The sequence below is a fragment of the Hevea brasiliensis genome, chromosome 16 (assembly GCF_030052815.1).
Source record: "Hevea brasiliensis isolate MT/VB/25A 57/8 chromosome 16, ASM3005281v1, whole genome shotgun sequence".
Lineage (NCBI taxonomy): Eukaryota > Viridiplantae > Streptophyta > Magnoliopsida > Malpighiales > Euphorbiaceae > Hevea > Hevea brasiliensis.
Genome location: NC_079508.1, coordinates 51,979,135 through 52,044,621, shown reverse-complemented (window position 1 = coordinate 52,044,621; position 65,487 = coordinate 51,979,135). Strand labels below are relative to the sequence as shown.

The following is a 65,487-nucleotide window of genomic DNA, read 5'->3' as shown; positions in this document are numbered from 1 at the left end:
AAGTGCGTTTTTAGCCCTTTTGCGTTGGGTAGGTCTAGGTATAGGGAGATTCTGCGGATTTTCTACGACTTAGGGCGACTTGATCTTTTCTTTGTTTGTATTGAGTCAAATTTATTAAATAGATGTAATGTAATTGTCAGTGAGCGACCTTCTTCCTCCGCCGCCACGGTAATTTGTCGTCAAGTTTGTGAGTAAAATATTAATTTTAATTGTAATTTCGATATTATTATATGTTCAGCATGCCCATACATCACTTATATGCATATATTTATGTAGTTAAACTCTAGGCACGATTTATGTTGCATTCATAATCTAATGTGCCATGAGTGTTGTTGTGGTAATTTGGAGCAGCGTGTGCGTGCGTTGGCGTGCGTGTGATGTGGTGTGGACTATGGATAGGGCGGGTAGTCACGGCTTGAGTTCTTCAGGGACCCGTTCCTTCGAGGGGTAGTCACGGCTTGAGTTCTTCATTGACCCTCGATTTGGTTTATTAAGCGAAAGTCCGGCTTGAGTTCTTCGCTGGCACCAGGTTGGATTTAAGAGAGCTGTATAGGGGATCAGCTCCCAATATATTATGATTGATGCTACAGGGTGCGTGAGTGCTCCAAATTACCACAACAACACTCATGGCACATTAACAGTTATGAATGCAACATAAATCGTGCCTAGAGTTTAACTACATAAATATATGCATATAAGTGATGTATGGGCATGCTGAACAGATAATAATATCGAAATTACAATTAAAATTAATATTTTACTCACAAACTTGACGACAAATTACTGTGGCGGTGAGGAAGAAGGTCAGCTCACTGACAATTACATTACATCTATTTAATAAATTTGACTCAATACAAACAAAGAAAAGATCAAGTACGCCCTAAGTCGTAAATCCGCAGATCTCCCTATACCTAGGACCTACCCAACCCGCAAAAGGGCTAAAAACGCACTTCTATATTCACAATCCATATATCAGCTCAATCATATCACACAGCCCTCCCGCCCATCAAATCAATCATCCATCACAATACGCAAACTTTCAATTTAGTCCTTATTATTGTTCATTTTTGCAAAACGCCCAAACAAACTCTAAAAATTATAAAACTTTGCCCCATGTCCTTAGCAATATTACTAAGCTATTGCAAAAGAATCGTAATTTTCTAAGCTACCACGAATATTTTATGGATTTTTAATCCTATTCAAGCACTAGAAAATTACGAAAAGCAAGGTTCGTTTACCTTTGCCGATTCCGACTTCGAACGCGCCGATGCCCGACAATGGTGGGGTAGCCAAAACCTAGATCCAATTCGAGACTTTTCCAATTCACAGATCCGGACAACTGTCGAATTTCCGCGAATTGAGGATACCTACACGAAGCCCAATAATAATATATAAAAAAATCAGGGGTGTTACAATTAATCAATTACAACCTCACGGGTTTCCATCATAACAGTTATATTGAACTTAGTTGTATGTTTTAGCAACTTCATCTGCTCACTTAATTGAAGTAAAACAACAATAGAACTAACTAAAATTGTCGACTAATTTTAAAATATGATCTCTAATTTATATCTCAAGACTTATCCCAACCATGCCAATTGAAGTTGTCCAACGATATGTTCTGCAACATTAATTTAAGACGAAAGCTATGTGCTACCTTATTATTATTATTATTTTTAAAAAAGAAGCAAAGTGCTTCCATTTTCCTGAATGTACTTGTTCACTCAAGCAGCCTCCATGGTTCAGTTTCAGGGCGTGGCTTCCTATTCCCTAAGCTCAGAATCGGATCATTTGGGACTGATTCAAGGCGATTTTGATTTTAATTCTGATTTAAGAATCATTTTACATAAAAAAGTAGTATTGAATTAATATTATTAGTCAAATTTGAATATAAAAAGTATTAAGTTCAAGCTGAATTTCAAATGTTGAATATTTTATTAAAATGATATTTGAATAATGGACTATATTACGCTACAATAATATTATATTTTTTATTTAATAATAACAGTATATTTCAGCCACAAAAATAAGTGATATTCTGATTCTGCTTGACAATGGCCAGAGAATTTTGAGTAGAGAGAAGGTAATGAGGCAAAGTGACTTGCAGAAAAACAGAAAAATAACAAGACACAAAAACGGTGTCGTGAAGCTGTCTCTATCTTCTATTATAATTTTTTTTTTCGGAAAAAATATTTCCATACAGATGTTTTCTTATGGTAACTCAATTTAATTTTTCATCTCTATGTCTTAGTTTAGTTTTTTTTTTATTGAAACTAATTCGATAAGGAAAAGAAATTAAGTGAAATTCTAATTTTTGTTAAAAAAATATAAAAAAATTGTCTTTAATTGGAAAATATAAATAACAAAAAGAAATAAAGTGAAAAAATAAATTTAGTTGGAAAAAAGAATAAAAAATGGGAATTGAACCCGACGTGAATTGAGCTCGCTAACTTTTGATCTGGTGTCAGACGAGCTACCATTGCGCCACGGTACCATTATTGCAAAGCGTTCTCAAAGCTATATAAATGGTATCTCCAGATTCAAGCCAGACGGCTTCTTCCCGCCAAATCTAACCGTCTTAACTGATAAAGCTGACAATCCCTAGCTGACATCTGCAGGAAGAGCTTCCATTCCTCCGGTTTACTTCGCAAGCAACTGCACCGCTCACGTTCCATTCTCTTGCAGAAAAATCCCTAATGGAGACGCCACCGAGATCCAAATAAACCCGACGGAGCCCAGATTCCCCTTGGATTACACAGACTCTACTCAAAACCACACAAGACTCCGTTCTTCAAATCCCGCTTCCGTAAAAGAACAGGTGACACATGGGTCATTTCCATCTTCGTTATGTTCCATCTGGGATGAATAAGAGTGGTCTTTGTTATATGTGGAACATTGTTGTTGGAACTTCGAACTTGGCCTCTTTTCTGATGTCCATGCTGGGTTCATCCACCTCATCATCAATCTCGCGAGCATTATATTCTTAGGATTTAACCTGAAGCGAGTCTTAAATTCTGTGAGCACGTAAGCCTACAGCCAGATGTTCTGAACAATGTCTATATAGTTTCGGTTCTTTGCTCTTGTTGCACAGTCAGGGTTAGGATTACCTACATTCTTTCTGCCTTTTTTTGATACAATGGTGACTGCACTTTTTGTTTGTTAGCTCCTCTGGTCCTCAATTGGATATTACTTAGGGCTACACTTTCTGCACCTCTAAGCAACTGGGAATTTTAAACTAATAAGGTCCTGCTCCTGCACATTTATTTTCTTATCGTATCACCTTCCCACAACAAGAAAAGAGGGCTGCAGCGACCTTTGCTTGATTGCATTTTGTAGCTGTGCTGTGACTTTTTGCTGTCTTTGCATGTAATTTCAAGCTTGGCTACCTTCCTTAAGTAGACAACTCTTCAAATATTGGTGGTCTTAAATCAGGATTTCTACTTGGTTTTGCACTTCTATTCACTCCTCAGCTGAGATAAGTAGCTCAAAACAAAACAGGCCTCCATGATTCTTGTGTCAAAAGTTCTTTTAACTTGAACCAGAAGCTGGACAGGCTTTCTATTTTTCTTTCGCTTTCCTGTGAGTTTTTTCTTCCTTGTACCAAAAAGGAAAAAAAAAAGGAGTCTTCTTTTGCTTGTCATTTTTGTCTTTGTGATAAGACTTGTAGATATCTTGTGACAGCACAGCAATCCAGGGCATCAAGTTAAGCCAGTATTACCATTAGTGCGGATATTTTGACGGTATTCTTTCCAGAAGGTGGTTTGCAATGATGTTACAACCACTTGTAAGGTACCGTTTTGATTTTAGCACTTCAAATTGATTTACTACAGTGATGATCTAATTACTAATAAGGTATGAAAGAAGAAAGGAAAATCAGAAAATTTTATGAAATCTAGGAGTTTTGCTGTCTTCTTTTCCAAAACCTAAGTACAGAATGTGAACTGAACTAGGAAAATCTAAGTTTTAGCTGCATTCATACACAGAAATAGAACTCTGTAAAAAATTTTGCCTCAATAAACATGAGTTTTCTGACAATGATATTAAAGTTTAAACATGAGAGTCGACAAGAGTAGAGCTAAAAGCAAATATAGGTGAACAGAACTTTTCACCCATGATGTCAACTTGAAAATTTTACTGGATCTGCACGCTATGTGATTTGGAATAGCTACAGGTGGTGGCTAATCATTTCCCTTCTAATGACAGTAATGGTTTCATTTGACAGTTTGTCTTAGGTGGAGATGCATGAGTGACGGGGGCAGAAATTCATGTGAGGGGGTCCAATTTAAGTTACAACCTAAATCTTCAAAGCAACCATGATCAGCAAATAAAGCAATGTTCAGTAACAAGTAGAAGGAATCAAACTACATACAGATCCATCTTTAAACAATCAATCATCTTATTACATTACCCAAATTTCACTTCTTTCTCTCTTACCACAAAGCATAAAATGGATGAAACTACATACAAAATCTTATAACATGATATACCAAAGCATTCCCTACTCATTTCTATAAATTAGGTGATATGTATTAGACATAATTTGGTGGAGAAAATTTGAGCCAATGCAGCTACACTAAAGGTTTTGTACTGTAGGGACGTAGGAATTTAGGAATGGCAATGGGTCGGATCGGGGGCGGGAATCGCTCCTCCCATCCCCTCCTCATAGGAGTTCGGGATCAGAACGGGGCATTCCCTGCAGGAGTGCAGGGTGGGGCAAATTTCCTGGCTACCAATTTTATTTATTTATTTTTATTTTAATTTATTAGTATATAATATAAATTTATTTATTAAAAATAAAATATTATTAGAAATACAAGTTTTACACATTATTTTATCAATATATTTACATATATTGTTAAATTTATAATATTTAAATATATAAATATATAAAAATAAATTATTTTTTAATAAAAAATAATAATATATTATCATATGAGGTAGGTTACAGAGTTTTGGGGCGGAGAGAACGTCTCTGCTCCACACAAATCGAGGTCGAAGCGAATCAGGAAAAATTGATCAGGTTCGGGGCAAAATGAATTGAATTTGAAAATTTTTGCCGTCCCTATAAAAATTTATAAAATTACATATATACGCTCTAAAGTTTTTAAAATTCCAAGGCCCAATGCCCCTTCTTTCCTACATTGGCCCCATCAATGAGGTGCATTAATATTTATATATGCAATATATACAAGTGTGTACTTCTCGTCAATAGGAGGGCTTGAATTGCTTCTTTCTATATGTCAATTCAAATTCAATTTCATAATTTTTTTTTCCATCCTTCAGACAATTCTTCTAACTACGATTTTTGCATAGAATTAATTGTTTGTTCTTAAGCGATAGTCAACTAGCGCCCATGGCCTAATGGATAAGGCGCCTGACTTCTAATCAGGCGATTGTGGGTTCGAGTCCCACTGGGCGTGTTTTATTTTTTTGCCAGAAACCGGGTCTCCATAGCATTGTTGGGCCCAGAATCAGCGGCTTTTCTTTTGCATTGCTGGCAAAATATTACATGCGGCTGAACTGATGAAGTATCTAACGCAAACAGACTGCGCTGGCCCCCCTCATGGGGCCAACCAGCCGCAATGTTTCTAATATTAAGATTTGAGTACATATAGAACAACTTTTACAACTTACACAAACCATCTAATAATGTGGGCCTATAACTCTACACAATACATTCATTGGGTATAAAGCCCTCTCTCTTTTTCTTTCACCAGGCCTTACTCCACAAGTACTTCTCCTTTCCTCTTCCTACGCCAAACCTAGCCAGTAGCCAAGAAAAGTAGAGCAGACCCTCACTTTTCCACATTTTCAATCTAAAGGAGGAGCCCAACTTTTGGATCTTAAACATTCATATCTTTTGTTTGGACCACCAGTACCTTGGGAGCCAATACCACAAACCCTCGGACCATTGTACCTAATTACTTCAACTATAGCCACTAGTAGCCCACCAATTGTTAAGCTTTAACTATTTTATTTTGCTTGCTTGGTTTAGTGTTATAAGCACTGGCTTTCTCTTTAGTCATTAAACAAAAACTAGCCAGCAAGCTAGTTGTTAATGCCAACTAGAACTTTCAACAGAGATGTATAAACTAATTAGGTCTTCGTATCAATTTGCCATATACAGATACAGTAAGTTGACAAGAGACCTGTAACCAAATCTCTGAAGCTAAAATTGCATTATATGCTGATTTGTCTTAGATTAGGACCACTTAAACATGCAGCTATGTGTCTAAATTTAAAACACACATGCAAGTCTTACTGACTTAGTCTTTGTCTAATAATAATAATAATGGGCAAAAAATCTCATTACATTTCCTTTCCAAGATCAAAATTTTTGAGTACTTGAGTTGGTTTAGTGACCCCTGGTTAGGATCACCAAACATGTCACCTATCAAGATTTATTTTGCTAGCAATAGCATCTCCATATTTGTTATATATGCACCATTGAGGTTGCAACCACTAATTTTGCAACATGTGGCATGTTCCCATTAGCACATGGTGTGAGGCAAAGGCCTTAACTATATTGGCATGCAGATTCTAGATCAAAACCATAATCATGAAAAAGTGAAAGCCCCCTAGATAGTAGATGCCCCATTTACAAAAAGCCTATAAGCACTAAATCTTTACTTGCATTACTATAAATGCTTAGTTGGTGGCTTGAACTTGTTAGATGATTATTAATTTTTAGAAGGCTCCCTCTTTTAGAGCATGAGAAGGGAATAAAAGGCACCTATAGTGGGAGGGAATCCTGAAGTGGGTTTTTGCCAAAGTTAAACCAAAAGCCAAAGAAAGACCCCTCTATCTGTCCCTCTCACCATCAATGTTAGTCAAACAGAAGTAATGGGCTATAGGGTCTAGCTCCAAAGAGTATGGTGTGGTCTTATGTATGATAATTAGGTCCTTTCTTACCATATCAATCATTTTTCCTTCTCTTTCAGTTTATTTATAAAAGCACAATATATTTAACATTATTTGACATTATTAAGAAAAATATTTTTTAAAAATATATTAATAAAAAAATTTAAAATTAAATTTAGTAATAACTAAGAAGTAATTTTAACCCTCAAGTTATAATATCATACAGACACTTATTGATTGATCATCCTTTCATTTTTTTATTATTTTTTTTATGTATATAGTGGATTTTTGTTCTTTCTATTTTTTTTTTTATCTATTAGAAGGCTTAAATTTGGGGGAAAAGCCAATAGATGTTGATTTATTTAGTCTTTTCTTAATTTCCTTCCTTTGACACAACACCACTAGTAGAGGTAATATTACAATATCCCAAAGGATTTTGAAAAAAAAAAAAATGAAGCTATTGAACACCAAGCTCTTGGGTCATTTCAATATAATGCTTTGGTGGCCCATGTTTTTGTTATAAGAAAAGTTGTCCACACATAAATCTGATATAATTAAGGATATATTCTAAATCCAACCCATTTCAGCCATTGATGAGGGAGATTTTGTGCTTAAATCATTAAGTAGATAATGTAGCTACACTTTGTAACTAGCTCAAATCTCCCTAATTTGCTTCAATAAAAAGTAATAAAATTCAGAAAAGAAAAATTCCCACCAAAACATAAAACAATTATTTTCAATCATAGTCCACAACCTTACTCTCTCATACAAATCATCAAACATTATTTAAGCAATATAATAACCTAAACCAGACCATGTTCCAGTAATTAATATACTAAAATAATATTGTCAAATGATCAATAGGTAGGTAAGAGAGAGAAAAATAAAGGGCCCTATACAGTTGCCAGAAGTAGATTGTAATTCATTCTTAGCCACATGACTGGATGAAAATTTTCACTTCCCTATATTTATTAAGATAAAGTTCAATTTAGCTTAGGTCAAAATTTTCAATTTAACTCAATTTGGTTCAAAAATTAACAATGACTAAATCAAAAAATTTATTAAAAAAAAATTGAATTTTTTCATTTTTTATCAAATCAAAAAATTGAGTTAAAAATTTTATTTTTTAAATTAAATTAAATTTAAATTTAAATTTTTTTATTAATTTAAATAAAAAAATTAAAAATAAATTAAATTAAACATTTCATTTTAATATAGGGATGAAATTAACATTTAGGGAAAAAATTTATATAAATAAAATTATTAGAAATTAAATTTCAAATCTGTTGCATTAATTATAAGGCAGATACTCACCATAACTTTCTCTGCAAATTATTTGTTTTTATATTATTTTAATTGATTTAATAAATGGGTAGCCAAAGCTGGAAGAGAAATTGAGATTTTGGTACTAAAAGGTGATTAGGTGGTCCAGAACAGTGATGAGGAAAGGGAAAACCCCTACTTTAGAAGGTGCTTGAGCACATGATTATGATCCAGTGGTGTAGTTTCTTGGTTGCCACCTGTCCTATTAGAATGCATAGGAAGTACTTTTACCTTAGCTTTATACCTCACTTTTATCTCTTTTCATAAACAGAGCTGTGATTTTACTGATCCTGCTAATGATAATTGGAGCATCTCTTTTAGAGGCTGACAATGATGCCCTTTGCTCTTTTTCTTTATTTTATTTATTTATTTAAATTTAGACCTTTCAAAAAATTCATTACAGTAATTGAAGAATCCAGTCCACCAAGTACAAAGAATAGCACACAAAATCTTTTTGTAGGCAGTGAGGTGGATGCATGGATGTGGTGAAGATGCATGAGTAACAGTAGTAGCACCCAGCCCTTCTGCTGTTGAGAGAGCAGCCTCAGTCTGAGGCTCAAGTTTTCAATTATTGTGTGCTTAAAGTCTAAAAGGTATATATATATATATATATATATATATATATATATATATGTTCCTTCTTCGTCACCGTCATTATTGCTACTTAGTATTTAACACTTGAAATATCTAATTAATGGGCTACTCAATTGAAGCATTTCAATTCTTTGAAACTTGGAAGTGTTTTCAGGGTATTTTACTTGGAAATATGGGATAGTGCATGTCCCATTTATCATTAACAGGAGAGGGTTTGAAAAATGACTTGTTTTTAAGACTCCCTTTATCTTCATTAAAACATCAAGATGAAGAATGAAAAGAATTGTAAGTGGTCCCCTACAGTAACCCCAATTAATTTGGGAATTAATATGATAAGCAACTTGCCAAGATTAGGCATATCAACCCTCAATTCTTGAACTGATAGGATATTCCCTTTTCTTAATCTTACTGCTATACACTATTTCTCTCTCTTTTTTTTTTTTTTAAATTTACTTTCTTTCCTTTCCCTTTGAAAATCTGCATCAACAATTATTCCTTTGTATCATTTTCACATGCTAAGAGGCCATAGGACCATCCAGTTGTATACTTCTAAGGCCATTAAGGAGAAAAAGATACATTCCCCAATAAGGGTTTTCTGGGGTAAAAACAGTATGATGTGATGAAAGTGATGCCCAGTAATCAACAAGTCCACCCATCAAATGGTTTTTAACTTTCTTTCTTTCTTTCCACTGATATAGATGTGGATGGCCCTACATAAGGGCTGACCTTAGTTTTATAGGGCAAGTAATTGTAATTTTTTGCACTGAAAGCTTCCCCACCACAGCTATGAGTGCCTTTTCCATTTTGAGCCCCTTACTTTTGAGTTAGATGGGATGAATTTTGCATAAAACTTACACCATTTTTGTAACAAAGTCCAGCTTGTGCCATAGATAACCAAGCAACTCTATCCCCACACACCACATCCCAACTCCATAGTTAGCAGTTCCTCCTCTCACTTGCCAACATATTGATTTTTAGAAGCACTTTTGCTTGCTTGGAAAAAAAATGGGAAGCTCTTACATTTTGAGCTAGGTTTTGCATTTTTGCTCAAATTCTTGGTTTAATCAGCATGATTTGTATATGTTAACCCAATCATGTGGACCAGTTTGCCTGTAGTGAGCCAGCATGATGGAGGACAACCAAACAAAGGACATCTAAAGGATTAGAGTTTGGTAAGTCCCTATAGTTCAATCACCATAAATAAATATGAAAAGAAAAAGGCCATTCCACCATAAATAAATAAAAATTAATTTTAATTTTAATTTTTTTTATAAATTTAAATGCAATATATAAAATTATTCTAATAACTTAGAAATTCCTATAATTTGACCATTTACCCATCTTATGAGACAGTATTTGAAAACTTGAGATCAAAATGATGCCGACAAGTCAAAATGGAATTTACACACACTCGTGAACTACACCTAGATTGAAGCCAACCCCATTGCCCATGGACAAGACTGGCTATCAAGGCAAATGAGGGAGACCTCGCCATTCTTCAAAACATAAATGAAGGGGCCCTATGCATATATTTTTGGGTCAAGGGCACCACAAAAAATACAATTATTCCTATATTAATTGGGCAAGGAAGAATATATCTAATTATGGAGGGCAACATTATCATATTTATAATTAGGTGGAGGGCTTCCTAGTGTAAAAGAGAAAGGAATTGGGCGCCCATATCCATATTGGCCTTGGTTAACTTAATGGTTAGTCTTCACTTTCCAAAGAAATCTTAAAAGACCAACATACTCAAATACTCTTAAGATGTCCCATTCTCCAAAAACCCACGAGCACCCTTCTAAAACAAATTTCTTGAAATGAAACATAACTCTAATATAAATAAGAAGATTTCATGGTCCCCCACCTTCCCAACTCAAAAAAAGAAAAAAAAGGGACAATCTTTTGAATAAACATAGACCATTAAACAATAGGGGCCAGGGTGAAATGAGCTTAATATATAATGGTGCCGCTGAGAATAAAGGAAAAATATATAGTCCCCCACAACTTTATACATTCTGTTGTTCTTGATTACCAACTAGGAGGACCAATTAATCATATGAAACCCATTTAGTCAAATTGCCCAAAATGTGATGATTTTGATCAAAGAATCATAAAAATATTTTTCCTTTTGATCCGCCGTTTGATGGGTCCTAAACCTCTATCAAATGAATGGCTTAGATTAATTTATATGATGATGGGGAGCTAAGGGCATGGAAAAGAATCATCCAATTTGTCCCAAGAGAAAAAGTGAAACTTATACTATGCAGTATAAAATTTGAAGGCCTAGTTTTATCTTAAATGTATTTCATTGATGTGAAAGAGTGTAGTCTCAATATTATAAATATTCATAATTACAAATATTAAAAAAATTAACAAAATAAGAAAGAGAAATATCTAGGAGAAATAAAACCCCCAAATTTCAATAGGATAGAAGGGAATTAAAGGAGCAAAGTCAGTTGCTCAAGGAAGAAAAAGAGGGGAGAAGAAGCCAAAGAGAGCACTCAAATCAAAAGGGAAGCCCCGTATCTAAATGGAAAGAAAGAAAGAAAGAAAGAATTAGAAAGTTGTGTACAAGCAGAATCTCAGTCAACAAATGGGTCAAACTCTTACAACTCAATAACCTCACTCCATCATCATACAACATTAGCCAACAAATATTAATATTAGCAATTAGCTTTAGCATACCAGTTGGACCCTTTTAATAATATTACATTTTAATACAATTAAGAGTAGTTTAATGGGTTGGGAAAAGAGAAAAGGAACACACAAAAGGAAGAAATTGGATGGGAGCTCATGGAAAATTCATGTCCTATGAAGAGGTTTGCTAATCTTTCTCTGTCTCTATTTTTAATTTCCCTTTTGATTTTTTTTCCTTCTTTATTTATATCCTAAATCTTTCAATTTTTTTTTTTAAATTTCCATTTTCCTCTTTCTCCTCTTTCTGCCTATTAAACTATGAAAATGGCATATTACCAATCATCCTTTCCCCTCTGTAGGAAACACCCATCATTGCTCCCAACAATCCTTTTCAACCTTAGAAACCTGAGCTTCTAAGCTATTCCCTTCCTATCTTTTTTTTTTCCTTTCTCTTATGCCTCTCTGCTCTCAATTTAAATATCACCAATCTTTATAACCTTTTCTCTCCTCCCTCTTCTCTCTTTATATTGCCATCCCTGAGTTTCTCTCTACAATGGATCCTTCCTCTACAAATTCTGTCAATGGTTTCTATTCCTTCCTCACTCGAGGGATCGATGATCTTGAACGTGTTTATCTCTCTAGCAACTTCATGTCAATCCAATTCCTTCAAAGGGTTCTTTCTTTGTTAAGATCTTTTCATTCCCAGTTGACCTTGCTGGTCCAAAAACTTCATTTGCCTGTGGGAGATAAGTGGCTTGATGAGTACATGGATGAGAGTTCAAAGCTATGGGAGGCATGCCATGTCCTAAAATCAGGGATATCTGGAATGGAAAACTATTACTCAGCGGGATTTAATATCACTTCTTCTCTTGACAACCATCGCCGTCTTAGTACCCAGTTATCTCGCCAGGTTTATCATTTCTTGATTCTTTATTGGATAGATTAAATGAAAGAAAAAAAAAAAAAGAAAGAAATTATGCAACTAACAATGACTTGAAATTGAATTCTTGAAACAGGTAATACGGGCAATTTCTGGGTGTCGAAGAGAAGCAGCGGGATTGGAGGAGGAAAACAGAGCTTTAATGGAAACAAGAATCCAACCGCTATCTTTGCGGTTCGATGAGAAGGTGTCAATCGAATCTAAACTGAATGGTTTCAATGGGTTTCGAGGGGTTCTGTATGCAATGAGAAACGTAAGCTCTTTGCTTCTAATGATCCTGCTATATGGGCTAGTGTATTGCTGGCCAGAATCGAGCTTTCTGCGAGGAGGGTATGAAGGATGCCTATTCTTTGGATCAGCTTTCATGATCTCAACAGCCAGATTGCAGCAGAGGGTAGCAGGAGATATAAACCAGATAAATGGGAGGCCAGGGATTTTACTGTATGAGTTTAGGAGATCAAAGATGGCGATGGAGGAGCTGAGAGGAGAGCTGGAGAGGAGGTGTGGACAAGGGGTGGTGGTGGTGGATTGGGAAACAGAAGTTGAGATAAGGGAAAGAGTGGAGAATTTGAGAGGCTGTTTTGGAGTTTTGAGATCTGGGGCTGAGAGTATTGTTGGCCAACTCGATGATTTCTTTGATGAGATCGTTGAAGGGAGGAAGAAGCTTTTGGACTTTTGCAGTCATAGGTAGAAACAGGGAGATAGGAAGGTCGAAAAAAATATTACGAGGGGGAGGAAGCAGTTGTTGGAGTGGTTGCACCTCTAACCCATTCTCTCCTTTTTTTTTTTTTTTCCGTTTATTTTCTTTTTTTTTTTAAATTTTAAATCTCTCCATTTTTTTTTTCTCCCTTTATTTTCCCTCTCACGGTTTCTGTTCGTTACTACAGATATTCTATTCTTTTAAAGCTTTTCTGTGATAACGCTTAATGGTAAAATTGAACAAAGAAACAGTAATTCTGGGTTGGAGAAGACTTAAAATTTGAGGGACAGTAATTGCAGTAGGCAGGGCCGAGTTGTTCCTCTTTGGACATGAACATGAAACACCAGCTTCTGGGTTCCATTTATTAATTATAATGGACAAAAGGAGTGAAAGCTTCTTGTTTTTACATATAGAGTTGTAGTTTATCTTTGCATTTTTAATTATTTATTTTATTCTTAATAATTCAAAGTGGCCTCCCTCCTGTTCCAGTTATATATATATATATATATATAGAGAGAGAGAGAGAGAGAGAGAGAGAGAGAGAGAGAGAGAGAGAGCACTACTTGATATAGTAAATGACTGATCATTCCAGTTGTGAAAGAATGATGGAGAAGGGAGGCTTGGTACTGAGAGATTCCTGGCTTTAGCTTTAATTTCAAAAGCAAACCCCTTTGCTTTGCCCAAAGGAAGAAGAAAAGCTTTTGTCTGATTCAGTTCACATTGAAAGCAATGGAGTTGGTGATGAACGCATCTTTAGCAATTCTTCTCTCTCGCTTCCTGACATGTCCCTTCTGCGTGTGTCTTTCTCTCTCTCGGATAATTATATTATATTATGTTGCCAATTTCTCCTTTTTTTGGGGTCAAGGTGAAATATAAAATGCAGAAAATAAGGGAGGGGGCTCTCACGCTTTTTGTCCCTTGGCCGGAAATTCATGCCTTGCCTCCTTTGAAGGGTTCCATTAGAGAATGGGGAGATTAAACAATTGGGAAAAGAAGAAAACATAACGACAAAATCTAGATGGATAAACAACTGCGCCAGAACAGAAGCAGGAAATTTTTGGCTGCAAATTTGCTTTCCAACAAAGCTGTGGGCAGGGCTTACTGTGAATGATCATTGCTCTTTAAACCACAGGACGAAGCCTTTAATTATTCATGTTCTTCCATACTCCCAACAAGATTTGAAAAGTGATAAAACACTGCTAAAGGAAAACAAAAATTGACACCAACTAAAGTCCAAACACCAAATTCCAACTCCCACATCTTTTTCCTCTTTCTTTGCATGGTGAACTAATTTATGATCAACAGAATTAATATTCCAGCAACTGCAAATCAATTATCCAGGCCCAAAACAATAAAGCACCTTTAAATAACAGCAACAATGCAATTCTCTCCAAAAAAAAAAAAAAAAAGCAAATAACACAGACAGTACGAGACGTGCACTGAGGAATCATAATATCATATGTGTAGTACTACAGCAAATTACCTTAGGACCTGCATCTCGGCCATAATAGGGGGAACATAATTACAGTTTTTCTCCATCCTGCTCAACCACAACATTAAATTATTTACCAAGACAAAATATAGGATGTGGAACGAGCACAAGAGCTTAAAGAAACATATAGTTGTGCCTTCACAAAGGGTACATTTGATAGGACATAATGTAATTAAATATCTATCGAATTTCTATAGAATATTTTATTGCCTAACAGATATAGCCATTACTTACTCCCTAACAGATATAGCCATTTTTACTTATTCTTGTAAGCTTTACAAAATCAGGAAAATACAGTTCAAAAATTGATAATGCTATATTCTCTCCATGAATCCAGAAGATTCACCTATATTTGTAATTTACATGAGATGAATGAAAAATATATTATGGGGAAAAATGGGGCAGTTTACCAAACAGATAGCGGGAAGCCACCTAAGGATGCATTCAAGTTGTCCTCTTTACACATTCAAAAGTCGAACCCTGGCATTGCAAACTGGGAAGAAAATGTCTCAACCTGGTTTTGGAGCTCAACAATATCTCTATTGTTTGGAAGACCCTTGAGAAAATCTCTCTGGAACTTCCCATGTTCCCTCTGTATTGCACAGGTTATTTGAGCTGCCCTCAGAAGAAAGTCCGCAATAGTTTCAAAATCACCCTCTAAACAGCCTCTTGATGTCATAGCAGGAGCCCCTAAAAAGGATCAGAAATATAGGAAATTCAGAAATTGACAAAGGAATTTTTCTTCACCTGCAAGCCTACATTGGCATTTAGGTTGAGGAAATGACAACTAAGACTAATTCAAAATTTAGGAAACCAAATCAATCAAGAATAATCATGACTCTACCAGCACCCACAAGTTAATTTATGGTCTACTATTTTCTGTCCATAAAACTATATTGGAAATCTAGGAATTTATATTGAGATTTGGAACTTATGATACCCGTGACAACTCCAAAATAATTGCAAATTGATAAACTGTAAGATGATGAGACTACAACTTACCGATTCTCACTCCACTAAGACATATAGCACCATTGTCACCAAAGATAGCACACTTATTTAGAGTGATGTGGCACATTTCACATACTTTCTCATAGTTCTTGCCTGGAAATAAGAACAGTAACATTGTCATTAAGCAAAACACATATGCCTGCACAAACATGAAGAAACGAAATATATCCTGATTGATAACATCATAAAAACAGACATAAGAGCATGAATAAGCACAGTATCCTACACGTATACTTAAAGAAAAATTAAAGTACATAACCAAAAAGAGTAACGTCCATTCATGTACATAGGATGTACACTAACAAGATTAACAGTGGTTATCCTGTTCAATTGTCATTAATACCAAGGCATCATAGCTAATGTAAGTTTTGCTGCTTTAAACGGTTCAATTTCTACAGCTAAAGCCAAAAGTTAAAATTGGTGTCCCTATGACAACTTAAAAAGTAATTGAAAGTGGAATCAATAATCAAATATGGCAACAATTTAGAGCTGTGTATGAAAGAATATGCGCAATAGTTTTTGCTTGAAATGCCTGGACCCTAAACTTATTTTCTTCTTTTCCTTCTTTGATTCCCATAACAGTCTATTCAAGGTCTATCATCATTGCCTGGGCCCAAACTACAATCAGCCTTATCAGGCTTATCTTCAAAAGGTAGACATATTTTTTATCCATTAACGCTAGGGTCACAGTCAACTATTTAGAGTAGGACGAAGCAAAAGGAAGAAAGAATTGCTATTCCAGAAACAAAATACTACACTTGGTTAGAATATAAGGGTAATTTTTGGATAGATGAGGAATTGGTTTCAAAAAGAGCTGAGTGGCAAAAAAGGATCCACATGGTCGACCCCAATTAGTTTGAAATTAAAACTTAGTTGTTGTTGTTGTTCTAAATCTCTAATACCCTGTTCTTATCATGATACATGATGATATACAAGTTATCTTTCCACAAATCAAGGTTCATATATTTACCCATAAATAAATCCCTCAACCTCATGTATCATCAACTCCAGGCTCAAGCTGATGTATCATAGACGATACTAAATCTTTTGACAAGAAAAAGAAATCAAGCAAAATGCACATGTCAATCAGACTGAACCCCAAGTAATCAATTTATTCAGAGGCAACAACCAATGTCTCAAGAAGTAACACAATACTACATTTTGATGTTGAAAACTAAAGCAATTAGATTATTGGAACTATAAATATGTAGTAAATGTTTTGGTTATCATAACTAATAGTTATTTTGTCATTTGGAAAATCTGATGAATCTTCTTAAGCAGAACAAATCAATCCGATAGTCCTTTTAAAGCAGTAAATGAAGTGATCGAAAAAAACATGGACATAGAAAAGTGCAAAGGAAAAAACAAAAATCATAAGTGATCATATAGTTAATGAACTTGATCTGGATAGCCAAAAACATCTAAAAAATATAGCATCCAAATAATAGATAGTGATCATATAGTTACTGACATGCATTTGATCTGCATATCCACAAACATCTCAAGAATATAGCATCAAACAATAAATAGAGATCACATATAGTTGCAGTTGTCTGGGCTACTAACAGTTATCAGCTACCGATTAAAAAAAATGCTACCAACCACTTTTTGGTCTACCTAATGGGTTGAACAGTTCATAGTTATTCCAACAGTTGAATGAAATACCCCTTAAAGAGAGAAAAATGGATGAAAATGTCAAATGCAACCTAATGTCATACACACATAATAAAAAAAAATACTTCCTCCAGAATGAAGTTTTTATGTGACCAAGCGACTTGTCATACATTTACCAGGTAAAGCACACCTGTCATTATATGGATTCATTTATTAACTAGCAAAAATCTAACCAGATATAAACTTCAGCTATCTGGGAAATCTAGAAATTAGAAAAAAGGCCAATGCCATATGTAAAAAACATATATGTTAATGGTTGTACTTTGATCCTCACTCTTTAGCTGCTCTAGCGTAGTACCACACCCCCCCCCCCCCCCTCTCTCTCTCTCTTCTCTCTTCCAAAAAATAATCCTAATAATAATAAAATAAAACCTACATGTATCTTCATGAGGGAAGTTAAGAGTCTGGCAAGCTTCTTTTTTTTTTTCATCTCTTAAGAAAGGCACTAATTTTTCTCATGTTCAATTTCTTATTTCTAAAAGTTTTAAAAAAAAGATTTTATTCCAATCTGATGATTGTTTCAAAATGCATTCAGACATGCTTAAATTTTTACATAAAACTGCACTCTGATGACAGGGCGCCTGGTATTTCAAAAAAGCCTCCTGAGTTTCAAACAATGAGGCAGCACAAAACACTTTCATCTTTTAAGTGAGGAATTTTGGTCAACCACTGCTGAGGTTTCCACACATAAACAACCATTTATTCCGCCGATGAAGGCAAGGAATTGGTCAGAACAATGCATAAGCAAGTAAACATGCATACAAATGCATATAATCATGATCATATGACATATGTATACACTACCTGCCAAGCCTAGAGTAGTTAGATCCCAGAGCAACAAATGATTATCAGTACCCCCAGTCACCAATCTGCATTTTCTTCTCAACAAGGCAGATGCTAATGCCTGGGCATTTTTCTTCACTTGTTGCATGTATGCTTTGTACTCTGGAGTAGCTACTTGTTTTAAGGCTATGGCAAGAGCAGCAATGTGATTATTGTGAGGGCCACCTTGTAACGATGGATGAACTGCAAAGTTTATCTTTTCTTCAAAATCATAATGGCTACTACCATCACCATTACTAAGCATGCTTTGCTTCCTTGATTTTGGCCCTTTCCGACAAAAAATAATTCCTCCCCTGGGACCTCGAAGACTTTTGTGAGTTGTAGAAGTGACAATATCACAATAATCAAATGGACTTGTACATTCCTGCAAAAGACAACAGCAAAAAATTATTGTAATTTGTAAGAAGAAAAAAAACTGCAAAATATGCATTTTATATGCTTGGAAACAAGTGTCTCAGCTTTATAAGCACAAGGAGTCAAGGACTTTTCTTTTTCTTTTTCTTTTTGATAAGAAGTTTTCTAAGCAAAAGCATTGTTCATTTCTAAATATGCACATGAAGAAAGGTAAAAAAAAATGTAAAGCACGTGAAAGAACATATATGCAATTGCATACACTTCAATGCGAAGAAAATCATAAAGCCATTAAAATATTTAATGAGAATCAACATTCAAGAGCAAGAAATTAAAAAAAAAAAAAGTTAATCATTCAATTCAAATATTTGAACAAAATTAACTAAAATAACACCAAAAATGTTGGAAAAATCCTGGGGAAAATGAATGATCACACCAACATGACTTGTATTTTGACACAACAACAGGATGCAAATTTTTGATATATTAGTTCAACATAATAAACCAGTAGCCTGATATGACAGTTTCTACATTTAACTGCATTCCTTCACCTTGTTTTTTATATCACTGGAAGCCAAATTCTCAATCGTCAGCTTCTTCGAAATCATGCACTAGCCACGCTGCCACTAGATCCTAAAATCAAAATCATGCACTTCTCCAACCGTCATTTATCATTTTCTTTAGCCTTATTCAACCTAAATCTCTCAGAACTCTTGACACGTGAAATTTTAGGCTGACTAAGTTCTTATTCAACTTCTACCACTGCAATGTTATTATCCACAAGAATAGGAGGACCAAAACTTTGAAACTCAAAACCAAGTAGCTAAAGAACAAAATAGATTCTCTTTTTATTGTGATAACTGATAAGGTTAGATATTTAATCTCCATTATTTCTTGCACTAGTTAAGAAAATTGATTAATAATTATACTGTTAAGGACCAGGCTAGGAAGGTGGGCTCCCAGAAGATTACATGAACCCAGGAGAACTCAGGGTGTATTTTTGAAGAAAGAAGGAATGGAAGAATCTGAAAACAAAGAACCATAAGGAATATGGGTGGAGGAGCCAAGTTGATTGGAGAAAGTTAAGGAAAAAAGGCCACCTGTAGATTCTTCTAGTAACAAATCACATCAACAGCACTAAAGAAGCTATAAAAAGGAAAGAGAAGAAAGGGAGAGGCATGTGAGGAATTTCAATTAATTAATGGCATTATTCTGGGGCAGAAGAGATAGTTCTTGCTGTAATTCTGTTTTTTAGTTCTTTTATTTGTATTGAATCAGTGAATTGGATATTCTCCATTATTACTTTGTGTTCAGAAAGATTGATCTATTGTGTTACCTTTGTTGTGAAAATTCAACACAATTTCCTCTTCTCTACTTGTATCTGTTTTATTTAAATCCTTTACTCTATCATATACAAAACATGTAAATATCTTTATTTGATGTATTTACGCTCATTTACTAGCTCTGAATTTTAGTCAAGCTCCTTTAATGTTTATTTATTTAATGAATTTTGCAACTTTTAAGCAGCAATAGCCTCATTTCCATTTCACGAAATTGCAACTATGTAGAACTTAAAAGTTGTTGAATAAGCTATGTGTTTAAAAATTAAAAAGCAAGCAGATCAATCAATCATTCATGACATTAGTGCTAAAACTCTTATCCTTCAAATTCTAAACCAACTAGAATGAAAATAGCAGGAACTATAAGAAAATATGCTCTAGTAACTAACTACCTCAGTTCGATACACTCTCAAAACACAAAATACAAGAACAAAGTCACCAATTCAGTGCCGTTTAATTTTCTTTTTTGAAACATTCGAAAACCTCAACTTAGAGCATAGCAATCATAGTTTCATAGAATGAAGCTTAAATAACACAAATCCAAATCTCCAAATTAAAGAATATTCAAATTAAAATACTCTCAAACCTTAGCAGCCACAATGCCGCTAATATGAGCCATGTCACACATCAACACTGCTCCAATCTTATCTGCAACTTGCCTAAACCTAGCGTAATCCCATTCCCTGGGGTATGAACTTCCACCACAAATAAGTATCTTGGGTCTAAAATCCATCGCCTTCTCCTCCATCTTATCATAATCAACATACCCTGTTTGCGGATTCACTTTGTAAGGCAAACTCTCGAAGAAAATCGAGGAAGCAGACACCTTTTTTCCTCCCGGCGTATAATATCCATGACTCAAATGCCCCCCAGAAGGTGAATCCAAACCCATAATCCGATCCCCGGGTAGTAAAAGCCCCGTATAAACCGCAAAATTTGCGGATGTACATGAATATGGCTGCACATTAACGCCCCATTTATCAGGATCAAGCCCAAAGGCCGCCAATGCCCGACTGCAACATAGCGATTCAATTTGGTCTATATACTGGTTACCAGTGTAGTATCTCGCTCCGGGAAGTCCCTCCGAGTATTTATTTGTTAAGTGGCTACCGAGAGCTTCCATCACTGCACGGCAAACAAAATTCTCCGATGCTACAAGTTCGATTCCTTTCACCTGCCTCTGCTTCTCTTTTTCCATAATTTCATGAATTTCTGGGTCCGCCACGGGAAGTGATTGGTTCCCCCAGCCTCGAACCATTGCTCGTCGACACTCGAGTCCCGGTTCCTTGGCGACTCGCTTAGGAGGGTTAGGCGATGATGACGATGAAGACGATGCTTGGCCATCTCTTTGCCTCTTTATGCACATTGGATGACCCAAAATGCTAAAATTCTCCTCTTCTTCTGCCTGATTTTCATCTTTCTCAACTGGGTTCTCCTCCTTCTGGTCAAGTAACTGCAACGGAATAGGATTCGACGACGAGTGCGAGTGAAACCCAAGCGACAGACCCGAATGAGCTTGCGATAAATCCATTTCAAAACCTCAAATAACAAATAATTAAAAAAATTGAGAATTTCAAAACTCAATGATTTGTGTAGAAACAACAGAAACAGCGACAACAACGCCTAAAGAAACTACAGCTGAAATAACGAATCCTTGGCCTGTTACCGTTAGATTCTGAAGAAGCCGAAGCAGGAACTTCCATGAAATTTCGATTTAAACACAAACCCTAATCCAGGAAATTGGAACCCTTCTTTATCCGGAAATCTTTGAATAGAGAAGATTGGGGTGGCGGTGGTGGGTGTGGGGATGAACCTGCGAATGTAAGAAAGTTCGGTGCTGGAAGCGGGGACGCTGCTGACCGGGAATTGCCAGTAGCGTGAAAGTTGGTAACTGGTTGAAACAAACAAAAACACGTGGAATGGCCAAACAAACAAACACGTGGAGGAATTCCAGGAAGAGAAGCAATCTCACACGTGGAATGGCCGTTAGATTCAACAAGAACATGATCTGCGTGTTTTGGTAATTGTTTGCTTTGCTTTTTTCGTTATATTCTATTTCTTCTTTAACCGACTTCAAAATTACTGATTGGGCCACGCCAGAAAAAAAAATCTCATTTAAATCCTGGTGAACCAGAGGTCATGTCGGCCCAGCCCAACTAAAGACAGACGAGAAAAATCGTTGGAAATAATGTAACACGCTTCGGCTATGGAGTCTTCTCCTTCTTCGCTTTCGCATTGGGAATATTTCTTCTTATTAATTCTGCGTCCAGTGCTTGCTATCTCTTTCGTGTCCTTGTTCATGTCTCTGGGTATCTTTCTGTTTTCGTTGTTGATTTCTTTGTTATTTTATTAACTTAAAGATTAAAAGAAAAAAAAAAATTAGAGGGTTTGGTTAGAGAAGAATGCAAACGTTTCAGTAAATAATTGCCTCCACCACAAGGCAGACATTTATCCAACCAGTAAGCAATTGTTCTAGCATCAATTTTCTGGTTTATTAGTTTGTGAATTTGGTCCCTTCTAGCTGATAACTCATAGAAATAATGGTTTCAATTTATTTTGGGAATATTTAAACTAAATGCATTTGAGGTTGATTTGTATTCTGTCAGTATAGTTTCATGAGAGTTTGAATTATCATCAGACTTCATGTTGTTGTCTTCGGATTATTCTCTCTGGATCATAGATAGTGGCTTTTATCTTGCCAATGCACTTAAAAAATGTACCATTGAATGATGTTCATAGATGATGAAATCTGATGGTGGGATTGAGGCATTGCAGAATAAACATCTCCAGATCAGTGGAGATCAAACTTCTTGAGTACTTGTGATCTTGTCAGGAGACAAAGGGAGAGTTACGGAACAAATACAATACATATTGTTGGATCCTAAAAAAGATATTAACAATGAAGATTCCAGTGTATAGATATAGCAATTATGTTTTTTGAACATAGACTTGGTGGTGTTCTGAAATTCATAAAAGAAGATGCATTACGGTAACATTAGCTGATAGTTGGGAATTTCCACAATCTCAAGCTCCATGAAATCTGAGCATTAGTTTATTTTGATGTTGGTTTTATAATGATCTTGATACATATTTACGAGCATAGTGAATGTTAAACAAGTTTGCTGATTATAACTGCAGCGGCCAACCAATGATTAGGACGTGCCAGAAGCACGGTAACAAATGCAAGCAATTGCTTTATGGTAAAGAAGGCAAAGAAAGCCCCAAAATGTAATTTGATCAAACAACGAACCATCAGTTAGGGTGCCTTGAAGTCTGATTGATGCTTCCACTAATGCAGGATTAATGGGAAATTCAAGAATACTCAACTCAAGTCAACTAAGCCTTTATCCCAAAAATTTGGGGTCGGCTATATGGATTCGCTTTTTCTACTCTGAACGATTTTGGGTTAAATCCTCAGAAATGTGTAATGCTTCTAAGTCATGCTGTACTACTCTCCTCCAAGTCAATTTAGGTCTACCCCTTTTTTTCTTTCTATCCTCTAGCCTAATGTGCTCTACTTGTCTAACTGGAGCCTCCGTATGTCTACGCTTCACATGACCAAACCACCTCAATCTCCCTTCTCTCAACTTATCTTCAATTGGCACCACTCCTACCTTTTCTCTAATATTTTCATTACGGACTTTATCTAGTCTAGTATGACCACTCATCCACCTTAACATTCTCATCTCTGCAACTCTTATCTTAGATGCATACGACTCTTTCAGTGCCCAACACTCACTACCATATAGCATAGCCGGTCGTATGGTCATGCGGTAAAATTTTCCTTTTAATTTATTGGGAATCTTACGATCACATAAAACTCCCGTGGCACGTCTCCACTTCAACCATCCGGCTTTAATCCTATGACTAACATCCTCCTCACATCCCCCATCTACTTGAAGGACTGAGCCTAGATATTTAAAGTGATTACTTTGGGACAGTGCCACTCCATTCAAACTAACTCCTTCCCTATCACCAGTTTGGCCTTCACTGAACTTGCAATGCATGTATTCTGTCTTCGTTCTACTTAACTTAAAACCCTTTGACTCTAGAGTACTTCTCCAAAGTTCTAGCTTCCTATTGACTCCTTCTCGTGTCTCATCTATCAGAACAATATCATCCGTAAACATCATGCACCAAGGAATACTCTCTTGTATATGTTTCGTCAGTTCATCTAAAACTAATGTAAAAGGTAAGGGCTTATGGTGATCCTTGGTGTAATCCAATTGAGATCGGAAAATCTCTTATGTCCCCTCCCACTGTGCGCACAATAGTAGTTGCTCCTTCATACATATCTTTCAATACTTGTATGTACCTAATAGATACCCTCTTTTGTTCTAACGCATTCCATAAAACCTCTCTTGGAACACTATCATAAGCCTTCTCCAAATCAATAAAAACCATGTGTAAATCTTTCTTCCCATCTCTATATTTCTCCATCAAGCTTCTAATGAGAAAGATCGCTTCCATAGTTGAACGACCGTGCATGAAACCAAATTGATTGAGAGAGATAGAAGTATCATGGCGTAGTCGATACTCCACAACTCTCTCCCACAACTTCATAGTATGGCTCATGAGTTTAATTCCCCTATAGTTTGAGCAACTCTGTATGTCTCCTTATTTTTAAAAATAGGTACTAAAATACTCTTCCTCCATTCATCGGCATTTTCTTTGAGTTTAGAATCTTATTAAATAATTTAGTTAACCATGCCACTCCCATATCTCCCAAATACTTCCACACTTCAATTGGTATTTCATCGGGTCCACAGCTTTACCTACTTTCATTCTCTTAAGTGCTTCCTTTACTTCTAAAGATCTAATCCTTCTAGTATAATTTACATTCTTTTCTATTGTTCTATAATCTATATTCACGCTATTTCCATTTTGACTATTATTAAAGAGATCATTAAAATAATTTCTCCATCTTTCTTTAATGTCCTCATCTTTCACCAACACTTTTCCTTCTTTATCCTTAATGCACCTAACTTGATTGAGATCTTGACATTTCCTTTCTCTACTCCTTGCTAATCTATAAATATCTTTCTCCCTTCTTTAGTTCCAAGTTTCTCATATAACTTTTCAAAGGCACTGTGCTCTTGCTTGGCTAATCGCCTTTTGCCTCTTTCTTTGCTATCTTGTCTTGTTCATATGCCTCATTATTATCACATTTAGGTAATTTCTTATACCATTCCCTTTTTCTCTTCACTGCCTTTTGTACTTCCTCATTCCACCACCATCTCTCTTTTGAGGGTGGTCCATGTCCTTTAGACTCCCCAAGTACTTTTCAGCTACTTCTCTAATCTTTGATGCCATCTGTATCCACATATCATTGGCCTCCATATCTAGCTTCCATACTTCAGACTCAAGAAGCTCATTTTTGAACTTTACTTGCTTTACTCCTTTGAACTCCCACCACTTTGTTCGAGCTACACTATTTCTTCTGACCTTACTTGAATTGTTCCTAAACTTGACATCCAAGACCACCAACCTATGTTGACTTGTTAAAGCCTCTCTTGGAATGACCTTGCAATCCTTGCATAGAGCTCTATTTGTCTTCCTAGTTAAGAGGAAGTCGATTTGACTTCTATGTTGCCCACTTTTGAAAGTCACTAAATGTGACTCTCTTTTTATAAAGTAGGTATTTGCTAGTATTAGGTCGTATGCCATAGCAAAATCCAGGATACTTTTTCCCTCCTCATTTCGACTGCCAAAACCAAAACCTCCATGAACATTCTCATAACCTTGCCTATCACTTCCTACATGTCCATTCAAATCTCCACCAATGAAAACATTCTCTTCATTCGGTATGCTTTGCATTAAATCATCCATATCTTCCCAAAACCTTTGTTTACTCTCACTGTCTAGTCCTATTTGTGGGGCATAAGCACTAACTATATTTATTGTTTCTCCGTCTAGTACTAGCTTTACTAGTATAATTCTATCTCCTACTCTTTTCACATTTACTCTGCGTCTTTCAATGTCCTGTCTATGATTATACCCACTCCGTTCTTGTTTCTCTCCTTTCCGGTAAACCACAATTTGTACCCTGAATTACCCACTTCCTTACTTTTCTCTCCTACCCATTTAGTCTCCTGAATGCGTTTTCCAAAAATGTGTTTTCCAAAAGGAAAATAAGTGCAGCTAAATTTATCTTCCAAGAAATTCAAAATGCAATAAGCTAAGCCACTAAAACACAAAATAGGAGGAGGTTGTCAAACCTGAACATGATTATTCAATTGGTTTATCATGTTTTCTCATGATTGTATCAACAGTATGCCTTTGTTTTCCTAAAATGAAATATATATCTGTTTGTAAAAACATGAAATTGGATTCTAGAGCCTGGACAGCACAGGATAACATTTTTGTTTCTTCCCCAAATGTAAAAGAAATAAAATAACAGTTCACAAGTCAATATAGAATTCCCCATTTTAGAAGCTGATATTTGCTACATTACTATCCGCCATCCACTCCAGCTGCTGTTACAGGTTGCTCATTGCTGACAGGGGCTTTCTTCCTACCAGGGCCAGTAGAAACTTTGACCATTGCTGGTCTTAGAAGCCGACCTCCAAGAAGAAAGCCACGCCGTAATTCTTGAATTATAATGCCTGCCTTGTACTCTTGTGATTCCTCACGTGCAATGGCCTCATGCAGCTGCATGCAAAAAATTAAGGTGAACTCAAGTATGTTGATATGGGAAGAAATTGAATTGAATGACAGTTTACTGATTACTATCACTTAAAAATAAGCACTACATCTTTCTGGAATGACACGTAGCATAATGCAATATATTCCTTGTTTTCTATTATGTTGCAGTGGACTATGCATTTTCTGAGTATTTTGAGAAAACTTGCATCACAATCTTAGAGGTTCTAGAAACAAGAGCATGCATCAAAATAAACCTTTCAAGCATTGTCCTATGTATTTTCATTAGCGTGAACAATTAACAATCACAAAGAAATGATTCACCCACAATAAGCATCAAATTAAGTAATCTCTACAGGTTTTAGTGTTTTACATACCGAGGGATCAAAAGGCTTTCCAACTGTTGCTACAGCAGCAACCTGCAAGCTCCTCATAATCTCCACAAACTGCTTGTATATACCTTGGTAACTTGTATCAATCTTCTTTTCCTTTTCCGTTTCTGGTTTTATTTGTTGTTTAGCTCTTTCAAAGCTGTCCACCATGGGCAAAAGGCTCTCAATTACTTCTCCCTGGGCATCACTCCTAATGGTAAGCTTTTCTTTCTCTGACCTTTTTCTAAAATTATCAAAATCAGCTTGCAAGCGAATATATTTCTCCTTCCCAGAGGCTATTTCTGCTGATAAAGCTGAAACTTTCTGGGTTAATTCAGAATTATCATTTTCTATAATATTTATCCTAGCCTCAATGTCCAGTACAGTCCTCTCATCTCCATGAAGAATAGATGCTTTATAAATATTAATAAGGTTCTTCAAACTGGGTACATGTTTGTCATCTGCTTCTTTTTCTGATGCTTTCACATCATTTTGAACGTTCTCCTCTTTGTCATTTGTCTAAATTAAGAACAAACATGAGAACAAAAAATTGTTTTAATCATTTTGAATTGCGAATCACTTTTACGGAAAAGAGAAGGTTAAAAATAATTACAAAATAGAACATTAGGGAAGGTGAAATTCATGATCTTAAACTGTAACTTTACTTTAAGTTAAAGATGAGGATGAGAGTGAGCAAGCAAAGTAAACGCATGTTATTTTATTGTTTACTTGGTTCAACATCATAGTTACCAAGATCCCTAAACTCTCAAGGAGATGCAATACAGAATTGCCCGCTGGATATCGAAAACGATGATGCCAAATTTCTTTTTTTAGCATTTTAAAACGGTTAGAAGATACAATATGAGGTCCCACAGCAAATTATACTCTCAAATATTCAGCCTAATATCATATGGTAGTTGATATTTATTGGTTTCATATATATGTTTGTAAATAGACCATCATAGCACATGCACGTTCATATAGGATAACTAAGCCCATCCCCACTTCACCATCTGTGATTCCGTACCATGCTCTAATACCCATCCTCCAAACCAACCCATTCTGCATGTAGATGACTCTGTTTAAAACAATAAAAATAAACAAACGTTTGAAATAGGATGAGGACTAAATTCAACATCTAGAACAGCATAAATAGGGATCCATAAGCACATGAAATCCCATGGCAACAGCCTTCCAAACTTTTAGACATATAATGCAAGCATAAAGTCGAAACAAATAATCAATAGAAAACTAAGAGTTCACAAATGGTTGATATATCAACAAAAATGTGGAAAATAAAAAATAAAAAAGGCAGACAGGGTATTGTTCATACTGAATTTGACCATAGACAGACTTGTGACCAAGCTTAAAAAGACAAAGAAAATGGAGAGAGATCAATTTAAAAGTCAGCTAACATGTGCATTCCAAGAGTGTACTTGCTGTGCTGAAAACTGCTCCAAGAGAAAAAACTTAATTCCTCTAGGAGAAAAATCTCAAATTTGGAAACCTTTATGTGACAGCCAACAGTTGATTTTTTACTTTCAGCAAACTTTCACATCCTCAATGCTTCCTAAATCAACCTTACTCAAACACCACCAGTCTACCCCAGATTCAAATGTTGCTACTAATTAGATGGACACACCGTTAGTAAAAATTATAGTTTTTGCCAGTGGCACACACCAATTATGCACAACGTCGCTGTAAAAGGGTATGAGAGTCGGTGAATGTTTTGTCATTTCTCATTTCTTTTCATGAACAACATATATCATTTCTAATCTACGAAACACCGCCGATTTGTATCATTTCAAATATCGTTCTGCATCACAAATTAAGGTACCAAATTTCATAAAATGGTAGAATTAAAAAAAAAAATCAACTCATTGAAGATACTAAATTTCACTATTTGCATAGATTTAAATAAATAAATAATCTCCACCAAGTTTATCGCAAGGACAAGTGTAAAAGAAACTCATTGAGCATTGAACCATAAATTAATGAGTCAAGGCAATGGATTGCATACACTAGGTGCAGAATCATTGGCGGCAAGGTAAGCCTTGAAGGAACGCGATTTGAAGTAGTAGTTGCTGACTGGAGACGAATTAGAGAGAGGGAATCCAATGATAGGATTGCAAAGACGAGGTATGCGATGAAGAGATTTAAGGTGTAATAGAGTTCTAATTTCCAGGGATTTGGAGGGTTTTGCTGAGCATGAAGTAGAGAGGCGCGGAGGAGTTAGGAGAGAGTGGCTAGGGAAAGAAACAGCCATTGAATAATGATGATGACGATGATGGTCAAAGACGCAAAGAGTTGCTTAAATTAAAGCTCTCCCGGCAATAATAAAAACCCAATGATACGGTGAGTATTGTTTTAAATCAAAATTTCCCGTAGTCAAATTTAATTATTATTTTTAATATTTAAATTCGTATTAAATTTTATTAAATTTTTATTAAATTACTTAAATTCGTTCAAAATTAAATTATTATAATTTTATAAAATAATTTTAAATATAATATATAAAAATTTATAAATATTATTATAAATAACATATATTTTATATTTAATAAATTATTTATATAAATAAATTTGAGTTACGAGTATTTAATATATAAAATATTAACTAGATGTGAATATTATTTTTTAAATTTAAATTCATCTTAATAAAATTCAATAAGATTGGATATCTAAAAACATTTACTATTATCATCTCAAGCAGAAATAAATATAGTGTGTGTATAAAGAAATTATATACTATCCTAAGATTCCATATAAGTATGTTACATGGAATGATAAACTAATTACATATTAATGTATAATAATTATAATTTTTATTTAAAAAAAACTATTTAGTGATTATAATATCTTAAGACTCATTTTTACCTATGAATTTATTAGGGCATAATGCACTTTAGTACCATGTATTTTGATCTTTTTAGTATTAAGGGTATATATTTTATTTTATTATAATTAAAGATAAAAATTTTAGTTTCATTTATACCGTAAAGATAAATTGCTAAAGATGTTAAATGATGTATGACGTGGCACTAATGTATGACATGGCACTAATGTATGACTTGGCATGCTGATATGGCACAATATATAATGTGGTGGTGATGTGGCATGCCACGTAATATATGGGTGTCACTTTGGCACCACATTATTAATTTGTATGCTATAATTTATTTTGTCATCTAAGTACAAAAAAGTAAAAATATATGTCCTAAATTGTAAGAAAGAAAATAAAATTCAAGCCATAAATGGTAAAAGTGTAAAAATTTTAAAAATACATAAAATAATAAGAAGAGAGAGAGAGAACAAAAGATAATTAAAGAGAGAGATAGGAAGAAACAAAGGTAGGGGGGGGAGAGAGAGAGAGAGAGAGTAGGTAGCCATGGATAGAGAGAGGGGGGGGGGGGGGGAGAGAGAGAGAGAGTAGGTAGCAATAGATAGAGAGAGACGCATAAAGTTTTAAATAGTAAAAGAGAGAAGGAGAGATATGAGAAGGAGAAAGATGAACAGAGAGACATGAGAGAATTAATTTATTTTTATCTCTATCTCATTCTATATCTTTTTTTTGTTCTCTCTCCAATGCCTTTTTTTTTCCTATCTCTCTCTCTCATTATCTTTCATCATCTCTCTTTTTTTTATTTTTTTTTATTTTTTCTTGTACTTTAAAAATTTTTACACTTTTAACTTTTAGAGTTTAAACTTTATTTTTTTTTGTAATTTATGATATATACTTTTATTTTTTTTTACTTAAATTAAAAAATAAATAATAACATAAAAATTAATAATATAGCGCTGTATCACATGTCATATCAGCCCTATATCATACATAACGACATGTCAATGCCATATTAATATCAATTAATATCGTTAATAATTTATTCTTATAGTATAAATAAAACTAAAGTTTTCAATCTTTAGTTCCAATAAAATAAAATATATACCTTTCATACTAAAAAGTTAAAAGTATAAAGTATTAAAATATACTTTACCCTATTTATTATTATTCAATCATTTATTATTATTATTGTTGACTTTTAATCATATATATGTGTGTGTATAGGCATCTTATACTTTTGAGTTTGGATGTGTCAGGGTTGCTGCCAATTTTCCCAACCAAGATTCACTCTATCAATAGCCAATCTATTTCCTCTAATTAACAGCGTGCAGACAGTCTGAGGTGAATTTTTATATCAAGTTCCATTTCTACTGTATAGCATACCACTATTGACCGAGGTTGGCAATTATCATCATGCAGACTGGAGCACCATTAGGCCAGGCGGCAGCAACTCTTTTCCTTACCATTACCATTCAAAATTAGCAATTGATAAGCTTCCAAGGATGCTAGGAAACTAGAATTTTATAAAAATTTTAATTAATTAATTAATTAATTTTTTTATTTATTAAATATGAAAATTTTTTATTTTTTACTTAAAAAAATATTTAAAAAAATATAAATTAAATATAATTATGTGAAAATTTAATTAAATTCTTATGATGAAAATGATTTATTAAAAAAATAATAAACAATCATGTTTCCTTTTTCTATCCAGCACATTTGTCAGGCATGAAAATTGCAAGAACGCTAGCACTTCTGTTTGATCTCATGACATACATGGTCAATGGGTTTTTCTGATTTGTTACTTGTTTATAAAAAGAATGGTGACTATTCAAAATAAAAAACTTGATGAATCGGGTGGAAAGCAGACGTTAATCCGGTCATATCTGCATAGTTGCTACTTTCTCAAATGCCAAGTGCACTCCTTCACATTCATAACAGAAAATAGCAGTCATTACACCCACAGCTTAGTGAGAGATGCATATCGTAACTATTCGAATCCACCCTCCACCGCCATAAAATAAAAAAAGCACTCATTCACAGTGTCACCACCTGACCATCATACGAAGCCATCCATCAACAAGTTTGCTACAGAAATTGCCCCTGTTGTGAAGTCAAAAAACAAGCTATTTACACTTGGCTGACATAAAATCAAGTAGCTTCACAAGAATTAAGCATAACAATCAGCACGATAACAACTATATATTGTGATCCCACGAAGGAATACAGCTGTTCCTGCACTCAGGCATGTCCACTGATGGGAATCAGCACATGGTCCTAATCTTCTGAACGTGCATCATTTTCCCATAACCATCGGTGCAGGTAATCCCCTCTTTTTTCAGGTCATGTCATAGGGAAAACCCAGTTGTTCCGCAGCCATTGTGATGAAACAAAACTAGATAAAGCAACTAAGAAATATGATCTCTCAAACAGTATGTATTTGCCACACAAACGTTCAATACTTGATTTAAACAAATACTATGTTTACAATTGTCCGAGTTCCAACATCGCTGACTAAAGAAAACACACAATAGTTACTACTGGCAGGGTCCAATAAGAAGTCAGCTTGCTGCCTGCTTGTAGTACCTACAAAAATGTACCAATAAAGAATGTTAGGAATTCCATAATGAAGGAAACATGAATTAAAAAAGCTCAGGAATTTCGTATTGATAGAAATGCGGCCATTTAAACTAAACTAAGGCCGTATTTTTTTGAGCTCCCACAACTTTGTTCACACTCAATCCAAGGATAAACAAACAAACGTTCAATCTGAGGAAAAAAAAGAAACTTCAAGCATAACCAAACCAATAAACTATCACCATAACAAGGTGTTTTGCAGCTATAAAAACAAATAACTGAAAATTCATTGCTTTAGTTGTTCATTAAAAAGGCGTGTCTAGCAAGAGAGCTCGCTATGGGATGAAGTATATGGAACAATTTTTGTTGTGTGTGGTGGCAAGGTCCTTTTGTGATACTCGAATGCCAAAAAAGAATAAAAACAATTTTCTTTTATTTTTTTCCTCCACACTTTCTTTCAATCGAATGGAGCCTCTGAAGTTTTCAACGAACTTGCCAACCTGAAAAATTTGAACCTTCTGCTGACAATTGACAGTTCACTCAATCCATTAATTTCCTGAGTCCTTATATGTGGTTAAACAAATGGCATTCAGGTTCATTTTAGGATAACATAATTTGACACACTTGACTTACTGTTTTCTGGAGTTATGTAGTCAATAAGCTCATAGCACATAGCACGCAAACATGTTACGCTTCTGTAAGATAGAACACTGCAACCAAAAATAAACTAGTATGGTAGTACCTAGGTACAAAGATGAGAATATGCCTTGATATCACACTTTAAAGCACCTTTTGGGAACATGATGAAATAAATTCAGAGTGTAAATACAACTTTAACAACTGCAGCAACTAGACCACATTGATAATGAAAACAAACTCAAATGTGGACATAATACGATACAGACTGGTTTGAAGTAAGAAATTAACCAACATTTAGACAGATTTTGAATACTTCAATGTAGATTGCAAGGAAGCGTAAGAAGCACCATTAATGAAAGTTACTTGTGACACTAGGCCAGCCCCCCAAATCCAGCACAAATGACAGGCAAATGATAAAATTTTGGCATAATTATAATATCCAAAATGCATCAACACAAATGAATAAAAACTCTAGAGAATCATGTCATATGATCAACAATGTTGTGCTATCAAAGCTAAATGGAGAACATTTGGGATAAGAATTCAATGTCTTGGAATTGAAGCTTGTAATCAAATTGGACAAGAAAGGGGATTACAGTAGGTTATTCAGAGGTACTCATACCTGTACAGCTACTTATCTGCCTAACATTTCACAAATACTAGTTCATAAAGAGCAAGTTTCAACCATTGATGTTCATTGGCATTGGACATCAATCCTGTTGAGCAGCTCTGTGTAAGAGGATGCTGATGCTAATGCAAGGTCTAGCGGATTGTTTTCATTGTACTCTTTACTGCCACAATCTTCCATGCAGCCATCATCATCAAAACCACTTCCAACAGGCTGGTTCACATGAATGATCCTACCGAATAACTGAACTGAACTAATACCAGCTTTTGTTGAGCTGCTTCCTGGGTTTGCAACAAGTTCTGAACCAAAAGAATACATGCTACTCTGACTATCTAGGGATAAGTTGTCAGACTGTGAACTGCCAATGGTCAGCTCAGTAGATACGGTTTTCAGTTTTTGAACCATCTTGCTACCAAAGACATTATCAGGGCATATTTGAGAAGCATTCTCACGTAAGAAGTTGGATAAACCAAAAGTGGGAAAAGGATTTTGCCTGGCTCCCTGCATGCCAGCAGGAAAAGTGTTATAATTCAACAATGACTCATTCATGTTCCCCACTGTTGAATTACTTTGTCCTGACATAGGAAAGAACAGTTTTCCATCTCCATCTGTCAGCAACCCAGAATTTTCAGGAATTTTGAATCTTTTCACAGGAGGGAATGCAGCTTGAAGTGGTGGTGTGGGTGCAACAAATTCGACCTGCCAAGGGCTCACTTTCTTTGCATTTTGCAGAACTTCAGGTTCATCCCACGCAATCTGTGTCACAGAGAGAGAGCAGATATAAGGCAAAAAGATTATAAATTTTTTAACCAAATAATAGTAACAAAATTTCATCTCATTACTTCTCATAATGTTCTGTGCTCATATAGCCTACTATGATACTCGAACTACAAAACTAAAACAGCAATAATATTAATAATGGCAACAGTAACAATGGCAATGACAACAACAACAATAACAACAATAATATATGAACTCATTTAAGACACGATTATAAAAGGAGTATGAATCTCATTTAACCCATTATCTCTTGTTCACTTGATAATCTGATTACAGACAAGTGAAATCCAATCATATTACTGTGAGATTACCTCAAAAGGCAAAGTAACCTCATTAACATCAATTCACATTCATAACATAACTTGCAAACAAAAGCATATAATGTAGAAATTTACTTCATAAGAAAGCAACTCAGTCTGTCAGATTCAGCATTTTGTAATAATTTAAACACCTAAACACAAAAGTTGGGGGAAAAAAGAAAGCCAAAGTGAGGAAGAAAGAGAGAGAGAGAGAGAGAGAGAGAGAGAGAGAACTTAAAGCATGAGCAAATAACCACTTGCTTATAAATTGGTATATTCCCATTCATATATTAATTAAACCCTATCCTGGCCTAAAAAGTTCACAATTTAAATCAAATCATTACCATGTAATATCAAAGGCAAAAAAAACCACAGAAAACAACTAACATAATGGCTTCAAAAGCATATGCAGATCAACAAAATTCCAAAAGTAGAAAACCATTCAAAATCTAAGCAAACGCAAACTTCAGAAAACATGCTACATCGAAAATCAATTTATCTTGATATCATTTATGATTATTTCCATCCACTGTATGTTCACTTCAGAATTATCTACACACTGTCTTCAACATAACACCACATATTAGCAGCTTACAAATATATATATTCTAGACGAGGATTTTTTTCAGCACGTGCAAGCCATTTGACAATCTCAAAGATCAAGTGATTGAAAGTTTCTACCCAACACAAATTTCATTAATATAAACTATCATTGAGCTCTAACAACATGTTTCTGCCCTGTTCTAAGCTTAGCAAGTTAAAACACTGGCAAAAAGTAAACTCCACAATGATGCTTAGATGCACATTTAACCACATCCAATTCGATTTAAGTCATTGAGCTTGTTATGCCTATACAAGTATACATGCGAGAATACGTAATAATACATACACCAAATCCCAAGAAGCAAAGCAGTAAGCACCAAAAATAAGCTAAAAAGTTGGACTATATTTAATGAATTTTCCTGAATCATAACCTCTTATTGTCATTATCATAAATATAACCCCTTAAAAAAATCGGCAAGAAATTACGTGGCATTCAATTTCCATTTAAAAAAAACAACAACAACAACAAAGAAGAAGAAAGGAAATAAAGTACTACGAATGACACTAATATCCAAAAAGATACAAAAAAACAAATACATAAAAAATACAAACCTGAAGCATGCGCCAAGGAGAGCCTCGCCACGGCCCACAGTCTCGCACAGCAGCAGATGAAACTGTACCCTGAAACCTTGTCATCCGGGACGAGTCCTCCGTCTCCATTTCCATCTGCACTCTCATCCCAGCCGTCCAAAACACACTGAGCGCTCGCTCCACCACCTCAGCCCTCACCACGAAATCTGAGAACCAACCGGCCCTCGGATAATACACCACCTCAAATGGCAAACCCTGCGCTGCCCTCTCTACTGCCGCCAAGACAGCCTCCTGCGACACTCTACCTCTCACGCTCCTCGAGAACCCCTCCTCCTTCACCTTCATTTTCACATCACCAGTCACGCAACCAATCTGCTCCCGCCACCTAGAGCAATCCTCATCATTGTTGGACCTCACAGCCCTGCGCACTCCAATAAACATATTTCCCGCCAAATTCCTCATGAAAACCACCGAATCACCAGCGATCAACTTCTTGTGGTTCACGAACTTACTCCACCCGGTTGTTAACAAGTGCCTGCGTGGTGACCCTCGATAAATGTGCCTAAAATTCCAAGAAACGCCATGAATGTCGGTAACTGTTAGGGTTTGGACAGGCGGGTCCGCTTGGTAGTTCAAAGGCGGGAATATGGAGTCCGCACAAAACCTTGGAACAGAGAAACCGCCACCATTATTGGCATCAGAGGGAGTCAAAACCTTCGCAAACGCCACAATCTTATCCTCATCATCATCTCTGCCTTCTCGCTCGAGGCATCCACAAGGTTCCAGGAGGGGAAGAGAATGGTTCAATGAAGGATCAATAGGAAAAAGAAGCAGTTTCGCGTACACCTCATCAGTAACAGGATCGGCAAGGAATTGAACAGCGGAGATTTGGCAAAGGATTAAAGGTCTGGAGAGAGCAAGAGTAGAAAGGAGAGGAGGAGAAGCAGAAGAGGAGGATTGCTCGAGGTGGCCTTGAGGGAAGTAGTAAACCCTAGAATTGAAGGTCGGGATATGAACCGATGACCCCGCGCAGGCCCGCCAAATCCGCTGGTTCACGCGGCGGAGGTCGGTAGACGGCGGCAGCGGTGGCATTGGTCGGGTAGGATTTCGAAGGAGCGATGTAGATTTGAAGAAGTAATATATCAGTAGCAAACGGAGACCCTTTTTTTAACATAAGAGCTCTCTCTCTCTCTCTCTCTCTCCTGTGAGAGTGCGTTAGTGAGATAGTGTGCTATAAAGTGTCTGAGGAGAGAGAGAGAGAGAGAGAGAGAGTGCCGTACAGGGGTCGGAGAACGGGCACGGAAGCAAAAGCGAAGGACTGGACTTGAGAGACCCATTTTGATTGGTTAGAAAATTTACAGTTTTAGCCACGACACTATCGCTAACAAACTATAAAAATTTCAACAACTTGAAATCAATCACGCTCTATTCCACCACGCGTGTACTTCACTCTCTACTATGCATTCGCCTCTCCTTTATCATCACAAGATAAAAAATTATGCGTACTTGAAATTGAATTCCCATCCTGATCCCGCTTAATGACAAACGAAGGAGCGTACAGTGTACAGTAGTAGTGGAGTGCAGAGATCTCGCAAGGACAAGGACAGATATGTATATTACCAATGTCCATCGCTAATTCGCCATTGTAACCTTTGTTTCCGTACATTTACGGACGCTTTGGCGTAATTGCGGTTCCAGTGATTATCATCTTCAACACCTACGCAACAAACGCCGATATATTAGATTAGCCTGAAAATATCCCCTGCATTGATTATCCATATTAATTAATTGCGTAAGATCTTTCAGTTTAAATTAAAGTCATCTCTTTCCTTGTTGCTAAAATATCAATTAAAAATATCTAGTAATTAAATAAAAGTGCAAAAGTAAACGTACACTACAAAAGTTTCCACTTGTGACAGAACCTTTACGTTAGAGGACAATATTATTAATTTCTTTTTTCTTTTATAATTATACCAAATAATTTATATATACGTATTATTAATCAATTAAAAATAAATAAATTTATATCTATTCGATATAAGTATTTATCTTTATTAGTTATAGACATTTTTAATAAAAATTATTATAATATTTATTTTTTCTATCCTGTCTGTACACATATTATTTTAATTAATTAAAAAATATTTAATAATTTTATAAAATGTACCTTAAAATAAGTAAATTTGAAGTGGAGGCTTTATTTATTGAGTTTTTATACTAAAATAAACAATAATGACCCAAAAAGAAAAAATCTTCTAGATTATTCATAGATAAAGATATTCATTAGTGTTTCAAATTAAAGCAACCATGTTTCTAGATTGTTTAGAATAATCAGAATATGTCTGGAAAGAAATCACTCGTACAATAAGAAAGGATAAAAATTCGTATGTAATTACGTTCTATTAAAAAAAATAATAATGAGTATGCATAAGCTCAGGACTATAGTTTTCTTATATATTTTTGGGATGCTAAACTCGTGCAAACAATTAAGGGTGAGCATTTATATATAATCAAATCTATTGAATTATATTTGAAAAATTAAAATTTCACTTTATTTAAATTTGGTTTTATTTAATTTTTAAATTGTCCATAATATAGTAGTAATTTGGCGTTTTAAAGGACAAGTAGATCTTATGTTCAACTCTTACCGCTACCTTCTCTCTCCTTCTCTTAATCTACCCCTGCCCATTTTCTTCCTTAACTCTTCATTTTCTCAACCATTGTTTTCTTTTTCGATTCCGTTGTTATCCTCACCGCAGTTGTCTCTAAGTCCATTCCTCCTCGCTGGCACTGCGGTTGTTACTGTTGTCCCTTTATCCTTACCGCAGTTCTTCTCGCAAGTCAAAAGCCCAAAATTCCCTCGAGAGTGCCGAAAAGAAATAAAACTGAGAAGGCGAGATCCTCTACTTGCCTATGGCAACCATCAAATTTTCATCTCAAGTTGCTACCATCACGTAGCTATAGGAGATTTATTTCATTTTAGATTAACTTTGTTTTAGTTTGTCTTAGAACTAATCTCTTTATTTTGATTTTAAAGTCTCAGATTGTGATTGTAATTTGAAATTAAAAATTAAAAGAAAATGAAAAAAAATTGGATTATTTCTTTGCAACAACTATATCCCGCTCAGCTACCAAATTTTCGAACCAAACTGTTTAAATCAGTCAAATTTAATTCAATTCTTATTAAAAATAAATTTAATTTATTTTTTTTCAAATACAAACTAAATACATTTACAAAACTCTACAACCATACTCAACTCAACTCAACTCAACTTTAATTTCTTTAATTTCAAAAATTTATTGAGATTAGTTATATAAGCTCTCTTTCTCCACTCTAAATGATTTTGAGCTAAATTCTACTATTTGTAGGTCATTCTTGTTCTGCCATCTGCCATCCTCAATAACGCAACCCAACACGCAATTAGAAACACAAGTGATAATGAATATCAAATGCATTAAAAATTAATCACCAAACGAATGACTCCAAACTCAAACTGGCAATTTATATTAGCTTATAAATGCAAATCCAGACAAAACATACAAACTCGCAGAGAGACTAAGAAACCCAACCGATGACTAGTGGTAGGACAATCCAACGAGAAATCATTGAGCGACACAAAACACAGAAATGCAGGCCCAATGTTCCCCTCTTATTTCAAGTCCGGGCAGAGACCAATAATACCACCAACCTTATTCCACGAAGGAAGAACTGACACTGTAAAACTGTAAACACACCCAGTAAAGAACTCTTAAGTAGTCACTCATCTTCTGATTCAGACTCGGCATTCTGAAGCCATTCAACAAAAGGCTTGACATTCTTCCAGACTGGTGAGCTTTTGTTAGCACCGCTTAAACCCTTCTGGTACCACTCTAGGATAAACTCCTCTTCCAGCACATCATAGTCATACAGTACTTTAACAGCCAATGGTACCTCTTTAACTGCCTCAGGGCTTGCGTTACCACAGAAAAACTCAAGGGCATGCAACAGAAGCATCTGTGATCCCTCCTCTTGAGTTGCTGCTGCCAGGTAGTTCCTTTTTTTAGTCACCTCCTTGGCAAACCCTTTTTCAACACCTCCAAAGAGAGCAGCAAACAGCGCATTAATGACTTCTTGAGGTGTCCCAGAGAGAGAACTCAAGAACGACTTCAGCTGGCTTGCAGGACCACCCTTTTTCAGATATCCATTTATTTCATTAACAAGGCCTTCTAGGGGGTCATTGCTCTTAGAGCCATTCTGGTGAGCCTTAACCTCTCGTTCTGGAGACTTTTTTGCTGACTTTGCCTTGTCTTCATTTGTGGATAGCATTACCATATCTGCAGTAACAGCACTCAATTGCTCTTGGATGCGTTGTTTAGCTGCCTCCAAAGAAGTATCTGTTTGCCACTGGATATCATCATCACCGTCATCTTCATCATCAGCAATCAATTGGTCATTTTCATCAGCCTGGCTGTGAGCTGGCGAGTGATCCTCATCTGAGCCATTGCCTTTCTTCTTTGATGACGTACCTTTAGCACCATCCCTAGAACTACCAGAGGTGCCTTTCTTCTTTGTTGTCTCCTTTTTGAGCTTCTTCTGCTCCTCATCGGCAGCCTCACCCTCCTTGAGCCGTTCCTTCTCAGCCCTCCTCATTGCTTTCTTGTCTTTAGATCCCTTTTTTGGCTCAGGTGGGTTCTTGAGAATAAATGTTGTAAGCTTATCCCTCATATCAACATCAGAAACAAATCCACAGGCAGCACACTTCAAGGTAATCATTTGTGTCTTGGTTATAACTACCTCAGTTTCAGGGTTCCCACAGCCATAGCATTGAACATACTTCTTGATGAAGTTTTCAAGCAGCCCAGCAAGTTTTGCAGTGTCATGGGCTCCATTCACAAGTGAAGTTCCGGTCCTCTCATCAAACTTGGATTGGGCTCCAAGCTCATTACCAAAGTACTTCGTCGTGTAGGAAGCAGGTCTAGCCAAGGCCTTAGCAATCTCAACCATGTTAACAACGTTAGTTTTGATGCCATTTCCCCTACCTTCAATCTTGGTTATCATTTTTGGCATCTTATACCTGTAAAAGGCATCATCACTGTTGGAAGCACCAATATTTTGCAATGCCATCTTGTTGGTACTGATGGAGAGACCAGTATCACGTTAATCAGAAGTGACAAAAATCAGCAGCAGTATGCTCTCTAATAATAGAAAATTCTCCTTTAGCAGGCACGTTCCTAGCAGAAGGGAAAGGACGCATAAACTGGCAACCTATATAGTCTGTGCAATGGCCCTCAAAAAACCCAAGATGCATGCAGCCAACCTTAGTTGCAGAACTTCTGATCTTTTTTCTAGACGTAGGACAGTACTCTCCAAGTAATCCAATTGATGACAAAAAGAGAGAGGCCCGCTCAGACATAAAAAAAGCTTCAAACTTGACGAACTCCACTTTTGATGAACTGCAGATGAAGCAGACAAAACTGCCAACTTCCTGATGAACAAACATTGACCTATGATTTAAGAAAACTAGAAAAAAGCAGAGAAAAAAGAAAAGAGTCCAGAGCAACAATGTAATCATCCAACCCATGTCACATTTTGTTAATAATGCATGTATAACAGAGAACATTTGAATGAAAAGAAGAGTAACAGCATGTCATACATCCCAGATCAAACAAGCAATAGACGAATTAACTGTTATTAATGGATGACAATTGATAAAACTAATTGACCAATTTCATACACGTGTTAAAGAGACTATGCCAAACAAATATAACAACCTAAACATTATATAGATTTTGATTTTGCTAATGAAAATATATGCGCTAATAAAAAGGTACACTTGTTAGATATATGATTTGCAGAGTAAATAAAACAAGAGAAGACTATCGCTTTTCAATTTTTTTCCCCAATCAATAATTGCTTTTTGCTGGCAAAATAATAATAAAAAGAGGGAGAACAAAGCAGGAGAGGGGAGGGGGAGGGAAGCTAATCAAACGGATCATTAGTTTTAAGCTTTTAGCAAAACCATTAACATGTAAACAAACATTGCCAAAGCAATAATAAACAAAAGAACTATGAAAGTCCTTTTAGATCAGAGATCTTACAGATATTAATATAAAGGCACTATTATGCATTTGATTTGTGATCAACATACAGCAAGCAATATTGATATTTATACCCAATAACAAAAGCAAGCGTTGAACTGATGATTCCGATAAAAAATATCAACCAATCTAGTGAAACAGTATAAAATATGCACATATACAATATCATATCTAGTGAACGGTTAAGACAATTTACATCAAATAAATTATTAACTTTCAACAAATCTAAGCTAATAATGACTTTAGCTTCAACCAAACCCACAAATCATAAAACTCTATAAACACAAACCAAAATCCCTAGAAATTCCAAACCTAAAGCCAAAACCCAATGTTGCATCGACTAATCCAAACAATATGTAGCTAAAACACACGTACAAAAATATCTCAAAACCGAAAGAAAAGACGATTCAGAGATCTGAAACGATTTCGTAACAAATCAGAGTTCCAATCGAGCCAAAACAGTTTCAATCGGAAGACGAACGCTACAAAACTCGAAGTTATACAACCAAACAAACGAAGAAGATAACCAACAAAACACAACAAGAAACAACAATCGATGAAAATAAAATCAATTATCGATTAAAGATTCAGAGAACTTTTACCTTATAATGAAGAAAATAGAGGGGCTAGAGATGGATGGGTCTCTATTGTAAACGTCCGCGTGAGAGATTGTGGGATGAATTGGGGGAGAGCAAGGCTTTTATATACGCCAAGGAGGTAGAGAGAGAGAGTAGGTTTCTAGGGCAAACTCAGCCTCCTAATTTTAATTTCTTTTCTTTTTTCTGATTTTTTTCAACCTACTTATTAAATAGATTTTTTTTTCTTTGTCAGTTTTACGTTTTTGTCCTCTTCAGGAAATTGCTAGAAATATTAGAATTATTTACTATAAATTGGCTTTTTTAAAGTCTAATAATGCATTAATGAGCCGATCACTTTTTTGGTTCACTTGATTAGTTCATTAATCTAAGGGAATTAATTATTTGAACTTTTTAAAAAAATAATCATATATTTTTAGAAATTAAATTTAAAAAATTTTATTTAATTTAAATTTATTTATTAGAGCTAATCCTATGTTAATTTAAATTTAATTAATTCATATAATATTCTATAAAAACTTTTATGTAATTTTTTATTGTTATGTTTAAATAATTGTAGCATATAAATTAATAGTCATTAAGAGTTAAGGTGATATTTCATTTAACTTATGAAAATCAACTTAATATTTATAAGATAATTTGATTTATAAATATTTAAAATTTTAAATAATTAAATATTTAATTAAAGTGTTTATAATTGACTGTTAAATAATTAATATATTTTATAAAAAACAATTTATAAATATATTTATTATTAAAATAATTAAAAATATATTAAATAATATTTATGATAAAATTTTTTAAAAATTAAATAAAAATAATATACTAAAATATATGATCAAATTAACTTATAAACACTGAATTTATAAGTGCCAAAATAAAAGTTAGCCTCGACTTTTCTTTAACATATAAATTCAACTTATAAACTCAAAAATTATTATAAATAAATAGGTTAACCTATTTTTAAATTTTACAAATTGATTGAAATTACTTATAAATAAATCAAGATAAATATATTTTTATTATAGATATAATTTATTTTTTTATTTTAGTTATTTTATTATCTTTATTAATTTTAATAATGTCACGACCCAACATATAGGCCGGACCGGCACTAGGACCTGGGCCAGCCTAAAGCCCCCGAGGCCCGTAGTAAGCCTTAACTATTCATTTACCCAACTCTAAGGCCCATTTGGGCCCAATTTCAAAAAAACAAACGGACAGAGTCTGGCCATAAAATGGACTTACCAACGGGGAGTTTTCGACTCACCCGACCTGTAAACACAATATATAGTCAATTGGGGAGCTCAGCTCACCCTCCACATACTCATCAACATAATAATAAATGGGAGCTCAGCTCCCTCATCCAATCCACCAAACATGCATAGCATATTAAGTTTACAGGTCCAAAATAATAATTTAGGTTACAGACCCAAATCAAATAAACATTTCTAACACATGCGGAAATTCTAAGATTTAACAAGTTTATACAAACAGTAATAATTGACCTGCGAGGGAGAAAGCAGGTTAACCTCAAAAAATATCCTCCTGTGGCCTGTAAAAATTTTTGAACAGGAGTGAGCGTTCGACTCAGAGAGTAAAATATCAATTTTAACCATAATCTCTATAACTATCTAAAACTAATGCACCCTGTAGAGTGAAATGCAACATCCACATCATTTTCACATCATAACATCAAAAAGGTAATTTGGAGCACTCACGCACCCTGTAGCATCAATCATAACATATGGGAGCTGATCCCCTATACAGCTCTCTTAAATCCAACCTGGTGCCAGCGAAGAACTCAAGCCGGACTTTCGCAATAAGCCAAATCGAGGGTCCCAAATAAGAACTCAAGCGTGACTACCCCTCGAAGGATCGGGTCCCGAAGAACTCAAGCGTGACTACCCGTCCTATCCATAGTCCACACCACATCATACGCCATGCGCGCACGCTGCTTGCTCCAAATTACCACAACAACATCATGGCACTTTAACATTTATCAATGCATCATAAATCGTGCCTAGAGTTTAACTACATAAATATATGCATATAAGTGATGCATGGGCATGTTGAACATATAATAATATCGAAATTACAATTAAAATTAATATTTTACTCACAGACTTGACGATAATCACTGTGGCGGCTGGGCGGAGGAAGAAGGTCGTCTCACGACAATTATATTACAATTATTTAATACAATCGACTCAATACAAACAAAGAAAAAGACCAATTACGTCCTAAGTCGTGCGAAAATCCGTGAGTCTCCCTATACCTAGGACCTACCCAACCTGCAAAATGGCTCAAAACACACTTCTATATTCACAATCCATATATCCACAGTTCAATCATATCACACAGCCCCTCCTGGGCCCATCAAATCAGTCATCCATCACAATACGCAAAATTTCAATTTAGTCCTTATTATTGATCATTTTTGCAAAAACTGCCCAAACAAGCTCTAAAAATTATAAAACTTTGCCCCGCGGTCCTTAGCAATATTACTAAGTTATTGCAAAAAGAATCGTAATTTTCTAAGCTACCACGAATATTTTACGGATTTTTAACCCTATTTAAACACTAGAAAATTACGTAAAAACAAGGTTCGGGTTTACCTTTGCCGAATCCGACTTCGGGGACGCACTCGGGACGTCCCCGTAGCCAAAACCTCGGTCCAATTCGGAGACTTTTCCGTGCAGTCTGTTTGGCCGAAATTTCTGAACCGGTCAATCGCCGAATTTCCGCGAATCGAGGATACCTACACGAAGCCCATAACACGGGGGTTAGTACATAAATTTTTCAGAATTTTCTAAGCTCATTAAATGCTCGGAAAAACACTGCGAAGTTCCGTGGGACCCACCGAAAAAGGTGTCGGAAAAATTCGAAATTTATGTCGTTGCGAAGCTCTCGACGAGTGGAGCGTGCTGGTAGCCTCGGTTTTCTCGTGGGATTCACGGTTTTCGAGAAATCTAGCCCAAAGGTCAAAATGGGCTAAAATCTTCCCGAGCAAAAATCGGACAAACCGCTCGATGGATTTCGGCGTTCTTGGTATCTATGGAAAGCTCTCGCCGAGTAGATGATTTTAGACACAAGACCCGGTCCAATTGGTGGCCGGATCGGCCGGATTTGGCCAGAGAAGCCAAAACGGCGCGAGCGCGCTGCGCATCCCTTCCAAGGCCGTTTTTCAGCGTTCTAGGCGGCGGCCGGCCGTGGGGAAGGGCCGAGGTGGGGCGCCGGCGAGGTGGGGACGCAGGGGAGGCGGCGGCGTGGCAAGGGGAGGAGGGAGGAGAGAGAAAAGAGAGAGAGAAGGGGAGAGGGTCGTCGCGCGAGGGAGGGAGGAGAAAAAGAGAAGAAGACCGGTCCGATTCGATCGGTCCGATCCGGTCTGGTTCGATTCGGCCGGTTCGATTCAGAATACAAAATTTTGAATTTTTACTCTGCCTCGGGACCGAAAACGAGGTCCAAAAATTTCGAAAAAATTTCAGAAAACTCAGAAAAATACGTAGACTCCAAATATATTTTTAGTTTTGCCACGTGGTCTTTAAATTAATTTTTAAAAATCATCAAAGTTTATATTTTCGGAAAATCAAACCCGATTTTTAAAATCCGAAAAATCTCAAAAAAATTCCTAAAATTTAAATAAAATTAAAATACCAAAAATGCTCATAAATTTAATATTTTTGGGGTGTTACAAATAATGTATATAATTTAGCGATTTAATTTTTTTAAGCATTTACAATTGTGAATGGCGTTGTAAACTTTTTGCAATCTTTGGCTAATGATGCGCATATAAATTTAATAACTAAATTATTTTTCTTAGTTTTGATTATTATATTAAAAATATAGCTTAAATATTAAATACTATATTATTATGTATGAAAAATATAATTAAGACCTAAATAAGATTGAATTTACGTTAAAAATTATTATTTCATGTTTATATATAAATATAAGTAAAAAAATTATAATTAAAAAATTATAAAACAAATCTAGAGTGCATGTGTTTTAAAAAATATTTCAATTTAAATAAAAAATTATGTGGCAGAATTCAACCGACTTATAATTTTTATTTTTTAATTTAATTATTAAAAATAAAATCGTTTCAATATTCAAATTTAATTTGTGTAATGAATTTCCACACGTACACAACAGGAATCCAAATTTCATATGGAAATGAAGTTTGAATATAATTGAGTCTCGAAAATACCTTGAAGAGATTTTTTTTAGGCCTAATTAAATTAATTAATTTTTAAATTTTAATAAAATTTTTAATTTAAATTTTATTTTTAATTTATTTAATATATTTTTTATTTTAATTTAAATTTAATAAAAACTAATCAATGAAATTAATTATAAAGCTGAGATAAGTTCTGTATTTAAAATTAATTTTTAATTTGAGTGGATCGAGGCTTAGCTTCCTTATAAAGGGAAGCCAACGCCTAATTCCACTTCTTTTTACTTTTTTTAATATTATTTTTTTAATTTATTATTTATAATGTAAGTTTTCAACTCATGTAAATAATTTAACATAATAAAGACTTAATAACACATTAAATTTTATTATATTTAATATAATATTTATAAATTTTAAATTATAAATTTAATTAAAAATAATAGTTAAAATTTTTAACATATAAAATTGATTAAGAAAAGAAAAATATATAATTGCATTAATTTAATGCATACAAACATAATACAATAAAAATATATAAATGTATATATATGCATATATTATTGTTTAATTTTTAAAAAATACTTTTATTATTTAATGCTTTATAGTCTACGTGCACTTAACACTTTATTGTGACATTTGAAAGAGGAATTTTTAGTGACAAATTTAAAAAATATATATTTAAAATTTTTATACAATAAAAATTAATTTTAAAAAATTAAAATAAAAAAATATAATATTATAAATTAATAAATTTTTCCGTAAAAATTATATTTTTAGAAAAAGATAGTATAGCATTTAAAAACTAATACGTTTTAGCCTCAAAAATTTCATTATTAGATTCAAATAATATAGTATTTAGGCTTTATTTGTTTCATAGAAAATACTTCTTTAAAAAATATTTTTTTATATTTTTTAGTATTTGGGGCATTAAGAAAAATGAGTCAATAAAAAATATTTTTTAAATAAAAAAAATTATGTCATTTTGAAGGAAAATGACTTTATATTTTTAAAATAGAAAATTATTTTTTAATTTTTAAATTTTGATAATTTTATTAAAATATAAATATATATTTATATATATCATTAATTTAACATTACAGTAAAATAAAAAAAATAAAAAAATATTTTTCATTAAAAATATTTTTTATATACAAATTATTTTTCGTGAAACGAATCAAGCTATACTAATAAATTTTTTACCTCAAAAGGTTTATTATTAGAGATAAATAATATAATATTTAGAGATAAATAAAATTTTATTTCAAATAAATAGTTATAGTAATAAATATCTTTTTTGTCTCAAAATATTTATCTTTAAAAGATAATATTATAATAGTAAATTCAATAGGCATAATAATTAGAATATTAAAAGGTAATTTATCGTAAATAAAATTTAATATTTTAAATTTTGTAAATTCTATATATTAATAAAATAAAGAAGAAAAATTAAAATAAAATTTTAAATCTTTTAAAATTTATAAATTCTAAATATTTATATTTTTAAATAAAATTATTTTTTCATTATTTTAAGTGTCAATTAATGATAAATATAAGTGTTTGGTCATTTTTGAGTCTTTAGTTTTAATATATATATATATATATATATTACTAGCTATTACATAAATTAAGAATGATTTATTTAAAGATAAAATTAATAAAATACAAAATAATCATAAATGGCATTGATGGCATTTATCGTTGACCCTTTAACTAATTATCAATAGCAACAACAAATTTTAATATAATAATATTTATTATTATTATTATTATTGTGGCCATTTTATCTCTATAGGTCATATTTGTGCTTATTAGGAAGTTGTTTCAAAGCTTTTATTAAAAAAAATGGTATTTTTTTAAATAAGTTAATTATATAATAATAACATTAATTTAAAATTAAATTTAATAATTTTTATTATAATAATAATAAAATAATTAAATAAAATTTCAAATACTTTTATTATTACTCTGAATTAATATTCTTTTAACCTCTTAATACCAACTTCAAATACAATTTAACCTTTTTTTCCCAATTAATTCTATAATTAAGGCCCTATTTATTTTAAAGAAAATTACTTATATATAAAAACATTTATCCGCTATTTGATTATAATATTAAAGTAATAATTTATTTTTATATTATATATATATAATTATTTTCAATTTTAATAAAATTATTAAAGTTTATAAAATAAAAAATAATTTTTTTTAAATAAGAAAAATCTTTTATAAAAATAATTTAATTTTTAAATAAAAAAATATTTTTTATTAATTTATTTTTTAAATATCTAAATATTAAAAATAATATTTTTCATGACACGAACGAAGTGCGTAAGCGTATGATCTTCCATTAGCCTATAGGTTAAAATCTCTTTTTTTTTTTTTAAATTATCTTGCCTGAAAGTGATTTATATTCTTCAGAGCTAATAAAGACAAATTGTTATCTTTAAGACACACGTATCTATCTGCACGTGTCCTCAACCTCTCTATTTTTTTCCCCTCGTGATTTTTCATTTTTTATAGATATTTGTTTATTAATAATCAGTACCATTTAAAATAAATTAAATAAATATGTTTAACATTATTATTTAAATTACAATTCATAAATATATAAATTAACAAATATTATTAAATTTTGTTTTAAATTAAATTTGACATTTTTTAATTTTAAAAATTAAAATAGTTAAATGATTTTTTTTTTGTATTTATAGTAAATAGAATTTATAAGTCAGCTTTTGCGCGACGTGAATAAATTTTATACTTTGGTAATTTTTGTGGGTAACGTTTAAAACAAATAATTTTAAAATATTTTTTAATAAAAATAATTTATAATTAATAAAAATAAAATTATATATATATATATATATATATATATATTCACAACTAATTTTAGAGTTATAAATAAAATTCTTTCACTTAATTAATTTTTAATTGAAATTTAAAATAAAATTTTATAAATAAAAAATTGAAAGCCCTATTTATATTTAACTTTCACTTAATCAAAATTTTTTTCATTATAATTTAAAATAAAATTTTATAAAAAATTTTAAATCATTAATTATAATACTAAAAATCACAATAAAAGGTAGATTTCACATTAATATAAACTTAAGTTATTCGAGCATAGAAATATCATATAAAGTTAATTTTTCTGGTTTCTACATTCATTTATATTTTTCAAATATAATTTTGGTAATTTTAATTTAATTATAAATTTATATTTTTATTAAAATTAAAATTAGGAATGCTTATATAGCAATTAATTAAAATAAAATATTACTTACTTTTAAAATTGTGAGCGAATATAACTATAATTAAAATATTATTTTTTAAAATTTTGAGAAATTTTTAGACCTGATTTGATTTAAGAAGCAGTGAAAGTATATAGCTAAAAATTTAATTACAATTGTACATACATATAAAGATTAAGATAAAAATATTTGTATTTCTAAACAATATATATAATATTTATTTATAATATATATTTTAATTAATTAAAGTAATATATATCATGTTAATTTTATTTTTATATAATTTTTTAGTTAACTTTAATTATAATAAAATATAGTGATTATATAAAAAATATTGTCATAATAAATAACTAAATTTAATTAGTTATTAAAATTCAATAGTTTATGATAATATTATTTTATATATACAAAAATAAAAAATTATTTATAAAAAATTAATTTATAAACATATATAATAAATATAAATAACATGTATAATGTGCAGTGCAGTTGAGAAAAAAAAAATCCAATGATTTTAAAAATTGGGCTTAATATAGGAAATCAAATCAAAACCTATATAAAGGTTACCAAGTATGTATGTGTAATCTAATTTGATGTCTATTAACTAATTCATGGCCAAGTTCTCAATAATGACTTAAATATTAGAGTGGTGATTAACTAACTCATCCAGTATTTAGTAGGGTTGTCTTGTGTCACGACTCAACCTATGGGCCGGATTGACACTAGGACCTAGGTCAACCTAAAGCCCCGAAACCTGTAGTAAGCCTAATTTTTCCTCAATCAAATTCTAAAGTACATTTAGGCCCAATTTCAAGAATTCAATCGGATAGAGTCCGGCCATAAAATGGACCATTCAATAGAGAGTTTTTGACTCACCAGACCTGTAAACACAATATAAAATAAATTGGGAAGCTCAGCTCACCATTCCACATGCTCACCCAACACTGTACAAACAATACATATATGGGAGCTGATCCCCTATACAGCTCTCTTAATTCAACATCTGCCAACGAGTGTCTCTCAAGCCAGACTTTCGCTTAATAAACTAAATGCGGGGTCCTAGCGAGTGTCTTTCAAGTCGTGTCTTCCCCGACTTATCCATAAAGGACCGGGTCCCAACGAGTATCTCTCAAGCCGTGTTTACCCTGTCACACCTTACCCCTCTGTAAGGCATCACATGATCCCGTAGAATACCTAATGAACTACCGCACTTCGCCTACCGATAACTCATTAAGTACCCTACAAGGGATTTCAAAACAATTTTCCTATTTTTGATAAGTGGTGAGCATTTCAAATAAGTATTTAAAACATTTAGTTGAAATTAAAACTAATTAATATTTTTGGCCATTTTAGTTTTCCGCAATTTTTATAGAAATTTTGACAGAGTTTCCTCTGTATTTTGAGAAAACCGTTCTTCAAATACCTGTAAAAAGAACTTCTAAAAGTTTTTCTCAACCACTACTTCGGTTTCACAATCAAACTCAATCAATTTCTCAAAATACTGTCAATCAATATCATTCATATTTCATTAAAAACAAAATAATTTATACACAACCTTACAAATTTATATCAAAAGAAACACAAACTAAACTTTATTACAAACTTCATACAAATTTGTGTACAAGCTGCTCAAGACCCATTTTTACATGTCCATACATTTATGTGCAATATATACATCAAAAGAAGTATTTACAGTTAGGGTATAAATTATACCCGAAAACTTTAGGCTGGTAGCTTCTCACACCTCAAGAAATTCGACTTGCTCCTCTAGTTTCAGATCTGACAAAGAATAAAGCTTTCGCTGAGTACTAGGACTCAGTGGTGCACAACATACTAAAATAATCTTTATACAAAACTTAAATCACATTTATTCAAAAATTTGGCTAAATATGCGCATTAAACACAAAACATGAATTATGAAATTTTAATGCAAACCAAGTTCATTTCGAAGTATCAAAACACATTTCATAAAACCCACAGTTAGGTCATGCCATTCGAAACAAATAGAATCTCAATAGCCAGAGGCTAAGGAGAAATCATTTCACAAGGCTAGCTAGCTCAAATATATGGATATCTATTCAAGTTCCTCTTCTACTGGCACACCTCAACACTTCACCCAGAAAAGGAATCAAAATTCAAAACTGATTACCCCCACTAGTCATGCTAGTGAGGTGTTCAAATATATGGTCATGACATTGTGGTTTCAAAACTTATCTTAATAATTTGTTAAACATTGCCATTTCGAACATACACAATAACTTTCAGCAATTTAGATCAAAGCATCATAAATAATGTCACAATTCACTTTTCAAATTATTCAAAACAATAATTTACAGAAATTATACGTTGTGCACAAACCTCAAACGAGTCGCCTGTTGGCCTTGACTCGACTCCTCGGGTTCTGTCCCGGTATTCTTTTCCACTGAAACACGAAATTTTATAATGTTTCAGTACTAAAACTTAAAATAAATCCAAAATAAACTTAACTTCACATTTACCTAGCTCTAACGTGTTAAATTCGACGTTCTCGAAATTTTGTGTTTCGGGTTACTATTCACTGCACTATTCAAGTCAAATTATTGACTTTCTAAGGCTTAATAGGTATGGGAACTCCAACTTCACCCACATACCACATTTTGATCACCAAACTTGTTGGTTTTGGTCATTTGTTTAAAGCTTAGGTCATTTTGGCAAAATTGCCAATTTTCGGTTTTGGTTCTCCGAAGTTGCACTGTTCCATTGGTCGATCTACTGTTGGAATTTGACAAAACTTCCTTCATAGAAAATGTTCCTTATTGTCTTAAATGTATTCTCATTTTTGGATCACCTCAATCGGAGTTTTGTAGCTCAAGTTATGGCCAAAATAAGTTTACTGTTCACGTGTACAAAATATACTGAGATTTTGGTGCTGGCAGATTTTTGGTCCAACTTTGGTTAATAATTTGATCAAGTTAAGTTCATAATTTAGTCTCACTTTCTTCATATGAAATGTTGTACTATGTCTTAGGTTTCCATCGGTTCAAGAATCGCCTAAATCCGAGTTTTCTAGAGAGAGTTATAGCCATCCAAACATTGCTGCTCAATGAAAATTCTGCAGAATCTCAGTACAGTAATTTAATTTTGCTCAATGATTTTGAAAGGGTTAATGGCCTAATTTGGGTTGGTGTTCTTCATGAAAGTTTTAGATCTATATCATATCTAATTGCTGGTAAAATTTCAGGTCAATTTGACCTACCTAGCTCGAGTTATGACCAAATGAACAGTTACTGTTCATTTGGTCAGTTTAGTGCAGTGGCAGCCTGCTATCAACTCACTTTGGTCAATTGTTTCACCAAGTTTTGGTCAGTTTTTTGCTATGGTTCCTTAATGAAAATTGTGCTCTTTTATGTCTATTTTCATCTCCAATTGGTGGCATATCAATTGGACTTGTAAAATTTGAGTTTTGGTCCTTCAAAGTGGGTTTGGTCATGCTGCCAGCAGCATGACCATTTACCTCCGAATTTAGTTTTCATTCCTATCATTCCCACACAAGTTATTTAGTCATAATTGACCATTATTTCATTTCACAATAGGTTAAACATGCCATTTATGCATTTCTCCAAATTTTGGTTCATAAACCCTAGCATTGAAACCCTAACTCACTCATTCAATCACAATTGGTGCATTTCCATCTTAACACCATACTAATGTAAGTTTATTAACATCTTTAATTCCCTTTAAACACATCAAACCATACCAATCATACTCCCATCAACCAAGCCAAAATTTCAGTTTAGTCCTTCTCCCATGATTTTATTTCATTTCAAGTTTATTTACAAGCTCTTGATGCCACACTAACACTAATTAAACAATAAAAATTGAAGTTTATAGTACTATACCTTGAGCAGAATTTTCTTCCTCCTTTTCTTCAAATTTTTTTTCTTTCTTTTCCTTGAATCTTCTTTCTTAGTTGCCCAAACAAGGTCTACTTATGGTAGAACAATTTTGTATGGTTGGATTTTAGTTTTTCAAGCTAAAAAATGAGCTTTCATGGTGGTTTTGTGAGGGAGAGAAGAGAGTGACGTTTTTGAGAAGATGAAGATGACTTTTTGTTGTTAATTTTTTTCTTTTCTTAATTTATTTTAGTTGATGGAAGACCACAAAATCCCATTTAATAAATAACTTAATTAATTTCTTATTGACATCATTCATGATGTCATCATCTTTAACTTTTCTATCTTCTTCTTCTTTTTTTTTCTTTTTTTTTTCTATTAGTTTTTTAATTTAATTCTCGATTCCGAAATTTTCTTTTCTCCGATTTTATGTGACAGTTAGGTCAGGAGTCAGCTCTCGGGGTCAATTGACCAAATTGCCCCTCGTCGGTTCATCCCGGTTTGCAAATAATCCAATATTTCTTCCGGCTCCCTGACCTAATTATTTGACTGACTTAACAGTTCTTTTTCATGATTTTCTCTTTTCCACTGTGTCCATAAGGGTCCTAAGGACCGCAGCGTCACTTTTTACGGTTCGAAATTTGAGTTTAAAATGACTTCGCAGTCGTTCCCGAGAAGGTCACTCATCGCTGTGACTCTCGGCTCGTTTAACCTCTTATGTTCTGTTTTTCTTATTTGTAGTTAACTAATTAAACATTACTAATTATTTGTGTTTATGGCTTCTCCTGTTGTCTTAAATGTGGCTCTAATCTCCTTAATTGTCCGAACCGACACCGGTCACCGGAACAGTGAAATCTACCAGGCTATGCAAACGGGGGTGTTACAATTCTCCCCCCCTTAAAATAAATTTCGTCTCGAAATTTTACCTGGTACTAATCTCTGAATAGGCGTGGTCTTTGTCTCCTCATGTCCTCTTCTCGTTCCCAAGTAGCCTCTGGCCCGAATGATGGCTCCACAAAGACTTTTACCAATGGTATTTGCTTGTTCAGAGTCGCTTCACCTTATAAGCCAGAATCACTATGGGTTCTTCCTCATATGTGAGGTCTGGATTCACTTCAATTTCATCTACTGGTAGTACATGAGATGGGTCTGATCGATACCTCCTCAACATAGACACATGGAAGACATTATGTATCTTTTCCAACTCTGGAGGTAGTGCCAACCGATATACCAAAGGACCCACTCTTTCCAGAACCTCATATGGCCCAATGAAACGAGGACTCAGTTTCCCCTTTCTGCCGAATCTCATAATCCTCTTCCAAGGAGAAACCTTGAGGAAAACTTTCTCACCCACTACATACTCAATATCTCTTCTTTTCAAATCAACATAGGACTTCTGACGGTCTGATGCAGCTTTAAGTCGATCTCTGATCACCCTAATTTTCTCTTCAGTCTGTTGGACAATTTCGGGTCCGATCGTCTTTCTTTCACCCACTTCATCCCAACACAACGGAGTTCTACATTTTCTGCCATACAAAGCTTCATATGGAGGCATCCCAATGCTTGATTGGTAGCTGTTGTTGTAAGCAAACTCAATCAAAGGCAAGTGGGTATCCCAACTACCCTCAAACTCAATCACACAAGCCCGTAGCATGTCCTCCAAAATCTGAATTACCCTCTCAGACTGGCCATCTGTCTGTGGGTGGAATGCAGTACTAAAGTTCAATCTAGTTCCTAGGGCTCTCTGAAGACTACCCCAGAATCTAGAAGTGAACCTAGGATCTCTGTCTGACACGATAGATACTGGCACTCCATGCAATCTCACAATCTCATCGATGTATAACTTGGCCAATCTTTCTAAACTGTAGTCCATCCGATCGGCGTAAAATGAGCAGATTTAGTCGACCACAACGATGACCCAAACTGCATCATGACTCTTCTGTGTCCTCGGAAGTCCCATCACAAAATCCATTATTATTCTCTCCCATTTCCACTCTGGTACTGGTAGTGGATGTAACAACCCAGCGGGTACTTGATGCTCTGCCTTTACTTGCTGACAAGTTAGGCATTTGGATACAAACTCTGCCACATCTCTCTTCATACCCATCCACCAGTAATGCTCCTTTAGCCCTCTATACATTTTTGTTCCACGTGGTGCATGGCAAAGGAGACTCATGTGCTTCCTTCAAAATGATCCGCCTCAAATCAACATCATTAGGAACACACATTCTCGCCTCGGTAGCAATGAGACCATCATCTCTCGATTGAGAATTACGGTTTCTTGCCCTGCCGACTTCTTCCATCGACCGATACTTCTGATCATTCTGAGCAGCCATTCTTATCTGATCAATCAACACTGGCTGTACATGCCATGCAACTGCTGTCTGCCCATCATCATTAATCTCTAAGCTGGCATGCAATGATGTCAACTCATGTACCATAGACAAAGGAGTAACCTGTAGACTTGCCATAGTCTTGCGACTTAAGGCATCAGCCACAACATTAGCTTTCCCTGGCTGATAGTCTATCAGACAATCATAGTCTTTTATTAACTCTAACCATCTCCTCTGTCTCAAATTCAGCTCTTTCTGGGTGCCCAAATACTTCAAACTCTTATGATCTGTATAGATGTAGCACTTCTCCCCATACAAATAATGCCTCCAGATCTTAAGAGCGAACACAATAGCTGCAAGCTCCAAATCATGTGTTGGATAGTTCCTCTCATGCGGTTTTAGCTGGCGTGATGCATAGGCAATGACATTTCGATCTTGCATCAACACACAACCTAACCCATTGTGAGAAGCATCACTGTAAACTGTATATTCTTTACCCGGTGTAGGTAAAGTCAGGACTGGAGCCTCTGTCAAACATCTCTTCAATTCATTAAAACTCTGTTGGCATTTATCCGTCCACTGAAATTTTACATCTTTTCTAAGCAACTTGGTCAATGGAGATGCCAATATGGAAAATCCCTTCACAAATCTACGGTAGTATCCAGCTAAACCCAGAAAACTATGAATCTCTGTGACATTTCTGGGTGGCCTCCAATTAAGGACAGCTTCTATCTTACTTGGATCTACCTTAATGCCCTCTTCTGATACTACATGCCCCAAAAAGGATATCTCTTTCAGCCAAAATTCACACTTCGATAATTTGGCATATAGTTGTTTCTCCCTCAAAGTCTGCAGTACAATCCGCAGATGTCTATCATGCTCTTCTGCATTCCTCGAATAGACCAATATATCATCAATGAATACCACAACAAACTGGTCGAGGTAAGGTCTGAAGATAGTGTTCATCAGATCCATAAAAGCAGCCGGAGCATTAGTTAACCCGAATGGCATGACTAGGAATTCATAATGGCCATAGCGGGTTCTGAAGGCAGTTTTAGGAATACTCTGCTCTTGTACTTTCAGCTGATAATAACCTGATCTCAGGTCAATTTTGGAGAACGCAGCTGCACCCCTCAACTGATCAAACAAGTCATCAATACGAGGTAATGGATATCTGTTCTTTATTGTCACCTTATTCAACTGCCGATAATCAATACACAAGCGGAGAATGCCATCTTTCTTCTTTACAAACAACACTGGCGCTCCCCAAGGTGACACACTAGGGCGGATAAAGCCCTTGTCAAGCAATTCTTGCAATTGCACTTTCAATTCTTTTAGTTCTGCAGGTGCCATTCTGTATGGTGTTATGGAGATTGGGTCCACACCAGGCATAACATCAATTTCAAACTGCACCTCTCTTTCTGGAGGTAATCCTGGCAATTCATCAGGAAATACATCCGGAAAATCACATATAATAGGGATGTCCCTTAATGCTGGACTCCCTACTTGGGTGTCTATCACAAGTGCTAAGTACGCCTCACACCCTTTTCTAATCACTTTTCTGGCCAGTGCAGCTGAAATTATGTTTGAAGGCAATAAATGCCTCTCCCCATGTATTACCACATCACCGTACGGAGGGAGACCAAAAGTGACTGTCTTCAGTCTACAGTCAATCATCGCATGATGCCTGGCTAACCAATCCATGCCCAAGATGATATCATACTCTCTGAAGGGCATTTCAATCAAATCTGACAGGAAAACATGTCCTTGGATCACCAAAGGACAGTCTCTATAAATTCTGTTGACCCGAACCTCTTGTCCTAACGGACTAGTTACTAGCACTTCAAAACCCATTTGCACACATGGAACAGCAAGTGAACTGACTATGCTAGCACTAACATATGAATGGGTTAAACCCGGATCAAACAATACAAATACTTCTTGATCAGAGATAGAGAATGTACCAGCTACCACATCAGAAGTTTCAGCCTCTTCTCGCTGTCTCATCGTGTAGACTCTGGCTGAAGCACTCCCTTGTGCTGATTGACCAATCGCACTCGATCGCTCAAGCAAGCCTCTACCTCTGCCTCTTCCTCCGCCAACAGATCGTGAACCTCCGGGAGCAGGACTGCAATAGATCCTCGGCAGTAGTAGGAGCTGGACCATATCTCTGAGCACTAGTACGTCTCTTGCTAAATGACCCTTGCCTCCAGCTAAAGCAGTGCTCCAGTGGCCCAATAACACTCCCCATGAATCTTGCCACAAGTCTCACAGGTGGCGAATGTGAACCCTCGCCGATCACGACTAGACCTAGGGGGTCTCTGTCCGGAAAATCTGCCTCTACTAAATCTTCCACCTCGACCCCTGCTGGGTCCACTAAACTTCTTTCTCTTTCCAGAGGTAGCACCAGAAATATGTTCAACTGATTTTTCCCCCTTGTCTTTTTCTAATTTCTCAACTTTTTCTGATTTTTCTTTCACTGGGGTTGCTTCTGATTCAATTCTCTCCAGTTCAAGTGCTTGAGACATAAGCTCTGAGAAGTTGCTGTGTCGAAATCCTACAACTTGCATCCATATGCTGGGCTTCAAACCCGTTTCAAATCTCTTGCACCTTGCCTTGCTGGTAGTAAGGGGACTCCCCGCATAGTGACTCAAAGTGAGAACTCCTCTCATACTCGCCATCGATCGATTTCCTTGTTTTAAGCTCAAAAATTCTTGCGCTTCGATCAACATATGCATCCGGGATGTATTGCCTAAACTCTCGATGAAGTCATCCTGTGTCAAGATCGTGGTTCAGCCAAGCCGTGGGGGATGGTCTTCCACCAATAGTACACATCCCCTTGCAGTAGCGACACAAAATATTCAAACTTCAGCTCATCTTGGCAGTGCAACTTCTTAAATACTCTGTCCATTCTTTCAAGCCATTGCTCTGCCTCTAAAGGGTCCACTGTACCCTTAAATTCTGCAGCCCCATACTTTAGTAATTTATCAAACTGTCTAACTGGAGGCAGTGGTTGTGCCACAAGTGTCTGAGGTGGAGCTTGAGCAGCATACCCTGACCATTTGTCAAACATCGCAGACCATCTGCCAGGCGAATCGGGCTGGAATCGCGGCATTTGTGGGGTCAGTGCCACGACCCATCGACATTCGATAAAGCTGGGCTTCCTTGTGCCTTCACAGCATCGCTCAACTGAGCGATCCCCTTCTTCCATAACAGTTTGGAGTAGAGTACCTCCTGAACAAGTAACACAAGGAGATTTCCCTCCGTTAGTTCATATTTATGATGTAATGCACTGTATGTAACAATTATGGACATTGAGCAGTTGTACTTAACAAAGAATTACACAAATTCACAATTTAAAACGTACTTCAAAAACCAGGCTCTGATACCACTAAAACATGTCACACCTTACCCCTCTGTAAGGCATCACATGATCCCGTAGAATACCTAATGAACTACCGCACTTCGCCTACCGATAACTCATTAAGTACCCTACAAGGGATTTTAAAACAATTTTCCTATTTTTGATAAGTGGTGAACATTTCAAATAAGTATTTAAAACATTTAGTTGAAATTAAAACTAATTAATATTTTTGGCCATTTTAGTTTTCCGCAATTTTTATAGAAATTTTGACAGAGTTTCCTCTGTATTTTGAGAAAACCGTTCTTCAAATACCTGTAAAAAGCACTTCTAAAAGTTTTTCTCAACCACTACTTCGGTTTCACAATCAAACTCAATCAATTTCTCAAAATACTGTCAATCAATATCATTCATATTTCATTAAAAACAAAATAATTTATACACAACCTTACAAATTTATATCAAAAGAAACACAAACTAAACTTTATTACAAACTTCATACAAATTTGTGTACAAGCTGCTCAAGACCCATTTTTACATGTCCATACATTTATGTGCAATATATACATCAAAAGAAGTATTTACAGTTAGGGTATAAATTATACCCGAAAACTTTAGGCTGGTAGCTTCTCACACCTCAGCAGCTCAGTCTGCTGCTCCTCTAGTTTCTGTATCTGCGACAGCAATAAAAGCTATCGCTGAGTACTAGGACTCAGTGGTGCACAACATACTAAAATAATCTTTATACAAAACTTAAATCACATTTATTCAAAAATTTGGCTAAATATGCGCATTAAACACAAAACATGAATTATGAAATTTTAATGCAAACCAAGTTCATTTCGAAGTATCAAAACACATTTCATAAAACCCACAGTTAGGTCATGCCATTCGAAACAAATAGAATCTCAATAGCCAGAGGCTAAGGAGAAATCATTTCACAAGGCTAGCTAGCTCAAATATATGGATATCTATTCAAGTTCCTCTTCTACTGGCACACCTCAACACTTCACCCAGAAAAGGAATCAAAATTCAAAACTGATTACCCCCACTAGTCATGCTAGTGAGGTGTTCAAATATATGGTCATGACATTGTGGTTTCAAAACTTATCTTAATAATTTGTTAAACATTGCCATTTCGAACATACACAATAACTTTCAGCAATTTAGATCAAAGCATCATAAATAATGTCACAATTCACTTTTCAAATTATTCAAAACAATAATTTACAGAAATTATACGTTGTGCACAAACCTCAAACGAGTCGCCTGTTGGCCTTGACTCGACTCCTCGGGTTCTGTCCCGGTATTCTTTTCCACTGAAACACGAAATTTTATAATGTTTCAGTACTAAAACTTAAAATAAATCCAAAATAAACTTAACTTCACATTTACCTAGCTCTAACGTGTTAAATTCGACGTTCTCGAAATTTTGTGTTTCGGGTTACTATTCACTGCACTATTCAAGTCAAATTATTGACTTTCTAAGGCTTAATGGGTATGGGAACTCCAACTTCACCCACATACCACATTTTGGTCACCAAACTTGTTGGTTTTGGTCATTTGTTTAAAGCTTAGGTCATTTTGGCAAAATTGCCAATTTTCGCTTTGGTTCTCCGGTTGCACTGTTCCATTGGTCGATCTACTGTTGGAATTTGACAAAACTTCCTTCATAGAAAATGTTCCTTATTGTCTTAAATGTATTCTCATTTTTGGATCACCTCAATCGGAGTTTTGTAGCTCAAGTTATGGCCAAAATAAGTTTACTGTTCACGTAATCGCTCATACTGAGATTTTGGTGCTGGCAGATTTTTGGTCCAACTTTGGTTAATAATTTGATCAAGTTAAGTTCATAATTTAGTCTCACTTTCTTCATATGAAATTTTGTACTATGTCTTAGGTTTCCATCGGTTCAAGAATCGCCTAAATCCGAGTTTTCTAGAGAGAGTTATAGCCATCCAAACATTGCTGCTCAATGAAAATTCTGCAGAATCTCAGTACAGTAATTTAATTTTGCTCAATGATTTTGAAAGGGTTAATGGCCTAATTTGGGTTGGTGTTCTTCATGAAAGTTTTAGATCTATATCATATCTAATTTCTGGTAAAATTTCAGGTCAATTTGACCTACCTAGCTCGAGTTATGACTAAATGAACAGTTACTGTTCATTTGGTCAGTTTAGTGCAGTGGCAGCCTGCTATCAACTCACTTTGGTCAATTGTTTCACTAAGTTTTGGTCAGTTTTTTGCTATGGTTCCTTAATGAAAATTGTGCTCTTTTATGTCTATTTTCATCTCCAATTGGTGGCATATCAATTGGACTTATAAAATTTAAGTTTTGGTCCTTCAAAGTGGGTTTGGTCATGCTGCCAGCAGCATGACCATTTACCTCTGAATTTAGTTTTCATTCCTATCATTCCCACACAAGTTATTTGGTCATAATTGACCATTATTTCATTTCACAATAGGTTAAACATGCCATTTATGCATTTCTCCAAATTTTGGTTCATAAACCCTAGCATTGAAACCCTAACTCACTCATTCAATCACAATTGGTGCATTTCCATCTTAACACCATACTAATGTAAGTTTATTAACATCTTTAATTCCCTTTAAACACATCAAACCATACCAATCATACTCCCATCAACCAAGCCAAAATTGCAGTTTAGTCCTTCTCCCATGATTTTATTTCATTTCAAGTTTATTTACAAGCTCTTGATGCCACACTAACACTAATTAAACAATAAAAATTGAAGTTTATAGTACTATATCTTGAGCAGAATTTTCTTCCTCCTTTTCTTCAAATTTTTTTTCTTTCTTTTCCTTGAATCTTCTTTCTTAGTTGCCCAAACAAGGTCTACTTAGGGTAGAACTTTTTTGTTTGTTTGTATTTTAGTTTTTCAAGCTCAAAAATGAGCTTTCATGGTGGTTTTGTGAGGGAGAGAAGAGAGTGACGTTTTTGAGAAGATGAAGATGACTTTTTGTTGTTAATTTTTTTCTTTTCTTAATTTATTTTAGTTGATGGAAGACCACAAAATCCCATTTAATAAATAACTTAATTAATTTCTTATTGACATCATTCATGATGTCATCATCTTTAACTTTTCTATCTTCTTCTTCTTTTTTTTTTCTTTTTTTTTCTATTAGTTTTTTAATTTAATTCTCGATTCCGAAATTTTCTTTTCTCCAATTTTATTTGACAGTTAGGTCAGGAGTCAGCTCTCGGGGTCAATTGACCAAATTGCCCCTCGTCGGTTCATCCCGGTTTGCAAATAATCCAATATTTCTTCCGGCTCCCTGACCTAATTATTTGACTTAACAGCTTCTTTTTCGTGATTTTCTCTTTTCCATCGTGTCCATAAGGGTCCTAAGGACCGCATGGCCACTTTTACGGTTCGAAATTTGAGTTTAAAACGACTTCAGCTGCTTCAGAAGGTTACTCATCATTGTGACTCTCATCGTTTAACCTCTTATGTTCTGTTTTTCTTATTTGTAGTTAACTAATTAAACATTACTAATTATTTGTGTTTATGGCTTCTCCTGTTGTCTTAAATGTGGCTCTAATCTCCTTAATTGTCCGAACCGACACCGGTCACCGGAACAGTGAAATCTACCAGGCTATGCAAACGGGGGTGTTACATACCCATCCTGTTCATATCCAATACCATACCACACGCACGCCAATACAAGCACACTGCTCCAAATTACCACAAACAACATCTATGGCACTTCATCAATTATGAATGCAATATAAAACGTGCTTAGTATTTAACTACATAGATACCTATTTATAAGTGATATATGGGCATGCTTGAACATATAATAATAACGAAATTATAATTAAAATTAATATTTTACTCACAGATTTAACCGAGGTCACTGCAGCGGCTGGGTGGAGGAGGAAGGCTGTTTCGGCTCACTTGACAATTTCATAGCAATTATTTAATATATTTGACTCAATACATGCTTGGAAAAGACCAAAGACACCCTAGGTCGTGCTGAAAATCCGGCAGAGTCTCCCCTATACCTAAGACCTACCCAACCTAAAAAAGGGTTCAAATTGTACTTCTATATTCACACATTCACAACTCAATCACATCACATGGCTCTTCCTGGGCCCACCCAAACAGTCAATAATCATAATTTAAAAAATTACAATTTAATCCCTAAATTTACCCATTTTGCAAAAACTACCCAAATGAGTTCTAAAAATTCTAAAACTTTGTTTCGCAGCCCTTAACAATATTATAGAGCTAACGCAAAAGGAATCATATTTTTCTAACCTACCACAGATATTTTATAGATTTTTAATCAAAATCAAGTACTATATAATTAAGAAAAATGAGGGTTCAGGTGTACCTATGCTAATTCCGACCCTGGAGTCACGTCCGGGACGTTTCAAAAAGGTGGGGTAGTCTATAACCTTGACCCAATTCGAAGACTTTTTCGGTAGCCTATCTGTCGGGCTCGAAATTGCAGACTCAAGCAACTGTTGAATTTCTGTGAATTGAAAGTACCTACGCGAAGCCCACAACACGGGAGTTAATATATAATTTTTACAAAATTTTCTTAGCTCATTTAATACTCGGAAAAACACTATGAAGTCTAGTGGGGCCCACCAAAAAACGGTATTAGAAAATTTTGAAATGGGTATTACCGCGAAGCTCTTGACGAGTGGAGCACTCCGGTACTCTCGGATTTTTGGTGGGTTTTACGGTTTTCAAGAAATCTAGCCTGAAAGTTAAAATGGGCTAAAACTTCCCGGACAAAAATTGGACAAACCGCTCGATGGATTTTAGTGTTCTTGGTGTCTATGGAAAGCTCTCGAGGTGTATATGGGTTTTGACATAAGACCCGGTCCAATCGATGGTCGGATCAGCCGGATTTTGGACAGGAAGACAAAGCGGCGCGCTGTGCGTGTAAGCGCCTTTGGGCGAGTTTTTATGGCGCTACAGGTGGCGGCTGGTGAGGGGAAAGGGCTAAGGTGGTGCGCTGGCAAGCTGGGGTGGCTGGTGCAGCGAAAGGAGGAGAGAGGAGAGAGAAAATGAGAGAGAGAGGGAGGGTATCGGGGGCGCGAGAAGGAGAAGAAGAAAAAAATGGGCCGGTCCGATTCGATCGATCTGATCCGGTCCGATTCGATTCTAACGGTTTGATTCAAGATACCTAAAATTGAATTTTTACCTTGTCCTGGAATAAAAAACGAGGCCCAAAAATTTCTAAAAATTTCTAAAAAATTCAGAAAAATTCGTAGAATCCAAATATATTTTTAGTTTTGCCATGTGGTTTTTAAATTAATTTTTAAAAATCATCAAAGTTTTATATTTTCTGAAAATCGAACCCGATTTCTAAAATTCGAAAAATTTCAAATAATTTTCCAAAATTCAAATAAAATAAAATATTAATATCTACCAATAAAATCATTAATTTAAAAATTAGGAGTGTTACATTCCCCCTCTTACAGAAAATTCGTTATCGAATTTTTTTACACAAGGCAGAATAAAAAAATAGAATTACACATTGAATAAATAAGGGTACTTGCTAAGTATGTCCCGCTCTGACTCCCAGGTGCATTCTTCCACTGACTGGCTCCTCCACAAAACTTAACCATAGGGATTTGTTTTGATCTTTGCTGCCTCACTTGGTAGTCCACTATGGCTACATGTTGCTCCTCAAATATCAAGTCTTTTTTCAGCTCTACTATATCTGGCTGTAACACATAAGAATTATCAGATATGTATTTTCTGAGTATGGAGATGTGAAATACAGGATGAACATGAGAAATGTTGGGTGGTGACTCCAACCGATAGGCAACTGCTCTAACTCTATCAGTAACCTTAAAATGTCCAATATACCGAGGTGTCAACTTGCCCTTCTTTCCAAATCTCATTACTCCCTTCATCGGAGAAATCTTTAGGAATACGTAATCGCCTACTGCAAACTCTACATCCCTCCGTCTGGGATCTGCATAACTCTTCTGCCTACTAAAAGCTATTTTCAATCGTTCCCTGATTAAAGGAACCATCTCTGAAGTGTACTGCACTAATTCTACATCATGCACCTTCGCTTCTCCCATTTTCATCCAACACATAGGAGACCTACACTTTCTGCCATATAGCGCCTCATAAGGTGCCATCCCAATGC

The 65,487-nt window shown here is 34.8% G+C and overlaps 5 protein-coding genes, 1 long non-coding RNA gene and 1 other non-coding gene across 12 annotated transcripts; 3 read left to right on the top strand and 4 right to left on the bottom strand.

Moving 5' to 3' along the window:
* The first annotated feature begins 5,347 nt into the window (after positions 1-5,347).
* TRNAR-UCU (transfer RNA arginine (anticodon UCU)) lies at positions 5,348-5,420 on the top strand. The gene has a single exon. It is a non-coding gene; the product is annotated as a tRNA-Arg (tRNA).
* A 5,899-nt stretch (positions 5,421-11,319) lies between these two features.
* LOC110634556 (uncharacterized) lies at positions 11,320-13,464 on the top strand. Of its 2 annotated transcripts, XM_021783609.2 has the most exons (3): positions 11,354-11,600; positions 11,778-12,328; positions 12,435-13,464. In XM_021783609.2, the coding sequence occupies exons 2-3, from the start codon at positions 11,972-11,974 to the stop codon at positions 13,047-13,049; spliced, it is 972 nt and encodes a 323-aa protein (XP_021639301.2). In that variant the 5' UTR covers positions 11,354-11,600; positions 11,778-11,971; the 3' UTR covers positions 13,050-13,464. The 2 variants fall into 2 exon arrangements, with proteins under 2 accessions (XP_021639300.2, XP_021639301.2); XM_021783608.2 differs by having other exon boundaries at positions 11,320-12,328.
* Positions 13,465-14,303: 839 nt separating this feature from the next.
* On the bottom strand, positions 14,304-21,799 carry LOC110634555 (serine hydroxymethyltransferase 7). 3 transcript variants are annotated; one of them, XR_002491004.2, is made up of 6 exons: positions 20,356-21,696; positions 18,040-18,442; positions 15,553-15,654; positions 14,961-15,240; positions 14,542-14,598; positions 14,304-14,380 (listed from the first exon to the last, which is right to left on the bottom strand). XR_002491004.2 is itself a non-coding variant. In XM_021783607.2 (4 exons), the coding sequence occupies exons 1-4, from the start codon at positions 21,298-21,300 to the stop codon at positions 15,017-15,019; spliced, it is 1,674 nt and encodes a 557-aa protein (XP_021639299.2). In that variant the 5' UTR covers positions 21,301-21,799; the 3' UTR covers positions 14,640-15,016. The 3 variants fall into 3 exon arrangements, 1 of the variants encoding a protein (XP_021639299.2); XR_002491003.2 differs by having other exon boundaries at positions 14,304-14,598; XM_021783607.2 differs by lacking the exons at positions 14,304-14,380; positions 14,542-14,598 and having other exon boundaries at positions 14,640-15,240; positions 20,356-21,799.
* A 99-nt stretch (positions 21,800-21,898) lies between these two features.
* Positions 21,899-22,774, top strand: LOC110634558 (uncharacterized). The gene is made up of 2 exons (XR_009144998.1): positions 21,899-22,228; positions 22,509-22,774. It is a non-coding gene; the product is annotated as an uncharacterized LOC110634558 (long non-coding RNA).
* Positions 22,775-25,978: 3,204 nt separating this feature from the next.
* LOC110634557 (uncharacterized) lies at positions 25,979-29,091 on the bottom strand. The gene is made up of 3 exons (XM_021783610.2): positions 28,803-29,091; positions 26,789-27,301; positions 25,979-26,420 (listed from the first exon to the last, which is right to left on the bottom strand). Exons 1-3 carry the CDS (start codon positions 29,046-29,048, stop codon positions 26,223-26,225), a joined length of 957 nt encoding a protein of 318 aa, XP_021639302.2. The 5' UTR covers positions 29,049-29,091; the 3' UTR covers positions 25,979-26,222.
* Positions 29,092-32,063: 2,972 nt separating this feature from the next.
* On the bottom strand, positions 32,064-36,956 carry LOC110634551 (auxin response factor 17). 3 transcript variants are annotated; one of them, XR_009144997.1, is made up of 3 exons: positions 35,703-36,955; positions 32,835-34,224; positions 32,064-32,210 (listed from the first exon to the last, which is right to left on the bottom strand). XR_009144997.1 is itself a non-coding variant. In XM_021783599.2 (3 exons), exons 1-2 carry the CDS (start codon positions 36,771-36,773, stop codon positions 33,535-33,537), a joined length of 1,761 nt encoding a protein of 586 aa, XP_021639291.2. In that variant the 5' UTR covers positions 36,774-36,956; the 3' UTR covers positions 32,064-32,210; positions 33,526-33,534. The 3 variants fall into 3 exon arrangements, 1 of the variants encoding a protein (XP_021639291.2); XR_002491001.2 differs by having other exon boundaries at positions 33,463-34,224; XM_021783599.2 differs by having other exon boundaries at positions 33,526-34,224; positions 35,703-36,956.
* Positions 36,957-39,159: 2,203 nt separating this feature from the next.
* On the bottom strand, positions 39,160-42,541 carry LOC110634542 (eukaryotic translation initiation factor 5). The gene is made up of 2 exons (XM_021783589.2): positions 42,362-42,541; positions 39,160-41,146 (listed from the first exon to the last, which is right to left on the bottom strand). The coding sequence occupies exon 2, from the start codon at positions 40,783-40,785 to the stop codon at positions 39,439-39,441; it is 1,347 nt and encodes a 448-aa protein (XP_021639281.2). The 5' UTR covers positions 40,786-41,146; positions 42,362-42,541; the 3' UTR covers positions 39,160-39,438.
* Between the last annotated feature and the right edge of the window lie 22,946 nt (positions 42,542-65,487).

Bases quoted from the DNA above. Each gene is read 5' to 3' on its own strand.
- LOC110634557 (XM_021783610.2), bottom strand. From the start codon at position 29,048: ATGGCTGTTTCTTTCCCTAGCCACTCTCTCCTAACTCCTCCGCGCCTC. The intron at 27,302-28,802 runs GTATGCAATCCA...TTCTTAATTTAG, and splicing joins CCAATGATTCTGCACCTAGT to ACAAATGACAAAGAGGAGAA. The intron at 26,421-26,788 runs GTATGTAAAACA...TTTTGCATGCAG, and splicing joins GAAAGCCTTTTGATCCCTCG to CTGCATGAGGCCATTGCACG.
- LOC110634555 (XM_021783607.2), bottom strand. From the start codon at position 21,300: ATGGATTTATCGCAAGCTCATTCGGGTCTGTCGCTTGGGTTTCACTCG. The intron at 18,443-20,355 runs GTTTGAGAGTAT...TGTCTTTTGCAG, and splicing joins GCGGCATTGTGGCTGCTAAG to GAATGTACAAGTCCATTTGA. The intron at 15,241-15,552 runs GTAAGTTGTAGT...GATCCTTTTTAG, and splicing joins TCTTAGTGGAGTGAGAATCG to GGGCTCCTGCTATGACATCA.
- LOC110634551 (XM_021783599.2), bottom strand. From the start codon at position 36,773: ATGCCACCGCTGCCGCCGTCTACCGACCTCCGCCGCGTGAACCAGCGG. The intron at 34,225-35,702 runs GTTTGTATTTTT...TCTGTGACACAG, and splicing joins CTCCTTGGCGCATGCTTCAG to ATTGCGTGGGATGAACCTGA.
- LOC110634556 (XM_021783608.2), top strand. From the start codon at position 11,972: ATGGATCCTTCCTCTACAAATTCTGTCAATGGTTTCTATTCCTTCCTC. The intron at 12,329-12,434 runs GTTTATCATTTC...TTCTTGAAACAG, and splicing joins GTACCCAGTTATCTCGCCAG to GTAATACGGGCAATTTCTGG.
- LOC110634542 (XM_021783589.2), bottom strand. From the start codon at position 40,785: ATGGCATTGCAAAATATTGGTGCTTCCAACAGTGATGATGCCTTTTAC.